General features: G+C 43.1%; 1 protein-coding gene across 2 annotated transcripts; it reads left to right on the forward strand.

Moving 5' to 3' along the window:
* The first annotated feature begins 5,988 nt into the window (after positions 1-5,988).
* C7 (complement C7) lies at positions 5,989-43,789 on the forward strand. 2 transcript variants are annotated; one of them, XM_007065722.4, is made up of 18 exons: positions 5,989-6,363; positions 6,681-6,736; positions 7,430-7,505; positions 8,515-8,656; positions 11,298-11,439; positions 13,475-13,613; positions 14,940-15,074; positions 19,948-20,191; positions 20,947-21,060; positions 24,207-24,373; positions 25,224-25,452; positions 26,979-27,150; positions 27,581-27,668; positions 28,745-28,877; positions 30,427-30,618; positions 35,233-35,329; positions 40,369-40,553; positions 42,262-43,789. In XM_007065722.4, exons 1-18 carry the CDS (start codon positions 6,358-6,360, stop codon positions 42,447-42,449), a joined length of 2,505 nt encoding a protein of 834 aa, XP_007065784.1. In that variant the 5' UTR covers positions 5,989-6,357; the 3' UTR covers positions 42,450-43,789. The 2 variants fall into 2 exon arrangements, with proteins under 2 accessions (XP_007065784.1, XP_043403285.1); XM_043547350.1 differs by having other exon boundaries at positions 6,088-6,363; positions 40,369-40,570; positions 42,971-43,789.
* Positions 43,790-71,225: the final 27,436 nt, after the last annotated feature.

Below are 71,225 nucleotides of genomic sequence, written 5' to 3' on the forward strand. Positions count from 1 at the left end.
GAACCTACCTAGACCCTTTGTTCCGTCTTGCACCACCATCCCCCCATGGCCAAATTCACCATGTTTGGTGCTCTGGCCATGCTGCATGCTTGCAAAGGAAAGTGAGAAAGAGGTGTGTGTAACTTTTCTGATCCAAGACTGTGAGTGATCCAAGACACACAATACTGACTCTGTTTATTGTTTCTTGAGGGCCAGCTCCTAGACACTGGCATAGCACCTCTGTCAGATAAGGAAACAAATGAGGAGGAGTTTTGCAAAGTGCTGCAATCATCAGATCAGGCCGAGAGTGAGCACAGAGCATGGAGAGAGACAATAAATGAAAAATTAGAAATGGATAGCTAGGAGAGGAGACAGAGCCAGAAGTGGATAATACAGGGTCAGGAATAGATAATAAAGCTCATGGAGGACCAAACAGAGATGCTAAGGTCCCTGATTGCACTGAAGGTGGAACACATGCATGCTCAACTCCCCCTGCATCCCATACAGAACTGCCTTCTTTGCCCTCCCCAAACTCCCACACACATTCCTCTTATGTTCCTGGCCCATTGCAGTACCTCTTGCACTCCACGCTTAGGGATATTTCCCATAATGGCAGCTGGACTTACACTCAACTGTGAGATCCTCACATCAGAGGTGCTGCTCACTGTCATGTCCCTTGTAAGAAATGTTAATCTGTGTATTGCTGTTTAATAAAAATTTAGTCTTACAAAGACAGTGATTCTTTATTTGTGACCTACACAGGGTGGTTGCAACAGAAATTCATACACAGTGTCAACTGGCACATTTGCAGACTCCAATTAACACTCAGGCAGGAATCATTACAGGGGTCATTCAATGTGGCAAGTAAACAATGCTTGGCTCAATTCATTACAGAAAGATACATTACCAGAGCTCATTGTCAAAATGCTCCTTCAAAACCTCCTTGATTTGTATACCCCCACCACCCCCATTGAGCAGCTCTAATAGCCCTAGTGTCTGGCTGCTCAAAATCAGCTGCCAGGCAATCCACTTCAGTGCTCCACCTCTGGGGAAACTTTTCCCCCTTAGCTTCACAAATATTATGCAGCGCACAGCAGGCTGCTATGACCATGGGAATATTTTCCTCATTGAGGTCTAAATACCAAATAGGCAGCACCAGTGACCCTTTAATCTGCCAAACGCACATTCTACGGTCATTCTGCACCAGCTGAGCCTCTGTGCTGCTGTCAAGGTTTCTGGTGTAAGGCTTCATGAGCCATGGGAGTAAGGGGTAGGCTGGGTCTCCCAGGATCACTATGGGCATTTCCACATCCCCTATTGGAATCTTCCGGTCTGGAAAGAAAGTCCCTGCATGCAGCATTCTATACTGTCCAGTGTTCCTGAAGATGGCGTGTGTCATCCACCTTCCCCGACCACCCTGCATTGATGTCAGTGAAACGACCCTGATGAGCCATGGGGGCCTGCAATACCATACAGAAGTGGCCCTTTCTGTTGATGTACTCTGTCACAAGATGGTCTGGGGCCAAAATTAGGATATACATGCCAGCTATCATCCCACCGCAGTTAGGGAATCTCATTGCCGCAAAGCCATCCAATATTTCCTGCACATTACCCAGAGCCACAGTCCTTTGTAGCAGCAGGGGATTAATGGCCCTGCACAATTGCATCACCGCAACCTCCACAGTGGACTTCCCAACTCCAAACTGATTCACGACTGACTGGTAGCAGTCTGGAATTGTCAGCTTCCACACACACTTTTCTGCGATTAGGGCAGCTCTCATTTTGGTGTCCTTGCATGGCAGGGCAGGAGCGAGCTCCACAGAGTTCTGCAGCTACTGCTCATTGTCCCATACCTGCATCACAATCCGATCCCACCACTTGGTGCTTATTTCCTGAGCCCAGTAGCGACAGTCCACCATGTGCAGCTGCTCCGTGAATGCTAACATCAATCCTGAATTGTTTCTTTCCATGGCATGCAGCAGGGCAGGCAGCACAGATTCCTGTTCAGATTCGTAGCTCATGAAATACTGCAGGATCAGTCACGTGGTGTTCATAACGCTCATCACAAGACTGGTGAGCAGTGCAGGATCTGTGCTTCCAGGCAGAGATGGTGGGCACAAAGTTTACAGGGGCAGATGAAAAACAGCACGCAATGCAGTCAGAAGCCCTTAGAATCATGGAATGGAGAAAACTCCTTCATGCGGCAGTGATCCCACTCCTATAAGAACATAAGAATGGCCATACAGGGTCAGACCAAAGGTCCATATAGCCCAGTATCCTGTCTTCTGACAGTGGCCAATGCCAGGTGCTTCTGAGGGAATGAACAGAACAAGTGACCCATCCCCTGTCACCCATTCCCAGCTTCTGGCAAACAGAGGCTAAGGACACCATCTCTGCCCATCCTGGCTAATAGTCATCGATGGACCTATCCTCCATGAATTTATCTATTTCTTTTTCTGATGCACTGCATGATGCACTGCAATCCATTTCCAGAACTCCTAGCAGGGGAAGATGGTGATTTTAACAGTGAGATAGCTTCCCACAGTGCACTGCTCTCTCTGTTTGTGCTAGAGCACCAACTGCGGATGTGCTCGGCCAACATAAGGAGTATTGCATGAACATGCACAAGCAATGTAATTACAGTGGATTATGATCGTTGACGTAACTCAAGTCAACTTAACTCTGTATTGTAGACATGGCCCTAGTGACAGAAAAAAAGGATATGTCTGTGACGGATTTGACCACAGAAACCCCCTTGGGACTGTCACCTGATGTGCTGAGACTACCTCTGAGCCCGTTTTCTCGGACAGTTTAGGCCTTCAGAACCCTGCCTTGTTGCACCAGAAACGCTAATCTGCTGCAACACAGACCCAGGGTCTGACCCACACCCCCAAAGCTGCAGACTTAACTGAAAATGGCTTAGCAAGTGCTCCTGTCTCTAGCACCTGGACACCCAGCTCCCAAAGGGATCCAAACCCCAAATAAATCCGTTTCACTCTGTGTAAAGCTTATACAGGGTAAACTCATAAATTGTCCACCCTCTATAACACTGAGAGAGAGAGAGAGAGATGCACAGCTGTTTGCTCTGCCAGGTATTAATTACTTACTCTGGGTTAATTAATAAGCAAAAGTGATTTTATTAAGGATAAAAAGTAGGATTTAATTGGCTCCAAGTAATAACAGATAGAACAAAGTAAGTTACCAAGCAAAATAAAACAAAACACGCAAGTTTAAGCCTAATACATTAAGAAACTGATTACAGATAAAATCTCACCCTCAGAGATGTTCCAATAAGCTTCTTTCACAGACTGGACTCCTTCCTAGTCTGGATCCAATCCTTTCCCCTGGTACAGTTCTTGTTAGCTCCAGCTCAGGTGGTAACTAGGGGATTTCTCATGACTGGAACCTCCTTTGTTCTGTTCCACCCCCTTATATAGCTTTTGCAGAAGGCGAGAATCTTTTGTCTCTCTGGATCCCCACCCCTCCTTTAAATGGAAGAGCCCCAGGTTTAAGATGGATTCCAGTACCAGGTGACATGGTCACATGTCCTGCAAAACCTCATTCTTCATTACCCACAGGCTGGCCACCACATCCACAAAAAGGCTTGCAGGTAAATAAACCATCTACAGCCAATTGTCCTAGTCAATGGGTGCCATCAAAATTCTAAACCACCATTAATGGCCCACACTTTGCATAGTTACAATAGAACTTCAGAGTTAACTTCATATTTCTAATTTTAAATACAAGCATAATACATACCTACAAATAGAATGAACAGACTCAGTAAATTATAAGCTATGTAATGATACCTTACAAGAAATCTTTTGCATAAAGCATATTCCAGTTACATTATATTCACATTCCAAGCATATTTTCATAAGCATATGGAATGCAACATCACAATGTTGGTGGGACAAACTATGACTTTGCAATATTCTTCCATCCTATCAATTAGTTTCAAGGAAAGAAAGTGTCTAGACTACAGAGAACACTGACTTCACTGTGAGACGGTGTGGGGAGGTAAGGAGCTGGGGGGGGGGGGGTTGCTTATGTAAGCAATGAGTACAGACTGAATAAGGACCCCAGGTCCTGGATATGGGCTAAGACAAATAAAATAATAAAGAAACAAGTACAAGATATCTTGAAACAGTATAGAGCATGTTATCAAAAGGGTTCACCATTACAGAGCCTGAAGAGTCTCTAGCAGGCTCATGATACAGCTAAATTGACTCTGGACTGGCTTTCTTTTAGCCAACTGGTCATCATCATCCCTGAGTTAAACAGAGAAACATGACCCCAGATCTAGGAGCAAGGAATAATTAATCTAGGAATCCACATCTAGGCAAAAGGAATGCAGGCCATACCGACAGAATGGGGGACTGTATCCTGGAAAGCAGTGACAGTGAAAAGGATTTAGGGGTCATAGTTGACATTCAGCTCAGTGCAATGATGTGGCAAAAAGGGCTAATGAACTCCTGAGATGCATAAAGCTTATACTCCAATAAATTTTTTAGTCTCTAAGGTGCCACAAGTACTCCTTTTCTTTTTGCGGATACAGACTAACATTGCTGCTACTCTGAAACCTGTCATAAACAGGTGAGTAGAAGTAGGGAGGTGATTTTACCTTCATATGTGGCATTGGTTAGGCTGATACTGAAATACTGTGTATAGTTCTGGTGTCCTCATTTCAAAAATGGTGCTGAAAAATTAGAGACCGCAGACAAGAGCTGGAGAAAATGCCTCATAATAAGAGAGCTCAATCTGTTTAGTTTGTTAATCCAAGTTCAGTCTGTTTAGTTTATTGTAAAGAAGGCTGAGAGGTGATTTGATTATAGTATATAAGAACCTTCACAGGGAGAAGATACTGGGTAGTAAAGGGCTCGTCAATCCGAGGACAAAGGCATAACAAGAACCAATGGCTGGTCACTGAAACCAGACAAATTCAAATTAGAAATAAGGCACACATTTTTAACACTGAGAGTGATTAACCATTGGAACATGGGAAGTAGTGGATTCTACCATGGGAAGTAGTGGATTCTCCAGCTCTTCTTGATATCTTTACATCAAGACTAGATGCCTTCTTAGAAGATATGCTTCAGATAAACACAAGTTATGTTTTAGTCAAACACAAGTTGTTGAGCTCCATGCAGGGGTAAGTGGGTGAAAATTAATGGTCTGTGTTATACAGAATGTCAGGGTAGATATCTAAGGTTCCTTCTGACAAACTCTCTGAACCTATGAATCCGCACACAGCCTCCACCTAGTGCAATGCAGAAGTTACTACATCACAGCAAGGATTCTCACTCCGGCGTAGAGTGTTTATTACCTTCCTGCTTCAGAATAATACTTCTGAAGAGTTTTTTTTTTTTTTTACCTTTGGATTACACCAGATTGTACAGAATGGTGTGTATCATCCAAAGAATTTCCTGGGAGGAAGAATATCTTCACCCTATCATAAGGACTTTCCCTATTTTTGGCGCAAATTAATGGAAATTTCCCCAGCTGCAGCATCTTAATGGTGTTTCTGGATTGGGGGGCAATTCTTGAAGAAGGGATAGAGCATCGTGGAAGAGAAGAATTTAGGGAGAAAGCGAGAAGGAATGTAGGGGAAGGAGTAAAATTCTGAGAAAGTGAGAGTATCCCACAGACAAAGGCCCCAATCCTGCAACTGCCTCCACATAGACAAACCCCTGCATGGAGCTCCATTGAAATCAATGAGGCTCTGTGTGGCTACAGGGGCAATTGAAAGATTAAGACCAAAACTTGCATCCAGGCCTTGAATACTTGGCCCCTGTCCTGATTTTTCATGATAGAAACTGATGTGTGGAGATTAGACTTGCTACTGTACATCACAACTGCAGACGTGTGTACTAAGGATTTGTGGCCAGAATCTAATCTCAGTTGTACAAGTGTAAACCAGAGTAACTCCATCCACTGAAGAGGATGAAGTGACTCTGAGTTTGTGTAACTGAGGTCAGAGCTGGCTCGTGGTCTCTGAAAAGTGAAAGACATTGCATCACAGAAAAAAGGGAGAGAAATTAAGTTTTCTTTCAGTGAGTCCTTCCCATAGTTTTGTGCCAGCCCTAGTTGGTTAGTATAGCCAAGCCTTGATTTATATGTATATTATTCTGTCTTTAAGACATTGAGCAGCTACAACAACAGGCTGTTTGTGTCCCAGGAGGTGATTAAATGGGTTAAGATTAACATTCCTCTGTATTACTCAGTCTTTCTGTAAAAGAAAAGCAAAACAGCAAGGCAGAGTCAGACTCCAGATGAGACAGACAGACAGACTCCTCCTGTTGCTGACTTGCCCTCTAGTCCCTGAGGAGGTACATTTCTTCCCTGGTAGTTGCTGGATATCTCAGCGTTTCTCCTAACATGAAGGTAAGACAATCACTTAGCTAATTTCTACCAGTGAAATGAATAAGATGAAATATTAATTTCAAAAGGAAGATGCATGGCCGAGAAATGTAATGGGATAAAACTGCAATAAAGTAGACAAACAAGAAAATGTGGTTTGGGTGGCTAATCTGCTGAGTGTTCAGATTTCACATCATTATTAGTAGTGCCATTATTATTTATTTGCATTGGTGTTTGGCTGGAGTAAGGGCTGCTGACCAGGTCCCAAAGTTGGCAAAACACATGCAAAAGAAAAAGCAGAATAAACAGAAAATTAATGAATGTTTTCCCTCCTTGTTCAGGTATTTGAGTTTTTCCTTCTGGTAGAAGTTACAGGTTTCTTTCCAGTTTTTTCCAGGTGAGTGTTTATTTGGAATTGGGTATGCTAAAGAATGACTATGAATTGTTTAATATATGTATATATAAATGTGCTTACATAGACATGGCTGGTCCACAACATGGGGAGAGGGTTAAAGGAATCTCTCAGCTTGTGCCCCTGTGAGAGTAGAGCCACTTTCCCATCAGCACTGTCAGTGCCACCAACCTCTCCAGTGGCAGGGGGGAAAGTGCGGTGAGAAGCGGGCCACTGCCTCCCTCCCTTCTGAACACACTGGAAGAGCTGGGAAGCTCCACTGGGAGCACTTCCTGGGAATTCTGGCTGAGCCTGAGAATTCCACAGGGAGCTCCCACTACAATCTGGCCTCTGCACTTCCCACAGGACACACAGGGCTGTGCTGTTATGACACAATCTGGATCCCAGTGTATAGTTTTGATATGGTCTATGCGAGCATTCAGGACTGAGCGTGTGGGATAGTTTCTCCTGTCTGTCTAGTGGTTAGACAGAAGGATTGGGAGTCAGTTTTATTCTTCTGTGGCAGGATGAGTGAATCCCATTGGTTTCAGTAGGAGCACAATCAGGCCCCATTTTTTAATCAACATTCATTTAGCTGTGTCTGAAAACTTGGCTCTAATGCTTATGAATGGAGACATTGCAATTCCTTATAACTTTTTTTCTGTTTTTTTAATAATGCAAAAAATAATATTGAGACAGTCCTTCCTCTCCAGTCAATTGCCACTGGAATCCTTATGGCCCTTGGTCTGAATGCGATGGCTGCACTAAAACTCAGGTATAATGCTATTAATGCCTTTTTCCTTTTGCTTTTCTTAACATGCATTTTTATAATAATTATGGTAGCATTATATCTGTAAGATGATCAGAAGCCTAAAGCATATGATTTCTGTCTGCAAGGATGCAATATTCTAAGAGCTGACCGTGCAGAAGGAAAGGACATTGATGTTAGGAAGGAGGATAATCATCATAAGCATAACTGTCCCAGTCGTTTTTATTTTGGTGATAGTTACAAAAGATGTCCTCATGGAAATTCCAGTAAACTCTTATAATTCTTTAGCTTTGATATCTATTGATTCCTATTTTCTGTCAGATTTTATTGGATGATCCAATTGCTCCATTCCATTCCTAACAGGAATCAGTAGAAACAAACTGAAAGTTTTCTATGTTGGCACTTTCACTCAGGTGAGAGATATTTTTGATTTTTAGATTCCTTATTGCTTCCTTTGATAAGTCATTAATTAGGGATAGGTGGATGGATGGGTTCAGATTAAAAAAGGGCCAGTGTGCACTTTCTCTTAAGACTTGACATGAACCTGAATTTCTTTTGAGATGCAAAAAATCCCCAGTTTCTCTAACTTTAGTTTTTGTCACGTTCCTTTGCACTACTTGCTTCCTCTTGGGATCAATGGCTGTTTTATTTTAGTTCTGGCGGGTCAGGTCCAAGAGTGAGTGACACCATTCAAAATGTTCATAAAATGAAAAAAGAGTACAGTATTTTCAACTGGCTTGTACTAGTTGCAGTTGGCACCTAGATTTTAGAACAGGGCAATTGGGTTTTTTAGTCTACTAGGGCTAAAAAGAGTAGAGTCCTTTCTGTTAAACCATTTTGTATTGATATGTTGTTATTTTGTAGTAACATGAGGAGCAGTGTGCTTGTTTTCAGGAAACGTAAATAAACATTTCAATTAATTACAGCAAAGGATTTGTTGTGCTGTCATGAAATCAGTCTAATATTTCTGCTTTAGGTTTACACTTTCTAAAGGTTTCTATTGATTTGCATTCAGATTCGCAGACGGACAATAGCAGTTTACGGCCAGTATGGGGGAAACCCATGTGTTGGGAGTGCCTTTGAAACACGACAATGTGTTCCTACGAGAGGATGCCCAACAGAGGAGGGCTGTGGTGACAGGTTCAGGTGCTTTTCAGGTACTTTATTTTACTTTATTTTTCATAACTTTCTAATACTTAAAGTTATGAAGATGATTATGTAAAGGTACTCCTGTTTATCAGACAATCACAGTATCATGAGTTAAATAAAATCAAAGGATGAAAGGTCCAGTGTTTACTGGAAAGAAATTCACAGGCCAAAGATCAGACACAGCCTTATTAACCCACTATATAGCCTTGCTGTGGTCCCTCTGTGCATATATGCCTTACCCCACTGACACGTTGGAGGGACACAAAGGGGAGCACCAGCTAAAGGCACATGCCCTCCCCCCCCATGTGACCTGCACTTTAAGGACAGCTGCATTATTCAGTTGCGTCTGTCCCACTGATGGGCTGGAGATAATTTTTAAGTCTTCTGAAGCTGGAGAATGAGTTCAGGATGATACAGGCACAGTGGGAAGGATTCTTATACATTTGCAGTACTCCAGAAACATAGTGCTTCCAGAGTACTGAAAATGAGTCCAGGATCTCTTTCTTGATGGGTAACAGCTAATTTAGGCACCATCATTTTGTATGTATAGTTGGAATTATATTTTGCCATGTGCATTACTTTGTATTTAACACTGAATTTCATCTGCCATTTTCTTGCCAAGTAGGGTGACCAAGTGTCCAGTTTTTGACCGGAACACTCGGTCGAAAAGGGACCCTGGTGGCTCTGGTCAGCACCACCGACCGGGCCATTAAAAGTCCGGTCGGTGGTGCTGCGGAGCTAAGGCAGGCTAGTCCCTACCTGTCCTGGCTCCACTCTGCACCCCGGAGGCGGCCAGCAGGTCCAGTTCCTAGGCGGGGGGGCCACAGGGCTCCGCATACTATCCTTGCCCTGAGCACCGGCTCCGCACTCCCACTGGCCAGGAACTGTGGCCAATGGGAGTGGCAGAGGCAGTGCCTGTGAGCAAGAGCAGCATGCAGAGACACCTGCCCTACGCCTCTGCCTAGGACCTGGACCTGCTGGCTGCTTCCGCGGTGTAGCATGGAGTCAGGACATGCAGGAAGCCTGCCTTAGCCCCCCTACTATGCCACTGACTGGGAGCCGTCGGAGGTAAGCCCACGCCCCAACCCTGAGCCCTAACCCCCTGCCCCAGCCCTGAGCCCCCCCAAATCTGGAGCCCCCTCATGCACGCCAAACCCCTCATCCCCAGCCCCATGCCAGAGCCTCACCCCCACACACTCCAACCCCCTGCCCCAGCCCAGAGCCCCTTCCCTCACCCCAAACCCCTCATTTCTGGGCCCACCTCAGAGCCCATATGCCCAGTTAGAGCCCTCACGCACCCCAGTCCCCTGCCCCAGCCCAGTCAAAGTGAGTGAGGATGGGGGAGAGAGAATCGCCGAGGGAGGGGCAGGGCCTCGGGGAAGGGGCGGAGCTAGAGTGTTCAGGTTTTGTGTGATTAGAAAGTTGGCAACCCTATTGCCAAGTCAACCAATTTTGTGAGATCCCTTTGTAACTCTTTGCAGTCTGTTTTTGACTTAACTATCTTGAGTAATTTTGTATCATCTGCAAACTTTGGCTACCTCACTTTTTACCCTCTTTTGCTGATCATTTATGAATATGTTGAACAACACTGATCCCAGACCAGTACAGACCCCTGGGGACAGCTCTATTTACTTCTCTCCATTCTGAAAATGGGCCATTTATTCGTACCCTTTGTTTCCTGTCTTTTAACTGGAGTGCCTGGGAATGGTTTCAGGATCATCTAATGATTCTTAATTTAATTTAATGACAAGCCTTTTGTTATCTTAATCACCCTGCCTCTGTTTATAAACAAGGCACCAAGGGCGGAAGTCATTAGTAGCACAGTACTCATCACATTCTACACTCAAGCTCTGACTCCTGGGTTCTTGCCCCACCCCAGGCGATTGGGGAGGGGCATGTGACCCTTCGGGCCCCCCACCACGCATCTCCCCTGCCCCACTATATTATTTTACATGATCACATACTATTCTGACACCAGCACTCCTATATGCCCGCTGTACACTGTTCAGCCTACACACGAGGGCCCACTTTTGCTCTTAGTTACACCAGAATAAATTGAATGATGTGTTATATTTGCATAGTTCACAACCACTGCCCACTGGCCAATCAGCACACTGAATGAGTTAGGGGTTGTGTGGAAATGAGGTGCCCAATTCTCCCCTCCCTTAGACCAGTGTAAATCAGGAGTAACTCAACTGCCATCAGGGGAGTTACAATGGAGTAAAACTGGTCTAAACCAGAGAAGAATCAGGCCCAATATATGATCATGTAATTAAAGGCTGAATTCTAGTGTATATGCTCCAGCAACCCTCGCTATATGTTTAAAACATGCACTGCAGTGCCCTCAGTTCAATTCAAGTGTCACTTTTTAGAGACATAGTGTTCGCTATTGTAGGGTGGCCAAAACCAGAATTTGAACCCTGATCTTCCAGTGATATATAGGTCACAGAGGCAGGCCCCTGAGTCCAAGTTTTTTCTTGAGTTTACGTAATTTTTATTAAAGCTTGTTTTTAATTAGAACTACACAAAATGAGAATGTGTGATGAGAATCGGCTAATTAACATGCTTGAATTTTATATGCTGTGTATCCAGGTGGACAAACGTGTTTCCTCCTTTCCCTGAGATTTTGTTTGTTTGTTTTGGTTTTAGGTCAATGCATTAGCAAATCTCTGGTGTGCAATGGAGACCACGATTGTGAGGAAGACGGTGCTGATGAGGATCAGTGTGAAGAGAGCAGACCAGCTTGTGACATTGATAAAATGCCTCCTAATGCAGAACTTACAGGAGCTGGGTAAGCTTCTCTGCAGATTTCATCTTACGTGTTACATCAATATCTGTGCTAGTTTACGTTGTATTTTTGTAGCATTTCACAACAAATCTGTGACTAAATAGAGACAAACATCTTGGCCTCCAGTTAACCTGCTCACATGCAGCAGAGGGACCTTCAGCTCCAGATCTCAAGACTATTATTTTTACTATTTTATTATTTGTGTTAAACGTAGTGCCTAGAAGACACAGTCATGGACCAGGACCCCATTGTGCTAGGTGTTGTACAAACAGCTGCAATAAAGAAAAGTCTCCTTTAGCGAGAGTAGAATTAGGGCTTATAGTCTCTCTAGAGAGCATTCATTAAAGTGCAACACAATCTTTAACAATTGTTTATGATCAGGCATTCCACCTAACAGAAGGCAGCAATGCGCATGTACAGTGTATAGCACATTACAACCTCTTTCTCACTCTAGTCTGCCAATGTAGATAGATTAAACAGATGATTGAAGGACTTCCTAGCTCTGCCATATGTTTTCATTATGGGTGTGGAATTTTCTCCTCAAATACACACATATAACTTCCATTGACTTCAAAGAGAGTTGCAAACAGAGATATGATTTCAGAATTTGTCCCTATGAGCTGAAACTTTATACTAAAAGAGCCTAGTTCTTCCCTGACTTACACTTTGAGTAGTCATTGACACCTGTGTATTGTGTATATAAAATGCACCCAAATCAAAACGGTAGCATTTTACAATGACTTTGTACAAGTGTGATGATTAAACAAGGTGCATGGTGGTAGAGAATCAGGCCTAAGATTGCAATATAGGTATAATTTTTGGACAAGATTCACTGCTATGATCTGGCTGCTGGGCTCTGGCTGTTATGATCTAGCTCAGGGGTCGGCAAACTTTCAGAAGTGGTGTGCCGAGTCTCCATTTATTCACTGTAATTGAAGATTGCGTGCCAGTTATACATTTTAATGTTTTTAGAAGGTCTCTTTCTATAAGTCTATAATACATAACTAAACTATTGTTGTATGTAAAGTAAACAAGGTTTTTAAAATGTTTAAGAAGCTTCATTTAAAATTAAATTAAAATGCAGAGCTGTCCGGACCAGTGGCCAGGACCCGGGCAGTGTGAGTGCCACTGACAATCAGCTCGCGTGCTGCCTTTGGCACACGTGCCATAGGTTGCCTACCCCGATCTATCTCCACTAATACAAAATAGCTAGGAACCTGTTTTAACTGGGTTTATAGCTGTCCTGCATCACAGAGGCATCTTAAAGCAGCCAGAGTATAACTATGAATCTGGCCTTTAATGACCTCAGATACACATACAGAAGTATTAGCATAACAAAATGATTATCTTAAACTTGTTTAATATAGCCCTATTACCTTGAGAATGATCTTAGGTCAGATGTAATAAAAAGGAGTTTTGGTAATGGATTGGGCATTTTGCGGATATAGCTAAACATAAGCAGTTGCCATAGATACAAATGTATTGGAGTTAGCAGGTGTGAAATATGTACTCATTGCTGACACAATTAAGCATGGCATTTTACTTTCCATACTCTAGTATGTATGTGCAGCACTCTTATGCCCACCTAGGAGTCTATAATATAGTGTCCTATTTTCTTATGTAATGGCTTGTCTACATGGTGAGTTAGCACATGGCAAATCAGGGTGTAAATCAACAGGGCATTATCTTGCTGCACACTAACTCACCATATGGACCCTGTTGCAGCACACTAAAAATTCCATTGTATACTTTGGCATACTCCCATTTCAAACATTAGTACATCAGTGCTCACTATGGAACTTTTAGTGCACGGGAGCAGTGTTCACACAGGCGGCTAGTGCACTGTAGATTCCTTTCCTGGCTTGCTGTGCACTAACTTGCTGACTACACAGGCCCTAAGTCCATTTCTGATTGTTATATGCAGATTTAATGCTATTCAATTACAACAGCTTTTTGTAGTTTTAAGATCCTGTCAACCATGCATTCTTCTCAGCAACTCTGCTGCCTTAAGCTATCTTTTGTATTTTCTCTCTTGCAGCTTTGATGCCATTTCTGGTGAGACTAGGGGAAGAGTGATTCATACTAAGAGTTTTGGTGGACAGTGCAGAAAGGTGTTTAGTGGCGATCAGAGAGAATACTACAGACTGAGTGAAAGCCTTCTTGCCTACACATTCCAAGTATGTTTGCTTTACCATAGCCTTGTTTTTAGAGTCATATTTAGACCAGGGAGAATAATGCGAAACATGAAAGATTTCATGAGGGTGGCAAGCTTCCAGGAAAGAGTTCCTTGCGGCAAACATGCACTCAGCCTGCCCCAGCTGTCTGGTTCGCTGGTTCAGTTAGATGGTGGCTCCTCCACCTGGCCAGCCTCCACGGGGAAATCCAGGGCTGGATTTTCACTTTATGTGCCCCTAGGCACAACATCTTCCGTGCTCCCCTGCCTACAGCTGACCTTCATGTTGCACACAGTTTTAGAGAAGTAGGGTGCCCCTAGAACGCTGGCACCCCTAGGCACATGCCTACTGTGCCTAATTGGAAATCTGGCCCTGGGGAAGTCAATAATCAGCACCTCTCACAAGATTAAATCCAGAGAGAGGAGCAGTTAACACCATTGAACTGAACTGAGCTGGGTAACTGTCTCCTGAACAGCCCATGAGTTTAAGGAACAGGATTGCCAACAGCAAAAAAGCAGTGTTGGAGACCACGTGCCAGATCCTCAGCTAGTGAAAGTCAGCATGGCTCTGTCAGTCAATGGAGTTATGCCAAGTTACACCCGGTGAGAATCTAGCTCATGCATCTACTTAGAGTTAAGTTTATCTCTTCCCAGAAAATTGTATATATGTTTAGAAGTTTTAATAGATGTTAAGTGGAGGATTTATCACTAGAAGAAAGGAACAGAACCCTGAATGTTATTGCTCAGATCAAGGTTTTGATCCTGTGCACCCTTTATTTCAATAGAAGCATTGCGTGCCCATGGAATGTGTTCAAGTCATTGAGGGCTTCAGAGAGAAGATTATAACCAAATAATGGCTTAAAGTCAAGCATGTGCATAAATGTTTGCAAGATGCGGGCCAAAGTGTGGTAGACGTAATCTTCATCTCTCAGGGTCAGATCTTTACTGAGTGCAGGGGTCTCTCCTCACTTGGTTTTCTCTGAGCATGAGCAGCTAGTGCACCTGCTCATTCTTTAGAAGTATAGCATACATACGCTTCTTAGGACATTTGCAGAGACATATTACATCCCTTTCAGAGGGATACTTTGTTCACTGTCATATCCTTAATGGGCTTGATCCTGCTCCCATTGACATCAGTGGGAACAGGGTCAGTCCTGAAATCCACTGCCATACTACCGCTATGTTTGTATAAAGATGTTTGCTTTATCCTGTATTCATACACCATCTAGAATGTATTCAACCCAAAGAAATCTTCCTTGTCTCTCTGTGCCAGGAAGTGCATGTGCTTCTAACAGCCATTCATAAAGGACTGCATTTTCCTTTTTTCTAGGTGAAAATTCAGAATGATTTTAGCTATGAGTTTTACAACAGTAGCTGGTCTTATATGAAACACACAGTTCACAATGTACAATCAAACAGAGGCCATTACTATTCACAAAATACACAGGAGAAAGGCAGCAAAAAGGTATGTACAAACTGACTTTTTGACTTAGAATTTCCCATGAATGATTAAAGTCTTACTTCCTTCAATGCTCTTTTATAATTTGAACATCTCCATGACAATTTTTTTGTTTTATCCTGGTACTTTTGGTGCAACTTAGACAAAACAAACATAATCCCTCAAAGATCTGTACAAAGAGGTCACTGGTCTGGGTTATGTTAGTTTATTTTTTGCCATTGTAATTGCTTATTATCTGTTCATTTGATTTATTGGCTGCTTTTGCTATAAGGAAAGAAAGACACTGGCTAATAACTGAAAAATATTCTCCATGCTGATAATTTTCTTCTGAACAGTTCATTTAAATGTTGTTTTCTCTTTGCCTTTTTTATTACATTCCTCAGTGTTTAGAGGCAACTTTAAAAAAAGTTCTACAATGAGGGGTTAAAATTTGTTTTGCCTACCCATAAGAAAAATTGTATTTCAGAATTGAACTCTACTGAGAACTTTACCTACTCATTTATAAAGTACCTTTGTCTCCACTATGCCTATAATTTTGAGTTAACTAAAAACAAGTAGTAATCCAATAACTTGAGTGCTTTCCGTTTATGAGGTAATATTAGTATCTTGGGTTAAATAAACTCAGAAGCTGAAGGCTAATATGTTTTTAGCTCATAATACGATTACCACCAAGTTGACAGAAACTACCCTTTTGTTGTTAGTACACTGAAATGTACACACTGATTACATAGCATTGTATATCAATGATGAGGTAGAATGTAAAGAAATAAGAAGCAATGAAATGGATATGACTGAGTCCGTCTGGGCAAAAATTACATTGGGGAAGAAAACTACTAGAGCCTTCCCTGGGATAGTGCTTGGGGTGTGCTATAGACAGCCGGGATCTAATTTGGATATGGATAGAGCCCTTTTTAATGTTTTTAATAAAGTAAATACTAATGGAAACTGTGTGATCATGGGAGACTTTAACTTCCCAGATATAGACTGGAGGACTAGTGCTAGTAATAATAATAGGGCTCAGATTTTCCTAGATGCGATAGCTGATGGATTCCTTCAGCAAGTAGTTGCTGAACCGACTAGAGGGGATGCCATTTTAGATTTGGTTTTGGTAAGTAGTGAGGACCTCATAGAAGAAATGGTTGTAGGGGATAGTCTTGGATCAAGTGATCATGAGCTAATTCAGTTCAAACTGAACGGAAGGATTAACAAAAATAAATCTGCAACTAGGGTTTTTGATTTCAAAAGGGCTGACTTTCAAAAATTAAGGAAATTAGTTAGGGAAGTGGATTGGACTGAAGAATTTATAGATCTAAAGGTAGAGGAGGCCTGGGATTATTTTAAATCAAAGCTGCAGAAGCTATCGGAAGCCTGCATCCCAAGAAAGGGGAAAAAATTCATAGGCAGGAGTTGTAGACCAAGCTGGATGAGCAAGCATCTCAGAAAGGTGATTAAGAAAAAGCAGAAAGCATACAGGGAGTGGAAGAAGGGAGGGATCAGCAAGGAAAGCTACCTTATTGAGGTCAGAACATGTAGGGATAAAGTGAGACAGGCTAAAAGTCAAGTAGAGTTGGACCTTGCAAACGGAATTAAAACCAATAGTTAGAATTAAATAGAAATTAAACCAAATAGAATTAAAACTATAGGTTCTATAGTCATATAAGTAAGAAGAAAACAAAGAAAGAAGAAGTGGGACCACTAAACACTGAGGATGGAGTGGAGGTCAAGGATAATCTAGGCATGGACCAATATCTAAACAAATACTTTGCCTCAGTCTTTAATAAGACTAAAGAGGATCTTAGGGATAATGGTAGCATGACAAATGGGAATGAGGATATGGAGGTAGACATTACCATATTTGAGTAGAAGCGAAACTCAAACAGCTTAATGGGACTAAATCAGGGGGCCCAGATAATCTTCATCCAAGAATATTAAAGGAATTGGCACATGAAATTGCAAGCCCATTAGCAAGAATTTTTAATGGAATCTGTAAATTCAGGGGTTGTACCGTATGGTTGGAGAATTGCTAACATAGTTCCTATTTTTAAGAAAGGGGAAAAAAGTGATCTGGGTAATTATAGGCCTGTTAGTTTGACATCTGTATATGCAAGGTCTTGGAAAAAATTTTGAAGGAGAAGGTAGTTAAGGACATTGAAGTCAATGGTAAATGGGACAAAATACAACATGGTTTTACAAAAGGTAGATTGTGCCAAACCAACCTGATCTCCTTCTTTGAGAAAAGAAAAGGAGTACTTGTGGCACTTAGAGACTAACCAATTTATTTGAGCATAAGCTTTCGTGAGCTACAGCTCACTTCATCGGATGCATACTGTGGAAAGTACAAAAGATCTTTTTATACACACAAACCATGAAAAAATGGGTGTTTACCACTACAAAAGGTTTTCTTTCCCACTGGTGGGGAGTGGGGGAGAGTAGGGTGTGGGGGGAAAGAAAACCTTTTGTGGTGGTAAACACCCATTTTTTCATGGTTTGTGTGTATAAAAAGATCTTCTGTACTTTCCACAGTATGCATCCGATGAAGTGAGCTGTAGCTCACGAAAGCTTATGCTCATATAAATTGGTTAGTCTCTAAGGTGCCACAAGTACTCCTTTTCTTTTTGCGAATACAGACTAACACGGCTGTTACTCTGAAACCTTCTTTGAGAAAGTAACAGATTTTTTAGGCAAAGGAAAAGCAGTGGATCTAATTTACCTAGATTTTAGTAAGGCGTTTGATACCGTGCCACATGGGGAATTATTAGTTAAATTGGATAAGATGGGGGTCAATAGGAAAATTGAAAGGTGGATAAGGAATTGGTTAAAGGGGAGACTACAACGGGTCATACTGAAAGGTGAACTGTCAGGCTGGAGGGAGGTTACCAGTGGAGTTCCTCAAGGATCGGTTTTGGCACCAATCTCATTTAATCTTTTTATTACTGACCTTGGCACAAAAAGTGGGAGTGTGCTAATAAAGTTTGCAGATGATACAAAGCTGGGAGGTATTGCCAATTTAGAGAAGGACAGGGATATCCTGCAGGAGGATCTGGATGACCTTGTAAACTGGAGTAATAGTAATAGGATGAAATTTAATAGTGAGAAGTGTAAGGTCATGCATTTAGGGATTAATAACAAGAATTTTAGTTATAAGCTAGGGACACATCAATTAGAAGTAACGGAGGAGGAAAAGGACCTTGGAGTATTGGTTGATCATAGGATGGCTATGAGCAGCCAATGTGATGTGGCTGTGAAAAAAGCTAATGCGGTCTTGGGATGCATCAGGAGAGGTATTTCCAGTAGGGATAAGGAGGTTTTAGTACTGTTATACAAGGCACTGGTGAGACCTCGCCTGGAATACTGTGTGCAGTTCTGGTCTCCCATGTTTAAGAAGGATGAATTCAAACTGGAACAGGTACAGAGAAGGGCTACTAGGATGATCCGAGGAATGGAAAACCTGTCTTACAAAAGGAGACTCAAGGAGCTTGGCGTGTTTAGCCTAACTAAAAGAAGGTTGAGGGGAGATATGATTGCTCTCTATAAATATATCAGAGGGATAAATACTGGAGAGGGAGAGGAATTATTTAAGCTCAGTACCAATGTGGACACAAGAACAAATGGATATAAACTGGCCACCAGGAAATTTAGACTAGAAATTAGACGAAGGTTTCTAACCATCAGAGGAGTGAAGTTTTGGAATAGCCTTCCAAGGGAAGCAGTGGGGGCAAAAGATCTATCTGGCTTTAAGATTAACTCGATAAGTTTATGGAGGAGATGGTATGATGGGATAACATGGTTTTGGTAATTAAATATTCATGGTAAATAGGCCCAATGGCCTGTGATGGGATATTAGATGGGGTGGGATCCAAGTTACCCAGGAAAGAATTTTCTGTAGTATCTGGCTGATGAATCTTGCCCATATGCTCACGGTTTAGCTGATCGCCATATTTGGGGTCGGGAAGGAATTTTCCTCCAGGGCAGATTGGAAGAGGCCCTGGAGGTTTTCCACCTTCCTCTGTAGCATGGGGCACGGGTCAAATATAGGTGTGAAGTTTTTTGCAGGAGTGGTGGGTGAAATTCTGTGGCCTGCGTTGTGCAGGAAGTCAGACTAGATGATCATAATGGTCCCTTCTGACCTAAATATCTATGAATCTATATGTTGAGACTAACAGTAAATAAGTTCAAAATAATGCTTATTTTTTAACTGGAAGAAAAGCTGAGAAGACCATATTTATTGTGGGCATGTGTCTGAGAAGCTGTCACAAAGACAAGAGTGAGTGGGGTACTTATAAAGAAAAGGGTGCTCCAGACCAGTCAGGATTCTAAGAAAAGAGAATTTTCTGGTGTCTCAGTTTCCCTTTTACTAAACTGCAGTACCTTTGTCTCCAGCAGGGCTCGTTAATCAGGCTCTTCCAGGCACCTAATGCCTGGCAACCACCATTAACTTTTACACAGGACTATGTATTTGCCTATTTGTCCTTTTGAAGCTTTTTTGGGAGGTAGAGAGTGAAGAAAGAATGCTGCAGTCATTAAAAAGAAAAAAAAATAGTGATTTTGTCTACCTCCCACACTATTCATATCACATTCACTCAGACGGTCCTATCACACAAAACAGGCAACCCCACTACAGGAGGAAGAAGACAACTTTAAAGGGAAAAACAAAACAAAACAAAAATCCAGTCTCTTAAAGAAACAGACCACCTTATCACAAGAGCCATACATAAATGATAAGTACTGAGGACAGGAGTGAATCAGAATGCAGGGGTAACATACTGAACAGTTGTAGAAACTATTGTCCATTAGCAAGTACAGGATCCTGATGAGCTGATTGGCAGAATCCATTCCATTTTTAAATAGCTGTATGACTAATTTATTTTCATCCTCTTAGAGTAATCACTTCATGGTTGTTGAGAATGATGTGGAAGTTGCTCAATTCATTAATAACAACCCAGAATTTCTCACTCTTACGGAGCCATTCTGGAAAGAGCTTGCCAACCTTCCTGCTGTCTATGAATATAGTGCATACCGAAGATTAATTGAACATTTTGGTACTCACTTCCTGCACTCTGGATCTCTGGGAGGACATTACAAAGTTCTCTTTTATATGGATACTGAAAAAATCAAAGCAGAAGGTAGAGTACTGGAGCATTTGTTATAATGAACCAAAAGAATGAACAAGTGAAGAAACTCCTCCGTAGATCCTCCCAGCTAACAAATAAAACAAAAATAAAGACACTGCTTTCTCACCAGTCAGTCGCCATAGACTCTCCTTATCGATAATAAACTAGAGGTGGGCTGAAGCCACTATCTTTAGATCCTGATCTGGGTGTTGAATACTCAAAATTCAGAGAGATTTGGATTTGGGGTTCAGCCTATTATACATTTGGTTCCACACATTATAAATCGAAAGGGCTGTTTGAAAAATTTGGATCCCAGTCCTGGTTTGGCTTTTGAACAGCCTCAAAGTTCAGAGGTGTTTGGATACAAGGTGTAATTAAAGTCCATCTCTAGCGAAGGCAGAACAAAATAAAAATAAAGCAAAGGGCAAAACTGCACATATGGTGATTCTCAAAGACACAACCACTACTGGAAGGGCAGAGGTGGGGGTGAGAAAAAGGATAAATCAGAAAAAAGGAAATAAAATATCAGGCAAATACACCATTCAGCTTTCTGCCAGTATCCTTAGGCGTTGCCCTTGGATAGCTACTGGTTACTGGTAACCCTTAGCATGGGATCTGCTTTGTAGTTGTCCCCTCCTTCAAGAAAATGTTGCAGTTGTTCTATGCCTAACGTGGGCCCTCAGTCAATGGGAGCCTCACACATGAATCCAAAAGCAGAAATTAATTTTCAGCCTACTGTAAAGGTGACTGGATCTATTTCTTTCCAGGTTTGAGTATTACAGACATGTACAAATGTACATCATCAGGTTGGAACTTACTTATCATAAAAAAGAAAAAGACTACTTGCTCGAAACTGGATGAGCTGTTAAAATCCTCTTCAGGTAAATGATTCCATGGCACAGAGATTTCTTGCATTGTGGGATATGTCAGAACTGGTTACGTGTGGGAGATCAATAAAACAGAAGGGCTTTTTGGATATAGTAGAACCCTGACTATCTGAATGGAATTACAGGGAACATATTTGCACAAACAGGTTTCAGATAAGGAGTACTGAGTTTTCATTGTAAATGATGCATGTCTGGTGACATAATCGAGATTTCAGATATTAGAGGGTTAACATTTGAGGAACTTGGAAAAGGTATCAAAATTGTCAAAATATTGTGTAAGTTGGTGGAATGAGCAGAAGAAACAAATGCAGACCAGTCCCTCTCATCCCTTTGGTCACTAGGCCAAAGCTGGCAGTTGCTGAGTTCCAGTAGGAATGACAAGTGCTCAGCATCTCTCAGGGCAGGATAATAGGGTAATAGCCAACATGGATTTGTCAAGAACAAATCATACCCCCCAACCTAATTTCCTTCTTCGACAGGTTTACTGGCCTATTGGATAGGGGAGAAGCAGTAGATGTGATATACCTTGATTTTAATAAGGCTTTTGACACAGTCCCACAGGATGTTCACATATGGTCTAGATTACATTACTACAAGGTGGGTGGAAAACTGGTTGAAAGCCCATACTCAAAGTGGAAATATCAATGGTTCATATCAAAGGTGGGAGACCCATCTACTGGGCTCCTGCAGGGGTAGTCCTGGGTCCTGTCTAGTTAATATTTTCCTTAATGTCTTGTGAGAGTATGCTTATAAAATGTGTGGATGACACCAAGCTAAGAGGGTTCACAAGCACTTTGAAGGACAGGATGAGAATTCAACATGATCTTGACAAATTGGAGAATTGGTCTAAAATCAACAAGATGAAATTCAATAAAGCCAAGTGCCAACTACTGCATTTGGAAGGAAAAATCAAATGCAAAAATGCAAAATGGGGAATAATTGGTTCGGTGAAAAGGATCTGGGGGTTCTAGTGGATCACAAATTGAAAATGAGCCAACAGTGTGATGCAGTTGTGAAAAAGGCTAATATCATTCTGGGGTGTATTAACAGGAGTTTTTTATGTAAGACATGGGGGGGGGTAATTTACCCTCTCTACTTGGCAATGATGAGTCCTCATCTGGAGAACTGTGTCCAGTTTTGGGTGCCACACTTCAGGAAAGATGTGGACAAATTGGAGAAAGTCCAGAGTAGAGCAACAAAAATGATAAAGGTTTAGAAAACCAGACCTGTGAGGACAGGTTAAAAACCCCTGGACTTATTTAGTCTTGAGAAAAGAGGACCAGGAGAGGGGGGCACCTGATAACAGTCTTCAAATATGTTAAGGGCTGTTATAAAGAGGACTGAAGCTAGGACAAGAAGTAATTGGCTTTATCTCCAGCAAGGAGGATTTAGGTTAGATATTAGGACAAAAATTCTAACTATAAGAGCAGTTGAGCTCTGGAATGGTTTCCAAGGGAGGGTGTGGAAGTCTTGTCATGGGAAGTGTTTAAGAGCAGGTTGGACAAACACCTCTTAGGGATGGCCTAGGTTTACATGGTCTTGCTTCAGGGCAGGGGGCTGTACTAGATGTTTTCTCAAGGTCCCTTCCAGCCCTACGTATCTATGATTTTATGACAGCTGTTCCCAGCCTGACTTGATTAGAGCCCACCTTGTGGTAGATTGGTGGATATCCTCTCTTCCACATCCCTTGAGCCATACTCATTCACAGTTGCATGACCTAGATCCACAAAGGTACTTAGAAGACTACGTCCCAGTTGTATGCACCAATGTGATCAACAAACCTGCTGTTTGGCTGCCACCTAGTCCTGCAGGTGCTTATCTCACTTGGCACTAAATTTCTACTGTACCAGTTCCATAGGTGCCTCTGGGTGCACTACTGCCTTACTCTAGGCATCTGGAAATCTACCTGTTGCCCCAGAGTGATTTACAAAGTGGGGGAAGGTAGGCGGAGAAGTGCCTATCTCACCATAGGATCCAATCTGGTAGGCATGATCCGAGGCTGCCCACCAGAGTGGGTTCCACTCAAAATCTGGTGGGGAATAAGAGGAATGGTGAGGGGGTGCCAGCCTTATAACTTCTAGCCCATTGGGCACCATCAGCACCACTTCCACCTCCTCCCATTTTGTGTGGAGTGTTTCTTACAAGCAATGATTTAGGTATCTAAGTCACCTGACTCCAGGAGAGGGACTCCTATTCATGAACTGCTAGCTAGGAGCCTCCCTGCAGCCTGGACTTAGATGCCTACCTCCGTGACAGGGGCAGGGCTTAGCACACATCCCTCTTGTCAGCATCTCCCACTGGTTGGCTTAGGAGGCTCCCTGCTTAGCATGCTGGCATTGTGGATTGCATTCTTAGGTGCCTGTCTCTCCTCATGCATTGTTCAGGGCACCTAACTCAGGCTTTGTGAATTGCAATGTTGTTCCTGTGATTTTCTAGGTGCCTAAAAGTTAGGTGTTGCGGTCTTCAGCACTGCAATGGCTAAGTCCCTTGGTGGATCCAGGCCTAAAATAATAATTTTTTTCTGTCCCTTCTCCCCTCTCCAGTTCCCCATCATACTCCTCCTGTTCACTCTTGTCTGCTTTCTATTTGTATTCATTTTTGTTTTTCACTTGTTATGTGAAAACTCCTCTCCTCACCAGGAGGCCACCTGAAGCTCAGGGTGAGGAACATCCATTGGTGGTTCTATGGGGCAATAGACACACGCTTGCAGAGCTGAACTGTGTGTTACAAGAGCAGACACACAAAGCTTGGGCTGGTAAGCTGCTTCCTGAGCTTCTCCAGTGGTCATCTGCATTAAGAGCCACTGCAGGAGCAGGGAATAAAGGTGGGTTTCTAAAAGATGCGCACCTTCTTTACTCATAACAGCATTTCTGTTGTAAGGAGTTGGAATGATTCCAGAGCCATGCTGCTTTCCCTATCTGTACTTCTGCCCTAGTCAGGTCCTCCCACGGTTGGGAAACACCATTTCAGGATTTGGCCCGCTATTTCCATTCTAGGATACATGTGCTATATTACTTAAATTCTCTACTGATGTCCCTTTAATTGCTCGCACAGGTATTTGCGTTATATTGTGGAATTTCTATTGCTACATGAAAACATACCAATCTGCTGTTCTGTATTTCTCATTCCTGAATGCGTAGGAACCAGTCAGAATCAGATTAGAGGTGATCCCTATGTAGAGGGAGGAAATCCAGCGGCTGTTGCTGGCCTCGCTTATCTAGATTTGAATAATCCTGCTGGAAATAGTGAAAGATATTCCTTCTGGGCTCGATCAGTGAAATACTATCCCAGAGTAATTAAACAAAAGGTAAGACTTGGTACTATTTTCCTAAAACAGCCCTGAGAGGTGGGTTTATCTGAAGTGGGGACATGACTAAGCTATAGGGGTTAATCAGCACCAGTTGTAAATGGCAATAGTTTTGTATCCAGATTGTTTTTAAAAAATTAAAATCAGAAAAATGTGCACAGACAAAGCAGACTGTTTGAGAAATGTATGGTAATGACTGGCAGTTTTACAAAATCAAGGTTCTGATCCTGCATTGAATTTTGTACAAGTAGACACTGCCCCTGTGCAGAGCCCCAGTAATTTCACTACAGCTTTGCATAAGCACAGGGGTCCATCTGCTTAGATCTCAGGGCCCAAATATTGGAGCACAGTGTCAAATGAAAAGGATGAATTCTGTCAATGAGTTTGGGATTTAATGTGAGCTCTGGAAGTGTAGATTTTGTAGAATTGAAGCACAAAGAATTATTTTTTATCTTCTTAATCATTATAGAATGAAACTGACCTTACAGTTGTTTAAAATATACAACTTCTTAGACTGGGAAGCTCACACAGAGACTTTGCTAGTGCCTAGTTTTTGAGCATGGCACGGCACGGCATTATTTAGCCCCAATCCACACACCCATGGCTGAACTGTGTTGAATACAGCTGAGCTGCAAGTGACTTTAACAAATGTCTCACAAAGTTGGTTTTGAGCGTAGATAAGTCCTTACTTGATCTTTCCTACTAACGACAGATGAAGAGTTTTCCCTCTTTGCAAAATTGTCCACACCATATACATCTCCAAGTATCGTACAGGACCAATGTGTTATTAAACTGTGAGACCCTTAAAATATGTAGTTTTTAAATTTAAGTATCTGTTTATTGCATTTAGCTAACACCATTGTACGAGCTGGTAAAGGAAGTGACCTGTGCCTCAGTTAAAAGGCATTACCTGAAACTAGCCATTGAAGAGTATCTGAGTGAGAACGATCCCTGCAAATGTCGGCCATGTCAAAATGGTGGCGAACCTGCCATAGTAGGAACTCAGTGCCTGTGTTTCTGCAAACCTTATACGTTTGGAGCAGCTTGTGAACTCGGAACTCTTGTACAAGATCAACCAGGTAAGTTTGCATTTGTTTTGAGATTTCAGAAGTTTAAAGCATACTTTTCTGCTTGCAATGATACTATCAGTGCTATTGTGCAGGTTGAATGTGCAGCTGATATTGGGCACCAGCAACTTGTAGAAGTCAAGTGGATTTTTGAGGGCATCAGGCTGCCAGGGGACAGAAGTTAAATGAGTATGGGGACTATTCCTCTCTGTTAGACTCTGGATCTCTGCTTAACATTTGTATACAGCATTTTACATTTTCCAAGTATTTTCTTTAAGTATTGTGTACAATACTAGTAACAGTGAGAGCAGTCCTGCATTGGCAAGCAAATGGACTAGATGAATTAATAGATCTTTTCCATCTCTTGCTTCTCTGATTCTATTATCCCCATTTTACAAATAGAAAAACTGAGATGCAAAAAGATCAAGGCCAGAATTTTCAAACTTGGGTGCCTAAACACATTGTTTACCATGTTGTCGTAGCAGTGTCGGTCCGAGAATATGAGAGAGACAAGGTAGGTGAGGTGATATCTTTTAATAGACTAACTTCTGTTGGTGAGAGACAAGCTTTTGAGTTTCACAGAGCTCTTCTTCAGGTCTAGGGAAGGTAACCAAACTTAGACACTTAAGTGCACATTTAAGCATCTAAACTTCTGCCCAGTTTTCAGAGATATCGAGCATCCATAAGTACTATTGAAAAAATTAGAGTTTGTGTCATGTGCCTCTCTGATTATTTAAGTACCTTACTTTAGGCATCTAGCTTGAAAGTCGACTTGCCCAAGGTTATGTACAAAGCCAGGATTAGCATTTATGAATTCATGGCTCAAAGTATAGTACTCAGTCCACTAGATCAAACTGCTTTTTTTCAAATTTGCCAATAACCTAGGCTTCTACATTACTTGCGTCCGTGATGCATGAAATGCCACTGATGAGTAGAGAAAAGGGAACAACTGTTCTAGTGGTGATGCAAGGAGGGATCAGATCTGTGAGAGGAGTATGTGTGCAGGGAGGGAATAAGAGCATAGAGATCAGTATTGGATTGCATGGGCTTATTTTAACTAATCTAAACATGAATAAAAATTGGATTCAAAGAGCACCAGTGACTAATATTATGCTGGTCTTCTCCTGACAAACTGAGTTTCATAATTATTCTTTTTGCTATGCAGGTAAATGAAAGAGTTCAATAACCATTTCAATAACATTTTTGGCGTAAATTAACAAAAATGAATAATGGGTCCATTTCACATCCTGTGAAACAAGAACACATTCAGTTTTTTTGTCCAGTTGTAGTATGGCACTATATTTCTATTTACTCATTCTGGTATAAATCAGCAATGACTCCACAGAATTACACCAGTGTAAAAGCAATATAAGCAAGAAAAGTCTCAGGTTCATAATAGTGAGATCTTGGATTCAGCTCATTATCATCATTAGCTCTGACTGTTGTTTCCTGCTTTTAAGATACTAGCAGCTACTAAGAGGACAATAGAATTTCCTACATATTCTTATAATGTAAAGTCTCACTCTAACATTACACAGGAGTCATTGATGGAAGGTGGAGTTGCTGGTCCTCCTGGAGCCCTTGCTCAGGAGAAAGGAAGTCAAGGAGTCGAACCTGCAATAATCCACCACCTAGTGGCGGTGGGATATCCTGCATTGGAGAACAGTTTGAAAGCAGACAGTGTGAGGATGAGGAGTTGCAACATTTTCGGTAAGTGGATTGGAAACACCTTGAGCACGAATGCAAGTGGGAGATCTGGGGCGATTTATGATTTTGACTCAAAGCAACTTGTAATTTGTTGGACTGTCACAGAAATTCAGTGGCTTTGGCTAAACCAAAGGATCAAGTTTTTGTGTTTGTTCAAGCATGAAACAAAATGAAATTCAGGAGCTGTGATCTAGATGTGAAGTGGATCTGGAAAAAAGGGTGAAGCCTATGAGCTTAACTTTACTCTAGTCTTCACATGCTTTCTCAAAAACACATGATATATGAGTTTAGTTTGATCATGGCTTAAAGGAACACAGACTGGCCCTGAAAAGGAGCTTCTGTGAGAAGGGCAGTATTTTAGAAGAAAGAATGACTAAAAAACCCTCTTTAACTTAGTAAAAATAATCACAATCTTAAAATTTTTGCTTTACAGTTTGATTGAACCACACTGCTTTGATGTGTCCATAATCCCCACAGAATTCTGCTCACCTCCCCCACTCTTGGAAAATGGATTTGTTCAAGTAGGTTATAAAAAAGTTCTCTTTATTACTTAATCTATGCTCTGTTTCGAGCTGCAGTACTGGAGCTGCAGTTAATATACTCATAGTAATTCCCTACAACCGTGTATTAGTCTTGATCGATTTAATATGATGATGTATGAAAATCTCTTTAGCATGTTCCTCCTGGATTAAGTTTACAAGAAGTTAGCCAAGACTTATTTTACTTATTTGTAACTCTCCCCCCACACCACCTTTACTCCCCTTTTTATTACCCGCAATGCCCAGAGTCTCCAACAGAGATCAGGGCCCCTGTTGTGCTAGGCACAACACATAGTAAGAGAGTCCATGCCTCAAAGAGCTGAACATTTAAAATAGACAAGATAGACAAAGGGCAGGGTGGGAAAGAGGCACAGAGGTGAAGTGAGCTACCCAATGTTACACAGCAAATTGGTGGTAGAACTAGGAATAGAATCCAGGTCTCCTGACTCCAAGTCAAGTGCCCTAACTACTGGAACACACTCTTTTTGTCCCCACCAGGACTCCACACATGCATAGGGATCCAACTGCCTGCAGCGGCAGGATTGGGCCTAATATCAGACATGATTTAATAAGGGAGTAACAAGAGATCTTGTAAATTCCTTGGACCAGAGATTATGTCTTATCCACACTGTGAGGTGCCTAGCACCCTTTTGGTTGCTTTGAGAAATAACTAACACTATAGCAATACTGTATGTTTTGGAGAAATGTGCAAGAAACATCCTTCCCTCAAATTAACTAGGAATCAGTTAAAAAAATCTAAAATCTAATGGCCTGACCCTGAAAACCCTTACTCCACTGGGTCTACCTAAATGAATAAGGCTTGAGGGATTGTACCCTAACATGTATTTTGCCATTTATTTTTCCAGTCACTGGTTATCACCCTGCATGTATTAGTTTATCTCAGAAGATAAAGGTAAAATCCTGCAAACCATGGAATTGTATTTGCTCGGTTAATTCAGTTAGATTTCTTAGAAACCAAAAAAGAGTTTGATATTTTTAGTGGTAATTACACATTCATTGTTTCAAATTCAAAGCTTCCCCTATTTATTTCCTTTCAGAATGCCGATTCCTCATATCCTGTCGGGAAAAGTGTTGTTTACGCCTGCAGAGACGGTTATTCTCTTGTTGGTGATCCTGTTGCTAAATGTGGGGAAGGTTTAAAGTGGCTCATTGCATATCCCCAATGCAAGAGTATGTTTAAATTGATTTTCACTGCAAAGTACAATTGAAAGTTGACTTTTGAATCCCAGTGAAACTTTTCCCCACATCTATTTTTCAAAAATAGAGGAAAGGGCAGAGGGGGCATGTAGACAGCTGTAGTCTTCCAATTCTCAAACTAGAATCAGACTTAAATTGCTTTTTCTTTCTTTGAATATAGAAATTGCTATAATAGAATGGACAACTGGTCCATTTGGTCTAGTTGTAAGGAAGGCAAAAATTGAACCAGAAACTCACAATGCACCAGGCCAAAGGTATACTGCAGGGGTAAATTTCTTCCTGACCCCCCTGAAGTCAGAGGATTGCTAGCCCTGATGATTTTAATCTTAGGTAAAATAATTGCAATGCTATTCAATGTATATAGGATTGAGGCGCTCCATACTCTTGTCCTGCTGCAGCAGAAAGTTGACTGAAATATACCCTCGTAATATATTGAATAATCCCTGCTTAATTCTCTTTAGGAAATGAAAACTCTTCAGGGTCCTAGCTAATACAACTTGGAGTGGATGGCGAATTCATTTCTGAGAGACTCACATTTGGTGATCAACTTAGCCCTGAGCCTATGACCAAGCATTACCATTATTAGCTGATAAAAAAATATCTCTGTGTATAATAATAATGCCACAACTTACTTGGGGTCCTATGCGCAGCTCCTGGCTACAGCAAAGTTCTCCAGTAGCTGTTTTGACAACATAGTGAATCCAAAACTCAGCCAGTGAACTCTGTGGGACCTATAAAGAAATGTTTGTTAGTTTATGTCTTCAACATTCTCTTCTCACTTCCTGCCCCGCTGCCCAGAGTGATTAGATCTTTTTTATTTTTCATTTGTGAGTCACCTATTAAAATGGTGTATCAGATAGATTGGTATCTTTCTAGATGGAAAGCAGCTTGGTCTAGATCCAGATCCCATCTTCCTTCTACCACCCATGCCAGCCTTAATGTCCACTTCATGGCCTCCCATTCCTGTCTTTTTGCCTTCTTCTATGACATGCATGGAGTTATCCTCCCAGTTGCAGGGTTAGGCTTCTACCCTTTCCTCATTTCAATCACTCTAAAGACTCACTTCTTTTGTATTGTCCACAAACATTAGCCCAGGCAGTCAGTTGCCTTCTCTACAAAAAAAAGCTTTAACATCTTCTTCTGGGTCTCTCAGTGTGTCTTAATTGGGCCTTGTCTATACTGGGGTGTAGGACACTGGTGTAATTGCATCAGTGCAAGCCCTTAGTAGAGGTTTATACCAGGGCAGTTTCTCCTGGGAGATCCCAGTGCAGACTAGATTGTAAGCCCTGGGGGCTGGGATTGTCTTGGTCCCTGGAACAGCCCCAAGCACATAGCAAATGTTTAACAAATAGGTTAATATTCTGTACTAACACAATTGGTGTCTTCCTAGAGGAATAAGAGCTGAGTTTTGCTCTAAACATGGACAATAGACTCAAAGAATTTAAGACAGGACAAGAAATGTGTGACAACTTTCTGAACAAATTACAGAGTCACCATTTCTTTTGCTATCTTCATTCCTTAGAAACAGCTTGTGTCTTACCTGTCCTGGCGGAGGATATGAGAGGAGAGCCATGGAAACCTTCATATGAGATTGGAGAGAAGGTGACTCTGTCCTGTCTAGATGGCATGCACTTGGAAGGGTCATCTCTCATTCTGTGTGAGCCCAGCCTCAAGTGGTCTCCTGATATGAAGGATATCCAGTGCAAGAGAAGAGGTAAGCCACTGCAGTAATTGGGTCTGAATGAAATCCTAGCAGTGATTAGAGGGGCAGTGCTTCCTAATGGATGGAACTAGCTGCAAGAGATCTGGGCTCAATTCATGGCTCTGCCCCTGGCCTCCTGGGTGACTCTGGTCAAGTCCCTTCCCTTTCTGTGCCTCAGTTTCCCCATCAGTAAAATGGGTTAGCTCCTTTGTGAGGCACTTTGAGATCTACTGATGGGAAGTGATATCGAAGAGCTAGGTATTATATATGTATTGTTCCCTAAGTGTGCCACAGTTACTCATGCCATAAAATGTGCTGCACCCTTGCCCATGCTGATGGAGTTGCTGCTGCTGTGATGTTCACCTCAGGTGTCCGAAGACTATTTCTCCTGGCGGCTCCTTTTGCAATGTATCCCATATGCACTGACTTCCTAATGTGCCGGGGGCTGCTCTCCCCAGCCCCGCCCTGGCCCTGCCCCACCTCCACTCCTTCTCCCAAGGCCCCATCCCCGCTCTGCCTCTTCCTGCCCCCTCCCCCGAGTGCACCCCCCCTCAATCCTCCCCCTCCCCCCACCCGCACCTCCTGCACACCACAGAACAGCTGATCTGTGCGAGGTGCTGGGATGGAGGGGGAGGTGCTGATAGGGGGTCTGCCAGTGGGTGCTCAGCACCCACTTTTTTTTCCTGTGAATGCTCCAGCCCTGGAGCACTCACGGAGTCGGTGACTATGATGTAGCCCCTTCACACATCGTTCCCCTGCAGGCTGTGGCAGCTGCGAACATTTTAAAAAGGAGTTCCCTCCGTTATTTCCCATCTCAGCTGGTTATGCAGGTGACACCCCCCCTCCCAGGGTATCCATCTTTCCACCTGAGTCCTCTCAGCCCACAAAGTGGTTCTTCTGTGTGTCCCCACAACCCGGTAGCTGTTCCTCACAGCAGGGCACACTATGGTCTGAGGTTGTGGGGTGGATAGTCAGGTGGGCAGCGGGTGTCCTCCAATGGTGGGGCTGGGTGGTCCATTAGGAAAAGGGTCCCTTTTGAGGCAGGCAGGCCTCCCCTGATTGCTGGCAGTCTCCCCCTAGCTGGTGGGGGATTGGGGTCCTCTGGTTGTTGGGGGCAGGAGCTGAGTTAGGGGAGTGCGGCTCCAGGCTTCCTCTCAGTAGTGGCTCCTCAAGCTTTAGGCTGAGGCTGGGCATACAGGCACTGGCAGGACAGAGGCAGGATACAGCAGCTGTAGGACTCCCACTCAGCACAGCAGCACCTTAGCCTCTGTTCATCTACCCCTCACGCTGGAGCAGCCAGTTGAGGGCAGGTGCTGCACTGGACTTTCCCCATGTACTTTTAGGAGTGCTGGTAGGTGAAGTAGAAGGGCAGTGGCCTTGGGCCTTGGAGCAGCTGCCATGGCCACTGCAGTAGCTGCCTGAGAGTAGCAGGCCACTCAAGCCAAGCATTTAGGGAAGTGATACTGGCTTTAGCATTTTGGGGCAAGGTTGATAAACAATTGTTTGCACTCACTGTTGTGAGGGGGTTGCTACCCTTTCTGGGTAGGATTGCACCACTTCTGGGCAGATGGATGGGAGGATGTTCTAGAACAAAGCCTTTTACCCTAGGGTCTGGTTAATAGTCTCATGAACACATGAAATATATCCTAAGATCCATATAGGAAACCTCTCTCATCCATGCCACCTCAGGACTGATTCCGTCTATCTGTTCCTAGTTCTATACACTGTCTCTTAGCTCTCCGCTGTCTCCTCTCACAATAGCCTAGGTGACTTTTTCCCCTGGGAACTGGTGCTCACAAATTCTTCCCCTAGGTTACAGTTAATCCCTTCCCAGACATTAGCTTGGAGAGGATTAACAGCCACTGCTGACCCCCTGCAGCTTGTCTAGTGGTAAGACTCCCAGGTCCCTCTTTACTGTGAATACCAGGACCTAATATATCTTGCTTCCCCTCCTTATCAGGCTTTGCTGTTGCCTACAGTTATGTGATCTGGGAGGAAACCAGGCACAGGTGAGAGCTGGACTTGGCTCTTCTTAAAGGTTCAACCACCCTGTCACACCCACTACCCCAAACCAGTTCCTGTCCTCCATCATCACACCACCATGAACATGGACAACCTAAGGATTTGGGAAGGAATAGCAAAATCACTTCCTGGAGTACATCCCAAATATAACAACCTCCTATTGCTGAAATGTAGCCCAGCTGGTTTTCCTTTCAACCCTAGCAACTGGTTTTCACCAGCTTACATTGCTTTATGTTTTCAAATGCTGTGCAAGGACAATGGCTAGGAACTCTTACAAAAATGAAAGCTGTGATGCTCCTTTATGGTCTTCAAAGGCCAACTATGTTAACAAGTGTCTCACAGGAACCCCTCCAGCTCATTAGTAAGCTACAGCTTTAAATCATAATCTAGCCCAGAGGTGGGCAAACTACGGCCTGTGGGGCCGTCCTGCCCGGCCCTTGAGCTCCCAGCCAGGAAGGCTAGCCCCTGGCCCCTCCCAATGCTGCCCCCTCTCCCCACAGCCTCAGCTCGCCATGCCGCCAGCACTCTGAGGACAGGGAACAGGGGCGGCTGGATCAGCGTGGGAGTCCCACGGAGCTTGTCAGGGGGCAGGGGTGTGGATAGGGGTCAAGGCAGTCAGGGGATGGGGAGCAGGGGAGGTTGGATAGGGGGTGAGGTCCCGGGGGCGTGGTTAGGAGACAAGGAACAGGGAGTTTAGATGGGTTGGGGGTACTGAGGGGGGCAGTCAGGGGGCGGGAAGTGGGAGAGGGCGGATAGGGGGAAGGGGACAGGCTGTTGGGGAGGCACAACCTTCCCTACCCGGCCCCCCATATAGTTTCGCAACCCCGATGTGGCCCTCCGGCCAAAAAGTTTGCCCACCTTGATCTAGCTTTATGCATCCAGCAGGGTGTGACAAGCCTGGAATTACAGTTGCACTGGTGGAAGAGCATGGAGGATCAATCCAATAATATAACATTTTTAACAAAAGAAGGTACATAAAAACAAGCATTAGAAAAAGTGGATGTACTAAATCAAACACTCAAATCAAAAAAGGAAGAATGGGAATCACTATAATTTTGCATGACATAAAACATAACTGGGTTTTCTGAGACAGAGTGGGATAAGAATTGTCAGTAGATAACTAAGTTTTCTAGCTATAAACTATGGAGTAAAGACAGGACTGGTTGACCTGCTGATCCCAGGAATTGTTTTTTGGGAGGGTGGGGTATAATTTTCTCATCTACACCCAGTCAGGACTAGGCTTAGTGTTTATATTAAAATTCTACTACAGTTCTCTCTCTTTTTCCTTCTTGTTATTCCCCCCCACCACCATCTTTGACAGTTTATCTGTTCTTACCTATTTTGCTAAAGTAAGCCTAAAATTATAAGAAAGATTTCTTTTTAAAAATGCAGTTCTGCTCAGTGATATTACAAGATCCAAGATCCAAAACACAAACCAGGTTAAACTTCTTTCTTACAGAAAACAGTTTTGTAAGGATTTAGCAAAGTCCGACTGTTACTAGCTAGAGAAATCTCAGGAGGGCTGCTAGTTCAGTAAGGACCTTTTTCACTTTTAAGCTTGGAATATAATGCAGCAGGCCAAAGTGGAATACAGAAGTATATTATACAGCAGGCCAAAGCACAGAGCACAGTCCAAACACAATTCACAGACAGAGATGCTGGAACAATTTGTATAGTGGGGGTGCTGAGAGCCATTGAATCAAACTGTAAAGCCTGTATATGATGGAAACCACTTCAAGCCAAGGGGTGTGGCAGCACCCTCAGCAGCTCGGTTCCAGCATCTATGTCCATAGAGTTCTACAAGATCCACTCTTGCCTTTATTTTTAGTCTTTATGCATATAGGATCACAAACTGGTATTTGTAGTTTTCATTGGCCACAGCCTCCAGATCAGAATATTTCTAACTGGAGATTTGAAGTCTCAACTTCCACCATTCACATCAGATGAGCTTTTACTCTGAAACCTAGTGTAGATGAAACCCAGTAAAGTAAATGTCAACATTGCTAACTATTATTCAGTGCTGATCAGTACAGTAGAAATAGTTACTGTAAAATGGGAAGTGGAATTTTAGATTGTAGACAGCACTTGCATATTAATTATTATTATTTGTTATTTGTATTATCACCAGGATAATCATTGTGCTAGGCACTGCACAAACAAAGGACAAAAAGACAGTCCCTGCCCAGAAGAGCATGCATTAAGTAGAAGACAAGAGACAAAAGATCAATACAGACAGACTGATGGGGGAGGAAAAGGAAACAACGAGACAATATTGATCAGCATGATAGGCTGTGGTCTCAGTATCCTACAATCACATACAGTACTCACATCTGTCCTCCCCCCCCTACCCTGGCTGACTCTGGGCCCAGAGCTAAAGCATCATTCAGCTAGTTGCACTAGCTACAGAGTGTATTACATTTTTAAATTCTGTTAATTCCATCTACACAGTACATAATTTTAATTACAAGCAGGCTGTAATTTTATGGCATTCTATAATAATCCAGTACCTTTTTAATGCAACCAGGGGGATAATTCCACGGTCGCCATTTAATAGCCTTCATTTTTCTGATCTGTAATGGTTTTATCTGTGTTCTTTCACTTTAGTACCCAGCGTGAAACCAGAACTGACAGAACCTAAATGTCAGCCATGGGAGAAAGTGCAACAGTCAAAATGTGTATGTAAAATGCCCTATGAGTGTGGGTAAGTTCAGCCTGACATTGACAATAACTTTCTCACTTCATTCAAGACAAATTAAATTTCTCAGGATTTCAGTCCATGACAAATTAGACAGCTTTACTTATACCAGGGAAAGTCATTGTGCTTTGTTTACATTACCGTTCAATCAATCCCTGTTCTTCACTTACCTGTCAGTGGGCATTAGCAGTGATGGAACTTAGGTAAACGGCTGAAGGTAAAGGGATAATTTCAGCTCCACTTGATCTGTGAAATGGGGGAGGGAAGAAAAGATAAAATGCTATTCTGGATATTTATAAGATCAAGGAAGAGTAAGAGCCAAGTCCTCCTGGGACATAAATTCTCCAAGTAATAAACATGTGCAATAAAGCAGGTGGTTCTTCTGAGAGACCAGAGAGCTAGGAGAGATGCAATAATCTGAGCTCCCATTTACACAGCAATTTGAAGAGGCCAGTCTGTGACACCAGCAGAGTGCTTAAACTCACCTTTTTGCACCTCATAATGTGAAGTCTGGCTTGAGTTTATTGTTCATTTATTTGGTGCTTTGAGTCTCTGGGTCACTTTACCAATGGGACAAATGGTGCTGTGGTTTGAATTGGCCTTTATTGTGCTTGAAATCAAATGGCTCAACCACGGATTTATTTATTTTTTTAATTTGAGAAAACAGAAGAGTGTCCGGGACCCCACCAGGCAGTAAAAGTTGGATTTTCAAAATTGCTCTGCACCCACGGTCGGGGTGAGGTTTTCATAATAGCTGAGCACTTTGGTTGTGAGCTCTTGAAATCTGGCCATGTTCATCTCAGTGGGAGCCACTGGGGGCTGAGCACTTGTGAGAATTGGGCCCTTGTTTAGATGCCTAAATGGGAGCTGAACTCTTGAGAATCTGGCCCCAGGGCTAGACTGTATGCTCCTTATTGGTGAGCAATTACTAATGACATGAATAGTCCTCATGACTGTGGTGGAGTGGCTCAGGGAAAAAGATTTTATTCAGTGGGATCAAGGAGAGGATTTTCAGTCTTCTAAGTGACTTAACGTCACTGGGACTTGTCAATGGAAGTTGTGCTCCGAAGTCACTCAGGCATTTTTGAAAATGCCACCTAGCCAACACAAGCTCTAACTAGCACATTTTGAATGTCTGAAAATTAATTAAAGTTAATGGGCCTCATTCAGTTTTAGTAGGTCTGATTCATCACTGTGCTATGAGGCAGGATGGCCATGTGGTTAGGGCAGCAGCCTGGGACATTGCTTTAAATCCAAACTTTCAGTGTGACCCTCGGTAAGTCACTTAGGGATCGATTTTTAAAGGTGTTTAGGCACCTAAAGATATAGATAGGCTTTTGAGAATCCCATTAGGCACCTAACTGTATCTTGAGATGCTTAAATACCTTTAAAAATCTGACCCTTAGCCTCTGTGCCCAATTCCCCATCTGTAAAAGGGAGATAATAGTGCTGCTCTACCTCACAGGGGAATATTGAGGATAAATACATTACAGATTAGGAGGTGCTCAGACACTATGGTGATGGGGGCCTTCTCAGTGCCTAACATAAACAACGTGTAACGCTCTGTTAAACTGTGCCCCATGTAACCAATGTAGTCTTGGAAGTCAGTAGTGTTGCAGCCACTTATACAAAGGTCTGGATTTGGCTCATGGTTTATAGTTCTTTTTAGCCTTTGACACATTTTGTTCTAAGTGGCAGAAAAGTAAGTAAACCGTTCACTATTTCTAAAAAGAAAAGAAAAGAAAAGAAAAGAAAAGAAAGAAAGAAAGAAAGAAAGAAAGAAAGAAAGAAAGAAAGAAAGAAAGAAAGAAAGAAAGAAAAAACCCAGCCCACCACAACATTTTAGCAGAGAGGATAAATCAATTATTAAAGAAGATTAGATGGAATAGGCATCTAGTCAGTTGGGATTTAGTGTACTGCCATGTAGGGATTAAAGGATGTAACTTGAGTTTGTTCTCTTACTCTGAGCCTGGTAGTACCTTAGTTTGCTGTGGAGACAACTCAGCCTCCACTCAACCCAGCTGAGGAAATGTGGGAGCAATGACAGATTACATAGGAATTGCTCCAGTGGGTCAGACCCCATGTTCCATCTAGTCCACTGCCCTGTCTCTGACAGTGGTCAGCACCAGAGGTAGGAAAGTGAAAAACCCCACAGGAGGCAGATGTGAGATAATCTGCTCCACATGAGAGTTTTATCCTAATCCCCAATAGCTAGACATTGGTTTCAACCCTGAAGCAGAAGGTTTAATATCCTTCCAAAACTATAGTCTTGTTATCCATACAAATGTCTAATCCCTCTTTGACATCACGTGACACTGAATTCCATAGTCTAATTAAAAATATAAGAAAAGATCTCTGAGCCATTAATGGAGAAATTGTGGAGGGTGGGAGAGATCCCAGAAGACTGGAAAAGAGAAATACAGCAGAATACTGGGCAACGGCTGCTCAGCCACCACTCTAGTCACTGTGAATCTAATTAATTACTCTAGAGTAGACCACAGTGGTGTAGCTAGGAGTGGAAATTTGGGTGAGCCCTGACCTTCCAGTGGGCGGACAATGACAGACTGTGCTAGCTCAGCTTCTCCCCCGATGCCATGTCCTCTTCCTACCGCTGGTGCCCCCAAACACAGGGCTTCACCTGCCGAGCTGGGCATGTGCATGGGCCCACAACCCCACCCCCATGCTCCAGTGTGGGTAGCTGCTGGGGTAAAAGAGGTTCCCCCCTTCAGGCTGAAATTCTTCACATTCCTTAGGGCAGAGGGAGGATAATAGGAACTGACCCCCCCACTTCAGTTGAGCAGAGTCCGAAGGCTACCCCCAGCCCAGCCCCGCAGGGTACCCAGGCAGGGAAACAGATTCCCTGAGCCTGACCATCTTGGGAAGAGAGAAAGTTTATCCAGAGCGGGGAGGGAAAACTGGGGCAAGGGAGGGGCTGGACAGGGGAGGGCAGAGGCCAAGGGCCGTAGTTGGGGGAAAGGGCCAGGGCAGGACCCGGGGGGCACAGGACATGGGTGAGGTGGCAGAACTTGGGGCATAGCAGAGCCTGGAGCTGGGGGCACAGGGATGATGAGACTGGGGTGCAGGAGGGATCGGAGTTGCGGGGGGGGGCAGGAGGAATCTGGGGGCCCACCTTCCCCTACCCCCTCCAGCCAGCCCTTACCGCTCAGCAGGCGTCAGAAGACAAGGCTGCCCGGGGCACACAGGGTGCGGGGCACGCCCATGGGGTGGAGGGGGGGGTCTCACCAGGGCTCAAGCTCCACCCGCCCCTGCTGACCCCAGCTTGGTGTCTGCCTGGCCGCCCAGCCAGCCATGTCCCTCTGTCCTGCCGGTGCCTCCATGTGCCCGTGCTTCCTGCACTGCATGCTGCTGCTCCGGTCTCCAGCGCCCAGCCCAGTCATGCATCTTGGCGTCTGGCCTGGCTTCGCTCCGCTCCGGCCCCAGTGCTAGCCCCACACAGATCTGCGTCCAGGAGGCACACTCCCTGTCTGGGACAACTCACCCACTCCCAGCTTGTGGATTCAGGGGCTCTGGCCCCGCCTGCGCTCCATCCAGGATTTCAAGTGCCCGAGTGATGCTCCGGGCTGCTGTGGCAGCACTACACCCCTGCTCAGATTTGGGTGGGTCTGGATGCTAAGTGGGTGGGATATTCAGATTAGACATTAGGAAAAATTTCCGAACTGTCAGGGTAGTTAAGCCCTGGATCAAATTACCTAGGTAGGTTGTGGAATCTCCATCATTGGAGGTTTTTAAGAACAGGTTAAACAAACACCTGTCAGGGATAGTTGAGATGATACTTATTCCTGCCTCAGTGCAGGGGACTGGACTAGATGACCTATCGAGGTCCTTTCCAGTTCTATATTTCTGTGATTCTATTTCCTTTTATAAGTTTGATTTTCTCACCTTTCAGTTTCATTTAATGTCCCCTTGTTCTTCCGTTAGAGGACAGGAAGTACAGAAGTTCCCAATCTGCCTTCCCTAGACCATTCTTTATTTTATAGACATTTATCATGTCACCTCTTATTCATCTCCTTTCTACAGTGAACAATCCCAGTCTTTTCAATCACTCTTCCTATGAAAGTTTTTTCCTTATCCCTAATCATACTTGTCATCCTTCTGTGAACCCCCTCCAAACTCTGCAAACTCCTTTTTGAAAAGGGGTGACCAGCACTGGGCATTGTGTTCTAGTTGAAGGTGTACCATTGATTTATATAATGGCAATATATTATTCTCCATATTATCATTCATCCCATTCCATATACATCCTAATATTCTGTCTCCAGGCATCAAGGAGGCCCTAAATTATGCCTGGCTGCAGCCGTTCCCAAAGGGCTATTTTGCAACAAGGGGATTGCTGGAGTGCAGCATGTTCCAGCCACATCCCTTCCCCTGGTATATCCTTGCCCTGGGGGAATCCCTCACCAGCTGGTTCAATCAGCTTTTCACTTGCTTTGGATTGCTGAAGCATTACAAAGCAGGCAGATCAGTGAGTTAGGATCTTCCCCTTAGTCTTTTCTTTTCAGCTAAATTAAACAGCCTCGTATACACATTTTTGTAAGTATTGTAAAAATCAGGTGTTGAAATTTGTTATTTTCAGACAAATAAGGCAATACAGTAAATCTACTATGTGTTTTTAAAATAGCAAATGGTAGAAGCAACTGAGTTTAGCTGTCAAGAGGGTGTGGATAGCAGTGATGCCTACAACTGATATTTAGGCATTTAAATCTGGGGTTTAGATGCCTAAATACTTTGGTGGATCTGGGCCTAAAGGCTAAAGCATGCTCCAATTGAAATCAGTGGAAAAATTCACAGAGACTTCAAAGGGCAGATAAAGGTCTTAAGTTAGACACAGCATACCTGTGATGAAGAGAGAGAGAGAGCCTAATTCTGATCTCACTTACCTGGGTGTAAGCCATGAGTAACTTCACTGAAGTCATTGAGGATGCACCAATGTATGTGAGATCAGAATATGACACTTTCTCCCCCCTTTTTAAGAGGTACCAAGATAAAGCAGAAGTAAATGATGTGATTTCTGCTTTTCTTTTCAGACCGTCTCTGGATGTCTGTGCCACAGATGAGAGAAGCAAGAGAAACACGGCCTTAACTGTGTGTAAGATGTACGTTCTTGAGTGTATGGGCAGAAAATACTCTTTGACCAGTGAGGAAAACTGCAAAATGCCTGCTGCAGCTGCAAAACCTTGTGGCTTATGTCATTTGTGGGAAACATGTGATGGTAAGAGAGTCCTCATAGTTAATCTGGGTAAATTAGGAGAAGCTGCCTGTGAATAAAAGGAACACTAGCCATGACTCTGCTCCTGGCTCGAAGTGCCTCCATTTACCCATTTGTAAAATAGATATAATAATTCCTACCTACCTTCCAAAGGTGTTTGGAACATAGGAATTGCCCTCCTGAATCAGAGCTGAGACCCATCTAGTCCTGTGCCCTGCTCTGACAGTGACCATATGCTTCTATGCTGGAAAAAAGCCTGTAGGAAGTAATTGTGGAATAACAGGGAAAGTTTCTTGCTAACTGCCATTAATTAGAGGTTGGAGCATGAAATTTGATATCCCTTCTGGAACCTTTGGGGTGAAATCTTGACTGCACTGAAGTAAAGGGCAAAACTCCCATTGACTTCAATGGGGCCACGATTTCACCCTGGTGTTTGTTATTAAATCTTTGCTCATCTTAACTCTGGATGTTGTCACTATCCATGGAAATGTCCAATCCTTTTCTGCATCCCGCTGAGCGCTTGCCCTCAATGTTATCTTGTGGCAATGAATTCAGTGGCTAATTACATATTATGTGGAAAAAGTACTTCCTTTCCTTGGTTCAAAAATTGTTGCCTTTCAGTTTCATTGAACATCCCCTTATTCCTTCATTCTGAGAAAAGGTGAAGAGAAGTGCCTGGTCTATGCTCTTATACATACTCATACATTATACTCTCTTTTCTAAAGTAAACAGTCCCAATCTTTTCAATCTGTCACCAATTAGAAGTTCTTCCAGGCCCCTAATTATTCTTATCACCGGTCTCTGAATGTCCCCTGTTTCTGTTACATCTCTTTTGACCTAGGGTGACCAGAATTAGTGTTTGTTAAGTGCTTTGAGATCCCCACATACATACTAGTTATTATATTTCTTATAATAAAACTATCAAAAACATATTTTTATCTCTTGTCTAGTGGGTTCAAGCAGTGATCCTTAGCAAACACTGTTTTGAAGAACAGAAAATAGGTAAAAAGCATTAAAATAGAAAGGGAAGAAATCAGGCAAAGATTAAACAAATAGACAGTCAAAATAACTAAGCCTTAAATAAGGACAACTGTGGACTAAGGTTAAACCTAAAAAAACAACACACAAATGGAAAAGAAATCTCATATCCCTTATTGTTTGTATGTTGCTATTTAGGCCCTGATTCTGTGAACGCTTATGCATACATTTGCATATAAATGTGCATACATTTACTTATGTGAGCCGATCCATTGACATCAGTGAGATTACTTATTAGTAAAATTATACACATATGTAGAGTTTGCAGGATCAGTGCCTTAGCTTGTTACTCTCTGGCGCAGGGACCTGTCATCTTATATGTTTTTTAAGCCTCTTGTCCATCAGATAAATAATAAATCATGCTAATATTTTTTTCAAGCAGTAATTTCAAATGAGTAGGAGAGTGCTGTACTCTCAGTCATCCTCAGCAAGTACTGCTCAGACTAGCAGCAGCCCCAATACACACTTATGACTTCTATTGCAATAGAACTGCTGTTTGAATGTGTTTGTAGTTTCTCTACCGACCCTGAATATTGATTAACATCTGACCAGGAGCAGGAGCTCCTACAAATTGCTCAGTTAATGGGACAATTTCTGACAGCGAGGCAGTTATGAGTCTGTTTTTCTTTCAGTGGATGAGATACTAATATTAGGGTATGTGTGTTTTTTTAAGCTCAAACCAACAGATGTGTGTGCCGAGAAGCTGGGCAATGCGACGAGGGAGGAATAAGCATTTGCATTGAAGTGAATGGGAAAGTCACCAGTAGGACAATGACTGAATGTGAGGCTGGTCTCCTGAAGTGCCGGGGGGAGATTGTCACCCCTGTCAGCATAAGACCCTGTGATGTACAGAGTAAATAAGATATTTTATGGTTCATTTTGCTTATTGCCATGGGATATGTCAAAATGTCAATAGTTGGGCAGGTCATGCTTAAAAGAGCCTTTGAGTTTGTTTTTTCTTTTCTATGTACATAAAACCTTATTCTACCCAATGTAGGGCCTGACATGAAGCCCACTGAAATCCATGAGGGTCTTTTCATTAGCCTCATTGGGCTTTGAATCAGGGCCCACAGTCCTTACTCAGCTTGAACAGTCCCATTGAAGCTAAAATAAGGGCTATAGGTCTACATGGAATTGGCAAGTCTGCTTTACATTTCCCTCTGGGTTAAAAATGTTCCAAAATTGGCCTTGATCCTACATCCTGCAGACGCATGGAACAATTTGTAGACTCAGTCTAAATCTGCAAATACCAAGGTGCTATTTATAAAGAGTGATTGATTTAAGTATCTAAAGCATGTAAATTAATTTGAAAAAAAACCCAACAACCCACAAATGCACACATACACTGATTGGACTGGATAGCTTCCCTGTGTAGAAACGAGGGGAAAGAATGGCCTATTAATGCCATAAGAGATATGATTATTCCCTTTTAATGAAGTAACTTTATTACCATTTTGCCTTATTCAATTAAGCACACTGCATGCACAGTACTGTACCTATCACTGAGCCTGAAGCATTTATAAGTCAAAGCAATGTGCACTAATAATGAAGACAGCTTAAAATAATGAAAAGAATTAATATACTGTAGCTTCTTGTACTCAGTTCTGCTTAATAGAAATATAACCATATATTGCACAGTATCCTAACTTTCATTGAGAGCTAAACTTTCAAACATAGGCAGCTAAATGGAACTTGCCAAAATGCATTTGTATATTTGCAAAATATGAATTTACGTACGGAAAAGTATCTAGCAAAATCTGTTTTCAAAGGAAAATTTTCTCAAGGTAGGTTGCTTTGGGGAGGTGTCTTCTAACAGAAATGGAGAAAAACTGCACTCAGTCTCCTTGGAGGTACTTTGGGGCAACTTCTTAAGGAAGGAGGCTGTCCAATAAAGGAGGTGTCTTGCACACCGCAGCTTGTGAACCTAAACTCTGCAAACAGGCAACATGCACCTACCTGTTTTATGCATGCAATGGCATGTTTGCAGGTATACACACATACGCTGCAAGTGCAATTTAGGTACCTGTGTTTGAAAATCCCCCTCTTTTTTTCCCTCGTGGTTACTCTTAGATCAAAACAAGGACATGGGCAGGGGGCCGAGTAGCAGAATGGATGATAAAATGAGTGGGATAAAACTGTGAAACTTGTACATTTTTAAAGCAATGGATTTATATGTATCATTAAATGCCTATCAAAGATAACAGGTCCCGTCGTTTCTCCATATAATGACTATTGACTTATTTGTATGTGTGATTGACCTGCATAAACCCTACCTCAGCCTGAAAAGGTCCATTCTGTGGTAGTACTGGAAATGAGAATTCTGAAATCTTCCTCTGGCACTTATTTGGGCCTCTCAATACTTTGCCAGCTCACATATTTTCACAGAAGTACCCTAGCTTCAGAAGCAAACTTAAAGCTCTGGACATGCTTATTTGTGCAGTGAGGTTTCTTTCCCCTGGAACGATTCTCCTACATTTATCATTTGACCCTTGGACATCCTGGTTCACCACTAAAGCTACTCTTACACAATAACTTATTTTGTTGGCTAGCAAAGTGTTGTCAAGTTTCCGCATCCCAACCATAAAGAGCCAGATTCGGCAGTCCTCACTCAGGCTGAGTATTGCTTACTCACATGAGCCGTCTCTTTAAATTAATAATTTGATCTGTTTGAGTTTGAACCACATTTAACAACCATGTTCTAGCCTTTAACTGGATCAAATTCTATGCCCTGTGTATTGCAGGAGATCAGTCTCATAGTCCCTTCTGGCCGTAAAATCTATGAATCTGATGCTCCAACCTGTGCTGGCCAGTGTGTAACAATAAGGACCTGACCAACTTGCAAATGTCCTGTGTCAGAGCACAGTGTTATGACAAGTTTTTTTCCTTCCACACAGGCTCTAAAGCACAACTGTGTCGTAATAAGGTATCATAGCATGGTACCTTTTGTAGTGTAAACAGGCCCAAAGAGAATCCCTGGAACAATTAAAAGGCATGTCTACACAGAACATTTTACTAAGCCAAGGGCAGGGCTTAAATTCAGCTAGAGCTCTCTGGAGCAGAGCTCTGGAAAATATTTTCAAACATTGTCTCCAGCCCAATGCTGTTATGGTTCTGAACCGGGGAGTCTGCAGCCCACTAGGGGGCTGTGAGTCGGTTTCAGAGGGTCAATGCCCCCCCCCCCAGGTGCTGAAGCCCTGAGAGCACCCCCTCTCCGCAGAGCTGAAGCCCTGAGCCCCAGCATTCCCCCGGGGGTAGGGGAGCCTGGTGGGCTCTGGGAAATAGTCTATGAGAATTCAAGTCCTTGTCAAGGTCTATTAAGGTGTATTAAGGTCCCCTGACCAGTTTTAGACAGGAACTATCCATGCTATAGCCATGTTACTGAACTATGATGCCTGTTTGTTTGTTGTTTGAATAGATTATCGCATGGATTGGCTGTATATCACCAAAACCATGTGGTCAGACCATAGGAAAGAAGCTAGAACATGTTTTTAAAGCATGGTTATTACACAGATTTTCCCCACCAGCATTGCTTAGCCAAACTGTATTAGGAACTGATTTAGATGGAACCATGCTTAAACTCAATTTCCAAACACAGTTTAAAGACCAGGCTAGAGGAGACCTAAAGATCTATGGATTGTGGCTCTCCTGAATTCTAGAGACAAAGCAGGATTCTGTGCATGCTCATTTGCATAGCTACACTCACCATGTCTTTCCAGCTCACAGATATTCAGAATAAACCAGAACATTTGGTTTCTCTTGTGTGGGTGCTGAGTAGAACAGGGAAACTAATATAAACCAATTCAGCAAATCATTGGCTCAACTTTTAAACAAATTTGCCAGACCGTGTTTGAGTGACTTTTGTGTTTACTCTCTTCAAACAGTAAAATAAGAGAGTTTTACCAAAACAAATGCTCTCTGAATGAGACTTCTGAACTCAGACGCTCAGATGGGGTCAGGAAACAAACTCTGTATTCATTTGCTGCAATCAGTTGCACCAGAAATCTGATTGGAAGAGTTATGCTGAGTCAGCCAGGATCCAAGCACAAGGAAGCAGCACAACTTCAGTTTCAGATTTGGAAATTCAACGTAGCAAGTCAGATGCTAAACAAACTTATTCCATTAAATTCACTGAACAATGACAAACCATGAGAAAATCATGATTTGCTCACAGTCTTATCACCAAGAGAAAAAGAGGCAAAACTAAATGATTTGTTAAATTATTTGCTCATTTCTAGTCCTGAGTTAGTCTTTCTGTTTGAATTTCTGGGCCGACACCAGAACCATTTTGCTGATCCGCACTCCTGAACTGAGGTGAGGTCAGATACGCTGGTAGGAGGTACCCAGAACAACGTCTTCAGCTCTGAAACCCCATTAGCAACTACTGACTAGCTGCACCTGCTTAGGTAAAATGGGGCCCACATTTGAACCAGTCCTTGTTTAGGTTTTGCAAACCAAACCTGGGTTAGGTCCAAATCAATCCGCAGCTGCGGACTTTGGAAAATTTGCATCCAGATCTAGGGCTTCCTCCTGATGCCATTGAAATCAATGAATAATCTCTTATGGACTGGAGTGGTGCAGGAGCAGCTCTCTGGACTTTGCAACTAAGGCTTCTCTCTAACTAAAACCAAATCAGCTCGAGTACTGCTCCTCCCGAATATATTAGGTCCAAGCTTCAAAGCAGATTTTATTATTTTGTCTGGAAGTTTAATTTGGTTGCAGAATGTCTCAGCTGTTCTGTTTAGTAAAAGGCTTTGGGATGCTCTGTCAGGATAAGGTAGGATATGAATCTCAGTTGTTGGGTTTTGGCTTTCCTGTTATCCATAATAAAAGACTTTAATCAGTCTCATTGATTGCTTTGCCAATTTTCCTAGTTAGAAATCCTGTTTACCAAGTTTTGCTATCGGGGGAGCTTTCCACGGGAGGACTGGTAAAAATGATAAATCCCTAAATTTTGCCTTTCCCTTGATGAGGGAAGAAAGCGCCATCAGTGCAGAACTAATGCGATGGAAAGTGTCACTGGATTTCTCCAGACAGAACATTCTTTGGGGTATAACAGCTCCAAGCTTTACTGCATAACTAGATTTCAGTCTGTCATACAAGGGCAAGCAAACAGCTCAAGGCTGGTACAGGAGTTCTGGTATTAAGGGAAATATGGATACTAGAAAGATTCCACTGCCCTGTAATGATCATTTATGTACAAAAATAATTTTCCATTTCCATTTCCAAATAATTTTATTTTTGATTGCCAATGAGGCCAGCAGATAATAATAATAGCAATATGTTGCACCTCTGTATTGCCTTTTTATCCAAGATCTTAAAACAATGTACAAACACTGGTCAATTAAACCTCACTGCCTGAATGGAAACCCTGGATCTGAACACTCCCAAACTGGATGTGTGTATTTGGAAATAAAATTTAGAACTGGATCCAAGTTTTGCAGCTGGCCCCTATTTCTACCAGGAGCCAACCTAAACCTCCAGATTAGAAAAACCACAAACTCAGTAGTGTTCAAAATTTGCATCTTGAGCCACTCTCCATTCACAATGTCCCTATGTGAAAGGATCACTTTACCTGCTGGCACCACTGAAATGGAGCAGAAACTGTGATGCAACAAGAAAGCTGTTTAACAGCTCACAGCTACATTGCACAGCATTGTAGGGCAGGGAGTGAATTTCATATTCAACAGAAATTGCAGGGGGGATTTTGGGTTTGCAGAATGTTGTTACCTGCTTTAGAATCAGGCCCCCTCCACCGGCATTGTGCCCCTAACATCATACCGTGGCAATGATTCAGTACCAAATCAGAAAGAAGAGTTCATTTACTGAATTACCACACCACAGCTTGTCATACTGTTAACCCATCCTTCCTTGTCTGTTACCATGTGTTTGCACTTAGCTCAAGGCGAGTGCAATCTGGGTGGGACATCTAGATGCAATCCACTTATTAAAGAGTAATAATTTCCTTGTGGTCTCCAATCCAAGTACTGATGTACATAAGAACATCCATAGTGAGTCAGACCAACGGTCCAGCAAGCCCCATGTCCTGTCTTCCTACAGTGGTCAATGCCAGATGCTTTAGAGGGAATGAACAGAACAGACAATCATTGAGCGATCCATCCCCTGTAGTCTTCTCCCAGATTCTAGCAAACAGAGGCTAGCAACATTCAGAGTATGCGTTTACAGCCCTGACCATCTAGGCTAAAGCCACTAATGGACCAATCCTCCATGATGTGGTTTATTGCAGTTTAGATTATTATATCTAGGGAGTCACAACACAAACTGTTGTGTATGCAGATTGTAAACGTGTAGGTGTGTGTGGCCCTCCCTCGCTGTCTATCTCCGAGGGAGGCTACGCCTCTTGGTTGTCACTCCCCTGGAATACCAGTTTTAGACAAGGGGGAAGTTAGCAGTCTTGGGGCTCAATCATTTCAGTGGGGTCAAGCAGCAAGTGGTTCAGGGGCACAAGCCATCAGACAGGACAGGGCACCAACAGTCTTAAGCCCAACCCTCAGGCAGGGTGGGGTACCAAGCACAGTCTAGGGCCCCAAGCCTCTGGCAGGGCAGACCAGTGAATAATCCGGAGACCCCCAGCCCGCACGCAGGGCGCGGTACCAGCTGTCTAGGGCCGCAGCCCTCTGGCAAGGCAGATCAGTGAATAATCCAGGGACCCCAGCCAGCACGCAGGGTGGGATACCAGCTGTCTAGGGCTCCAGTTCTCAGGCAGGACAGAACATTGAATAATCTGGACCCTGAACCTCAAGCAGGGTGGGGTACCAGCAGTCTAGGGCTCCAGCCCTCAGGCAGAGGCAAGCACCCAACACAGTCTGGGGGGCAGACAAGGGGCATGCACCCAACGCAATCTGGGGGCCCAAGAAGACAGTAGACTCCCACAGGCCTCCTGGCTGAAGGTGGAATGGCTGCCACACATAGGGGCAGCCAAGAGGCTCTGCACATTGCTCCTACCTCAAGCGCTGGTTCTGCAGCTCCCATTGGCTGGGAACCGTGGCCAATGGGACCTGCAGGGGTGGCATCTGTGGACAGGGCAGCGCGCAGAGATGTCTGGCCGTGCCTCCACATAGGAACTGAAGGGGGAACATGCCACTGCTGCTGGGAGCTGCTTAAGCTAAGTGCCTCCTGGAGCCTGCCCCCCTGCTCTCCTCCTGTGCCCCAACCCCCTACCCCTTCCCTGATCCCCCTCCTGCCTTCTGAATCCCTTGGTCCCAGCTCAGAGCACCCTCCTGCACCCGAAACCCCTCATCCCCAGCCCCACCCCAGAGCCCACATCCCCAGCTGGAGCCCTCACCTGCACTCATGCCCCAACCCCCTGCCCCAGCCCTGATCCCCCTCCTACCCTCCAAACCCCAAATCCCTCATCCCAAATCCCCAAATCCCTCATCCTTGGCCCCACCCCAGTGCCCACACCCCCAGCCGGAGCCCTCACCCCCTCCCACATCCCAACCCCCTGAGTCAGCCCAGTGAAAATGTGCGAGTGAGGATGGGGAGAGTGAACGACAGAGGGAGAGGGGGCTGGAGTGAGCAGGGGTGGGGCCTCAGAGAAGGGACAGGGCCCCAGAGGAGGGGTGGGGCAGGAGGCAGGGCAACGGTGTTCAGTTTTGTGCTAGTAGAAAGTTGGCAACCCTAGGCAGAAGAAGTCCTCAGCAGGCTCGGACTCCAGCAGCAGGGTCCAAGCATCTGCCTCCCTCAGTGGCTTCCCCCCAGCTGGGCTACAGGACCTGCCTTTTATACATCCAGATCACTGCGCGATTAATGCCCAATGTCCCACAGCAGTCTGGAGCAAAATTGGGAATTAAACCCAGGCCTCCATCTCATGTTTCTGTACCAGATTTGGACTGGCTATAGAGCTTGCTTATGCACACCAAATGTGTTCAAGATCTTTTAATGCTCTGCCAGGTAATGCGCTGAGATTAGCTTTAATAAAGTATTTTACACACAGCTTAGCATTCCATTACATTCCTGACTCCCCATCAATGCCTTAAAACACAACAGACCCACCCCCACCTCCCGTCACCTTCCCCTAATTGACAGGATTGTTCATGGACATAGTGAATTTTAAGCAATAAAATATTAAGAGAGATTAATTTTGAACTTATAAACATGAGTATTTGCACTGGGAACTTGATTCAAATACTTCGAGTAAGGAACATGCAACACATATGTTCTTTGAAAACCAATTAGCATAACCTGAATAATCTTCTCCCTGAGAGGAGAAACAGCCCCATACCCAGGTACAGTGAATCCAATAGATTATTCGCCCTGAAATATTTGCTCTGCTCTAATGTTTTTGGAGGGCTGCAGAATATTAGCCCCTCAGTGCACAGAGTGTTATTCCTAGGTTACAGAGCTGCAGTCGCTACCCTTTTCCTGTGAGCATGAAATGTGAATTGACAAAGATTTTATTGCTCTTGGTAGAAGCAGCCTCCTTACACTGCTGGAGGCAAAAAGAAAACCATATTTAGTGGAAAATTCCTGATAAATAGCACACAGATAATAGAAACGCAGTGATCTATGCCTTAAAAATAGGAAAATGTCCATAGAAAATAGCATGGTATCTTAAGAAAGCTTGGAAATACTTGCTTAAGAAACAGTTCAAAGAAACCAAATTATGGTGCTTTATAATTATATTCCAGCACACAGAGATCTCCACATTTACAAAATAAACTACTGCCTGACTGAGATAAGACAGACAAAATATTGTGGCTGGGTGAACTTCAAACAGTTCACTCTGGCTAATCCCTTTAAGTCTGGATACTTATCTGCCTCATCTGAACCTTCTGAGGGTGCTCTTGTCCTTCCTTTCTCTTCTCGTCTTTCCACCCCGTATTCCATCCTCTCTGTCTCCCATCCTTTCCTCTCACCCCAACCAGATGCTTCCTCTGGTTTCATATTTCTGTTCCCTCTACCTGACCCCAGGAGTTCCCTGTCTTTGATGATATTCCGTTTAGTGCAATGTCAGTTCAGAAATTTTTCCTTGGGACTCTGGTCACATGTTCTTTTCAAATCTCACATACTCTGTGCATCTCCAGCTCAGAAGTGCTCAGAATGTACTGAATACTGTTCCGCCTGATCGAAACTCTGGGGAACCCATGGAACCCATGAGATTTGAAGGCAGCAACTTCCATTTAAAAATTGTTAGACCAGCTGAGACCACAATAAAGAATCAGCAAAGTTAAGAAATGAGCAAGGAGGTGAGAAGTTTATCCAAAATCAGTTCAACCTGTTAACAGCAACAACAAAAATGTTGGGTTCATTTGAGATTTTTTTACTGGGGATTGGACTGATCTGGTCAGTTCATTCATCCCTTCACAATGTGTCTCTGCTGGCCACACATCAGGGCAGAAGCTATCAGGAACCTTCTGGGAAGTCAAGCCTGTTCTCAGTCCTGGTGCTGTTATTTGCTCCAGGGGAATATTGTACAGCAGTTTGGGGCAGATGTTGGTGTACTCATCTCGTTGATTCACAACTGAATAGAGCCACCCATCTCATTAGTGGTTGCCTTAGTCACACAGTCAGACCTAATTTATATGTGCTGGCTCATATAGCTCCTCCAGAGCATCAACAAGAGGCCATCACCCTTAAAACTGCATGGAGGACTATGAAAAATGAAAACAAGCTGCTGCACACAAGGCTGACAATGGTTCCAATAAGCAACACATGTCTCAAAAGAAGATCTGCCCACCTCCAGAAGAAAACATCTACCACTGCAGTTCCTGCTGACTTGTCATGACTGACTTTGCAACATCCTTTTTCATCAGCTTGTCATGCATTCATGTCCAGAACTGCCCATCCAGTGCTGCCAGTCCAGTGCTAATCTGGGGTGAACAATGGCATACCAGGGCCAATAGCTATGTCCTCACAGAGTAGCAGCAACTGTGGGATAGAAGCTCTAATTTACACCCACCTGTTTTCAATCTGGGATGCTGATCCTGAATTGGCTCAACAGACTGCTGATTTGAATGGTCAGAATAGCTTCCATAATGCAGAATTTTGCCTTAGTTCAATCTTCACAGTGTGACTGAAGGGCAGCAATACAGATGGTCAAACATAATTGGAGGGTCGTCTGCAACTGTTTGCTACCCCTGAAGATGCAGCAGCTAGATGGCTGAATAATCTAGATAACGACTTGTGACATCCACAGAAGAAAAAGGTTTTTTTTTGCTGGCGAGGATCTTCAGGGTTTGGTTTGGGGACGTACACTTTCATATATTCAACAGTGATTGTGAAGGGGAGGTTCACAGAATGGTGGGGAAGTTTGCACAGGACATTAAGCTGTTCAAACTGTAGAAAAAACAAGACGACTATGAGATATTGCATCAAAACTTAATCTCATTGGGGAATTCGGCCATACTGTGGTAGATCAAATTTAATGCTGACAAAGACAAAATAAACTTCTTGAATATGTTGATGGGCTCTGAGTTCATAGGATAATCTGAGGACAGAGACCAAGGAGTCATCATCACAGACAGCTCAACAAAAAACGTGTGCAGCTACTCAGGGTCTGCTGTTACATACCAGCCTTTTGGACTGTTTTGTTTTGTTCAGACTGTTGCTGATGTACCTGGTTCATGGTTATTACATGTTTGGACTGACGACCTACCTGTGTGTCTTGCTTCATTTTTTTGGTAGTTTGGGATTACAGTTTTGGGGTGCATCTGAGTATAACAACCCTTCAGTGATCCACCAACCACTGACAGAGTTCAAAGTTATTCTTTGGGCAGTTTAATGGGGATACCTCCCCGTTCCCAGGTTGTGATGTTTCTCTCCCGACTCTCCAGCAACAGCCAAAAATAAAAGTAAAACCAAACCCTTTGTCCCTGAACTCTGGATTATGATTGGTTCTGGTAGTAGCTTCCAGCTTGTTGCTGGCACAGAGTGCCCGAGGCAAGCAACAGCTGGGTTCCTTGCCCGGTATGCATCGCGCCAATGACCACAACGGGACGGAGAAGCAGAGAGATTTATTTGGAGCTCCAAATAGGGCGCAGGGAGACTGAGCTGTCTCAAATCCTGCAGCAGTGCAGCAGATTCCAGTATACATTTTATACCTTTTCCTACTTCACTACACAAGCTTATGCAACCAATTACCTGTTGCCCCGTACAATACCGTAGCCAATCAGCTAAAGCAGCCAGTTGTGTTTTGACTCTGTAGCCTTGCCTGAGCCTTGCCTTATTTGGTCCTATTTGTTACTGGTTTTTGCTAAACATTTCTGCCTTATCTATCTGTTTCCCAGGCTGAAGCTGGCCTTGGCTGGCCAGCCGCGTGCAAACCTGTCTGTTTGTGTGCTAGCTTCCTCAGAGTTATGCAGGATCACAGAGGGTTCAAGGAACAAAGGGGCCTTGGTTTATCTGGGCCTCGAGCAGGAGGGCTTCCTCGACACTAGTGGTCTTCCACCCTCCCGAGTTACCTAGTGTAGTGCCCAGTGTCCCCAACAAGCTTGTTCTATCTGCATCCAGGACTTCAGGCAATCCGGGAACTGGAGTTCTGAGCCTCCATTGTCCAGGGGCAAGTCCCCTTGAATCTTAGCATAACATGTCAGGACAAATAATTCCTGAGGGGTTACATTTAGAACAAACATATTTCGGAGACAACATATCAAAACCAATATAAGGGACCGTACACATACCTAGCTTATCCCTAAGGTGTATCACTCTCTGGATCTGGAAAGGCCCTTCTGCTTAGATGCCCTCTGCAGAGTCTCTCTCTCTCTCTCACTCTGTTAGCTTGTCTCTCTAGACAGCTTCTGACAAGTGACTGCCCATCTCTTCTCAGAGGGCTTTTAACTATTTAGCATTCTTTTGAGTTCCAAGTTCCCAGCCTGGCAAAAGAACCTTGCATTTTCCTTCAAGACAGGTGCAAGGTCCTTGAAGAGGATACTTTTACACATTGTCTTTCAAGTGTGAGACTGGCTATTCTTAACTGGGTAGCCATTGTGTTGCCTCCCTGTTCGTTCTCCTCACAGCCCCCAACCTAAATTAAATTAATGCAGTTAGGAAGGAAGTCCTTATAATCGAATACACTACTCCCCCTCACTGACCCGGTCACATACCGTGCTCCTAAAATTGTTACATCTCGCTATTCATAACATTACATATCAGCTCCACTTCTCTCAGACTGTGCATTTACTTCTCCATGCAATTTGATGCTCCACTCTTGCAATTAATTATGGAGTAATTACTGCCCATGGCTATTGGTCAAGTAAAATAAAATGTTATTGATTTTTTTCTCTCTGTACTATTAGAGATGGGATCGATTTGGCTTACCACCAGAAAGGATGGATTCTGGCCCTATGGAGGGATGAGGCATATTGGGTTCTTTTCTGACAGAATTCTTGAGAAGTATTAGCTCATTTAGGGTTCAGATTTCTATTTCAGGAACTCGTTCTCTGTGTATTCCTTAGGGATTTTTTTTTCCCATTTATTGTTTAGGTTCTGTAAAGTCATTGGGCCGAATTCTGCCCTGACAGGAGCAGACAGAACTGTTGACTCACTCATTTTAGCATTGGTAATGTTTGCTTAAAATTATTTTTGTTCTATTCGCTGGTTTGAAAAAAATTAGTTACAATTAAATGTACAGAATTAATTTTAGCAAGAGGCAAGCAGCCTGGGAGCACGGAGATAATTTACCATGACTATGTGGCCAGCTTCTGTGATAAAGTAACATTTCTGCAGTATGCTGTAGGTAGAGGTTATACTAGAGCTCTTTCTAATATTATGATCTTGAATAACTACACACAAGTTATAAGTAGTTCCTATGTCTCAATATGCTTCTACCATTGGCCTTTATTTGTGTAAACACAAACTCCATGCAGGCTAACATGCAATATTCCTACATTTTTAGGGCTTTATATTGCAACCTTACTTATATGCTCAAGTATTAAGTCGATGAGGGCCATATAAGTAGATGGAGAAACAGATAGACAGAGTAGTCTTTACTCATGCAAGAAGTCCCACTGGCACATGGGTAACACCTACTTAGTCATTTCAGTGAAGGTTCCAGGATTAGGCCCTCTACAAGCATTCATTGATATTTCTGAAGACAATATTTCTAAGTAAAGTAACATCCTTATAAGTGAAGGCCAGAATTTCTTCAATGAGGATGACTTATTCTTTATTATCTTGCATGACATGTTAAGTCAAACATTTCCCAGGATGCAGTGTTTCAGATTTCATTTTAGCCCGTTTCCTTGCTCCCACTGCACACAGGTTGGATTTCTTCTTTCTGCATGCAAATCCCATTCTGATAGGCTGGTTCTCATCCGTTGGACGCCAGTAATGCATGAGGCAGAGGCACTTTGGCTCTGTGAATGGAAGAGTTTGGGGGTTATATGCAAACCAGTTTTGCAAAAGGGTTTGTCTCAGCTTTCTTTGCTAGGTTGTACAGCAATTAATCCCTGGGGCTGGCATTAAGGCATGAGCAAAAAGATATGATACAAAAGCTGTCACTAGTGTTAGTAAAAAGAAAAGGAGTACTTGTGGCACCTTAGAGACTAACCAATTTATATGAGCATAAGCTTCCGTGAGCTACAGCTCACTTCATCGGATGCATACTGTGGAAAGTGTAGAAGATCTTTTTATACACACAAAGCATGAAAAAATACCTCCCCCCACCCCACTCTCCTGCTGGTAATAGCTTATCTAAAGTGATCACTCTCCTTACAATGTATCATACACATTGTATTTTTTCATGCTTTGTGTGTATAAAAAGATCTTCTACACTTTTCACAGTATGCATCTGATGAAGTGAGCTGTAGTTCACGAAAGCTTATGCTCAGATAAATTGGTTAGTCTCTAAGGTGCCACAAGTACTCCTGTTCTTTTTGCGAATACAGACTAACACGGCTGCTACTCTGAAACTAGTGTTAGTGGCATTCTATGTGTAAATTGAGAAAATACATGCGTGAGCACTAACATATGGAGAAGTGGTTGTAAAAGGGCATAGGTATTTAAGTTCAACCCTGTAAATGCCCATGATGTGCACAGCAACCCTTTCAATGTTTTTCAGATGTACCTACTCAAAAAGGTATAATGACTTGGGTATGCTTAGAGATGTACTTAGAAGAAAGGAAGCAGGTGTCAGCACTGATGAAACAAAGTACAAAAGAGAGGGAGGGTGATCTGGAACTGAATCTTGCAAGGGGATGCAGGAACTTGCTCTGCACACTTGCATTGTTGGATTACATACAGCAATACAGGATTCTTGATTTTCACATATCCCCTTATCTTCTGGAAATATGGGGCATATGTTATGAGGATGCAATGTCAGTTAAGCAATGTCTCTGAATTTTTGCACACTCTGAGGGGCACCTTTTGATGAAGTGTCTCTCTCATCTGTGAGTGCAAACATTCCCCCCCTGCCCGCCACATGTGAAGGAAGTGTTTGCCAGCTACCCTTTTTCCTGGCAGAACTACTTTTTGCACGGTGTCAGCCAAGAAAATTTTGCAAGTTTACAGGAAAATTCACTGCTGTTATCACCCTGTTACACAGTAAATAGCAGAGTTGCACGATGAATGTTGACATACTAACTCTTTTAGGAATTTTGAAGACAAAACAACCTAATTCTGTGTGCACTCTACCTAGCAAACAAACATGGATTTAACACATAGGCACCGACTCCGTGGGTGCTCTGGGGCTCAGGCACCCATGGAAAAAAATAGTGAGTTCGCAGCACCCACCAGCTACAGCTGTTCGCTGTTCAGCAGCTGGGGGAGACACGTGGGGAGGGCGCAGAGCAGGGAGCGGTGGGTGGGGACCTCGGAGAAGGAGGCAGAGTGGGCATGGGAAGAGGTGGAGTGGGGGCGGGGCCTTGGGGGAGGAGGCAGAGCAGGAAGAGGTGGAGCGAGGGCAAGGCCTTGGCGTGGAGTGGGGGTGGAGCACCCCCGGAGAAAAATAAAAGTCAACCCAACTCAACCTGCCCATTTTCATTTAGCAGAGAGACAACTTGATGGCCATATTCAGGAAGAAAAATTTCCTTCAGTCAATCTGTCATACTGTGACGAAAGCAGATTGATATTAGAAAAGTAACAAAAGTGAGGGCTGTATTATTTTACCTTTGTAGGAGAGGAATCAGTGGCTTCCCTTATGGTGGAGGATGATTAGACTCCTATGCTTGTACCTGTAGACCACAGATATGAGATCCCAGAAGAACAATCACTAGAGAGGGAGGACTTTCCCAGGAATTATTATGATTTTGAATTTGGAATTGTATTGCTATAAAAATGTTTGAAAATCACCCTCTTGATTTTCCACCCAAAGAAACAGAACCACAAAACTAGTCTCTTAAGGCCACAACTCTAAAAGTTGATCTAGGCAAGCAAACCTTTGTTCTCATGCATGAGAGGAAGGGGCATGTGTGTCTGTCCAATGATTAGATCACTAGTCTGGGACTTGGGAAAGCTGGCTTCATGCTGTACTCCGCAAGAGATTTGCTGTGGTTCCCTAGTCAAATCACTTAGCCTCTCTGTGCCTCATTTCCTTCCCTGTAAAATACAGATAATAACTACAAAGGCTGTGAGGCAATCAGTTACCCTGGTAATAAGGGGCATTATAAATACCTTAGATGCCACGCCCCAATAATCTCAATGGGGATGTGTGGGAGTCCGCTCATGTAGATCAGTTTGCAGGATCAGGGCCAAGTTGTTTGTGTTTCCCACCTTCCGCAGTCGTGCCGCTTCTATACAGAGTAACAATGAATACACAGATTAAGGTACACGGATATAAAAATAGCCTCCTCCATCATCCAAAACTTGAACTGAAGCCTTAGCATTTGAGAAAACGGTCTCACCTTGAAGTCTGCACACTTCTGTGCTTCCTGGTTTCAGTCAGGAGGACTGGAAACAAAAGTGAAGATATACCACAAGAAAAGCTATTCTTTTAATCTATATCTATTTTTCAAATTATACAGTCAATACAGTTTCATGTTCACTGGAAAGGAGCAAAACCACAGCCATTAATAAAACTACTCTATATCAGTAATCTTCATGATATCCTTATTTCCTCTTAGAAGAAAGAAAACCATTGCATAGGACCATCATGTACATGTCAGATACAGGATACCAGAAGTAAATCTTCTACTTTACTTGGCACAGGTTAGGCCTCAGCTGGAGTACTGTGTCCAGTTCTGGGTGCCACACTTTAAGAAAGATGTGCATAAATTGGAGAGAGTCAGAGGAGAGCAATAGAAATGATAAAAAGTTTACAAAACCTGACTTATGAAGAAAGGTTTAAAAAATTGGACATGTTTAATCTTGAGAAAAGAAGACTGATAGGGGACCTGATAACAATCTTCAAATATTTTAAAGGTTGTTGTCGTTGTTTTCCCATGTCCACTGAAGGTAGGGGAAGAAGAAATATGCCTAATTTGCAGCAAGGGAGATTTAGGTTAGATATTAGGAAAAACATTTTATCTACAGGAGAACCTCAGAGTTACAAACACCAGAATCACGAACTGACCAGTCAACTATACACCTCATTTGGAACCTGAAGTACACAATCAGGCAGCAGCAGAGACAAAAACAACAACAGAACAAGGAGTAATGGTCTCAAGTTGCAGTGCGGGAGATTTAGGTTGGATATTAGGAAAAACTTTGTCACTAGGAGGGTGGTGAAACACTGGAATGTGTTACCTAGGGAGGTGGTGGAATCTCCTTCCTTAGAAGTTTTTAAGGACAGGCTTGACAAAGCCCTGGCTGGGATGATTTAATTGGGGATCGGTCCTGCTTTGAGCAGGGGGTTGGACTAGATGACCTCCTGAGGTCCCTTCCAACCCTGATATTCTATGATTCTATGAACAACAAAAAAAACAAATATAGTACAGTACTGTGTTAAACACAGACTACTAAAAAAATACAGGGAAAGCAGCATTTTTCTTCTTCATGGTAAAGATTCAAACCTATATTAAGTCAATGTTCAGTTGTAAACTTTTGAAAGAACACCCATAACTTTTATTCAGAGTTACAAACATTTCAGAGTTACAAACAACCTCCATTTCTGAGGTGTTCGTAACTCCGGTTCTACTGTGTAAGGATAGTTAATCACTGCAGTAGGCTTTCAAGAGAGGTTCTGGAATCCCCATCATCAGAGGTTTTTAATACCTGGCATGAATGGTCTAGGTATACTTGGTCCTGCATCAGCATAGGGGGAGCTGGGCTGGATGACCTCTTGAGGTCCCTTCCAGCCCTACATTTCTATGATTTTTTGATATGCAGAGGCTATCATGACTTCTCTGAATATTTTATATACTTCATTTTCAGCAGACTCTCTCTTTGTGAAAGGCAATTCTCACAGCATTGTCAATCCATCTGGAACCCAAACTCTCTAAAGAAAGCCTGTTCTTGTGAAATTTCCAGCAAGGTTTCTAGATCAAAGAGGCTTGATTAAAAATTCCAAAAAGTGTTGATGTTTATTTGCTCAACCTCTGCCAAACTTTCTGAAGTGCACCCATTACTGATACTTTTTATGGGTGACCAAGTCATCATGGAAAAATGTTTCTATTATCAGGGCAACTGAGCAAACTTCAATTCATTTCCTCCATTAAGAAATTATATATATATATTCCTGCATTAGCCATTGGTGCAATTGCTGGACCTACAGTATGTGATATGTACAGTGCACATCCAGTGAATCTATTCAAATAGGACCTTTAGATGTGGTCTACAGTAGGTAAAATCATGCCTGAATGCTTAAAAACCAAAACATATTGCACTAAATTGATGTGCAACATGACCAGAATGCACAAGTATTTAAGAAGAGTTTTCCATATGAGTCATAATCAAAAGTGTATCTAAAAGGTAACGTAAATCACTGTTTAATATAGTCATGTACATTGTGAGCCATAAGATTATTATAAGAGTCCTTCAGGTAAGTGTTGTTGGATATTTTAAAATCCTCATACAATACCTGAAAGCTGACGGTCTCAAGATTTGCAGGAACATGACATGTTTTCCTTGTGTCATTGTTTTTTATTGTTGTGCATTTTCCTCCATTGAACACATTATAAAGGATTTCACCACAGCTTTCTCCCACCAGAAGTTTAAATCTAGAGGGAAAGTAATTTACTGGAATTAGATACAGAAGAGTAAAAAAATTTTACAGCACTGTGAAAGAACTACTGATAAGAATTTCCAACTCACAAAGCTCAAATACCAGGAATGTACTCATTTTTATTGCTGTAACACATACAGGTCCCAGCTGTGACCAAAGCCCCATTTTGCTAGTAGCTGTACATACACATAAGTAGAAGACATTCACAGTTCTGGAGAGGCAGATTGTACCTTGTCGCAAAGCCGAGGCTCACCGGCACGGTGCCTCCTGCTGGTCATCCTGTGAATTAGCTCAACTCCAGCTCTGGAGTGCCCTCTGCTGGCCAATGTCTCGCTTGCCCCAGGCCCCATGTCCCTCCTGGACCCCGGTGCCCCTTTACCCTAGAGGTTCTGCCCTACAGCAGTCTCCATGCTCTAGGTCTCCCCTCCCAGGGGAACCCCCAAGCTTCTAAGCCCACCTTGCCTCAGTGGCTACTTCCAGTCATCATCTAGCCCCCTTTCACTGGGGCAGACTGCAGTCTGTAATTTCCACTCAGCATCAGCAAAGGGGTTGGACCAGCTGCCTCAGCCTAACCCCAGGCTGTACCTCTGCAACCCCAGTACCTGCTTTGGCCTTTAACAAGACCTGCAACCTGGGGGTTTACCAGACTGGAGCTCCCCAGCTCCTCTTGCCTTTCAGCCCTCTTATCAGGACCAGCTGGGCCCTGATTGTGCTGGCCACACCTGTGTTCTCCCAGCTGTTCCCCCAGCTGTTCACACTCCTCTTATTTCAGGAGCAGGGTAACCATCCCTCTACATATCTATACAGTGTTTTTATTTCATGATGTAGACAACTTGGGATTTGGGGGATCTTTAGCCTATTTCAAAAATTAGGGATTGCATTAATAAATAAACGAAACACTGAATTTGGAACAGATGCTCAATTATCTCACCTTATTAAAAATGGACAGATTTAGTCATGGTGCAGAACTACTTATTAAAGCATTACTTTTTCAAACATGAGTAAAGAGAATGACACTGCTAAAAAGGTTCCAAACAATTATCTTCACCCTTTGTTTTTTAAATGAATTATTCTGCAACATTTTTCTGTAAACTGTAAGCTATCAGTTTTGTCCTCATACACATGCAAAGTCATGCACCAGTTCAGCCGTGATTATTCCATTGTGGATCAAAGTAATCTTTTAATACAATGCAGAGCACTGAAACTCAAAGCATTCACTTATAGCATTTACACCAAAATTATTTTCATCAACTTCGTGACTCTGGTAAACAGCTGACATTTGACTTGACCAAATGAACTGAGATATTTCTGACCTGACTTCAATAATCTTTCTGACTGCCGGCTTGCAACAGATGAAGCTGGGTAATCAGCTGATCATGGTTGAAATTGGAAGCGTACACCCGAAGCACATTTCAACGTGTGTTTGAATTATAGGAGTTTCAAGATTTTGAATAATTTTGTAGCCTTTCTGTCCTAATCTTGATTGAATACTGGACATTGTAAAGTCAATTACTTCAAAGTAGATGCACTTGTAAAATTCTTTTGCTGAATTTGGGTAGATGGGTCACCTGTTCCTATTTGCATTTTCTTGGAAACTTATCTCCTCCTTGTAAGCTCAAGCATTCCAACTATCTCCAACTTTAAAATACGTAGCTTTCATCTGATTGGATGGAGTGAAGTGAATTAAGTGTTGTTTTAATAAGAGATTGGCCTTTTGTTGCTGAGATCTCCAATCCTTTCAGAGTTTTGGACAGAATGAAAAGTCCTAAACATGGCAGTCAACCTAGGTCAACACCAAAGAGGAAGTTAAAACTTTTCCATTTGAGCTGCTGTGCCACCAATTCAAGCTCCCATTTCACAATCTCTCATTGTATCCTTTGCATCCTCCCAAGTTGCACATAATGCCAGGTCCTTCTCAGAAATGGAAGCCAATGCTTTTGCATGGAGAATCCATCTCATTGGGCAGAGGACATGGATGCCTGGAGATGCACTTAACACTTCATATTTTATGTTCTGAAATATAGCAGCTCATTTGGGTGATTTCTTTAATTTCATAAACCATTTCAAAATGATCTCTTAGGATAATATTATTTTTAATAATGTTCTGAGCATGCCAAATTCAAAACATGCTCATAGCAATGAAAATAAGTAGCTCATCGGTTCTCCTGTGGCAATCTGCTACACCTGATACTAAGGCTGCCATGTTAGTGACACCAAGATAGCTTTGTCTGCGACAGTTGTTGATCCTCAGATTTGGACAATAATTTATCTTTAATTACTGATACTATTTCCTCCGTTGATATATAGGCTACATTATACAATCCAATTAATTCTTCATGAATATTCATGTCATCATCTACATATCACAGGCATAAAACCATTTGCTCTTTGTTGGAGAAGTCTGTTGTTTCATTTACCACCATTGTATTTCATCTTCCAGAAATTTCCTCAAACATCCCTCACATTTCTAAGAGCTGTGATTTCTAGTATCTCATTTTTGAATAACTGGACTAGTGAATTTGTCTTGACTCTTTTCAGCCATTTTGGAACATCAGGATCATATTCTGCCTTCAAAACAGAGCAGTTGAATAAAGTTACAGTCAAATTTTCCATTCAAGGGCATATTTTCAACTTGTTCAGTACAATGGCCTTACAATGCAAGTCTTTCGTAAGATAGCACATTCTATTTAGTATTTTCACATGCTACTTACTCTTTTCATTAGGATCTTCCTCTTCTATTCTTTCTTCTGAGAATACTGAAATCTTAGCATGTCACCAACTAACTTTGTGGTGTTTTGACAAATATAAGCTTTTTCATGGCAACACAAAGAAGCTTGTTGCCTCTCAAATTTGTCTCGAGTCTTTCCCCATGAGAGAATCCAGATAGTGTGGAAACTTTATCTGTGTATTTAGTCCAGAGGTGAAAGTAAGCCGGTATGGGTCAGTACGGCGTACTGGCAAAAGCCAGTGTGCTGTACCAGACCGACTTTCCCAGGCCAGCGATTTAAAGGGCCTGGGGGTCTTGGCAGCGGCCAGACCCCCAGGCCCTTTAAATTGCAGCCAGAGCCCCCCTGCTGGAGCCCTGGGGTAGTGGCGGCAGCCGGGGGCTCTGGCGGCGATTTAAAGGGTCCGGGGCTCTGCTATGGTAGCGGCGGCCAGAGCCCCAGGGTCTTTAAATTGCCCCTGAGCCCTGGGGCTCCCAGCTGCCTCTGCAGCTGGTAGCTCCAGTGGTGATTTAAAGGGCCCAGGGCTCCCGGCCGCTGCTACCGCAGCCGGGCTCTTTAAATCGAGCCTGGACCCTTTAAATGTTGAAGATAGCGACAATATAAAATGAGTGTGTGAGCATCCATATACTTACGTGATCCCTTACAGAAAAATCTGAAGTGTTAGTCATCCTCCTCCTCCTCGTTCTCATCATCGGTCATCAACCTGGCATTTCCCAAGGCACACAGGCCTGGATACAGCTTTTATAATGTGTTATGCTGACACCCAATATCACTAATGCATATTTAGTAGGGTTTAATCCCCTTTTCCTTATCTGTATTTCCTCGCCCTACTAATGTTGGGGTGTCCTTTTTCTACAGGGTACTACACCTTTTACCTAGAGCTTCTTAGCATATACATCAATTAGTTACCATGGAATTCTTGTGGTCAATGTCTGCTGATGTTCATAACTTAAAATACCTAAAGCTGGTATAAACTGGCATCTTGTGGTTTCATGACAGCTAGTTTCTTACAGTATTCTATCTTATGATCCAAGGTTACTCCTGGTTAGCTGCTTATCCTAAGGCTTTTGAGGCCTTATGCCTCAATTAGTTTAGCTAAGTTATTGTCTTCAAGGTCTTGAGGCTTGTAGGCTTATTACGTTATGGTCTTAAATGCAAAGTAATGCACATTGGAAAACAATCCTAACTATACATATAAAACGATGGGGTCTAAATTAGCTGTTACCACTCAAGAAAGATCTTGGAGTCATTGTGGATCATTCACTTAATGTGCAGCAGCAGTCAAAAACTCAGTGGCAAACAAAAAAGCAAACAGAATGTTGGGAATCATTTAAAAAGGGATAGATAACAAAATAGAAAATATCATATTGCCTCTCTATAAATCCATGGTACACCCACATCTTGAATATTGGGTGCTGATGTGGTCGCCCCATCTCAAAAAAGCTGTATTAGAAATGGAAAAGGTTCAGAAAAGGGAACTTTTCAGACTGGGACTTTTCAGTTTGGAAAAGAGACAACTAAGAGGGGATATGGTAGAGGTCTATAAAATCATGACGGATGTGGAGAAAGCAAAGAAGGAAGTATTATTTACTCCTTCTCATAACACCAGAACTAGGGGTCACCAAATGAAATCAATAGGCAGCAGGTTTAAAACAAACAAAAGGAAGTATTTCTTCACACAACACACAGTCAACCTGTGGAACTCTTTGCCAGAGGATGTTGTGAAGGCCAAGACTACAACAGGGTTAAAAAAAGAACTAGATAAATTCATGGAGGATAGGTCCATCAATGGCCATTAGCCAGGATGGGCAGGGATGGTGTCTCTAGCCTCAGTTTGCCAGAAGCTGGGAATGGGCAACAGGAGATGGATCACTTGATTACCTGTGCTGTTCATTTCCTCTGAAACACCTGGCATTGTTCACTGTTGGAAGACAGGATACTGGACTAAATGGACCTTTGGTTTGATCAAGTATGGCCATTCTTATGCTCTAACTTATACGTATGCCTTACCAAGCAAATAAACTACATGTTGTCCAGTATCAAAATACTTGCTTGACATAAAGGTGACCATTAATAGTCACCATTTCTCTACAACCACCCACCCATTTTATTCTCTACCTAATTGTTTTTTAACACACGGGTCACATTCTGACTAAAGACCAATGTCTCCAAGCTGGTAATTGATAAGACAAGCCTGCTAGTTGCATGCCCGAGAGTCCCACATTGCACACAGTTGGCCACAAGACTTTTGTATATAGTAGGTATCATTTCTTATTTGTCTGAAAAGCAAAAGGGTAGTTAGTTATGGCATTATCATCACGTACAATATATGTGCTTTGCTCACAGTGGGAGCCAAGATTAAAAAGAGCCATGTCTTGTAAACCAGCTTCATTGTTCAGCAGCTTCTAAGGGAGAGAAAGAGAAATATAACAAGTTCTTGGTGATCACATTTAGGTCAATGCACAGATTAATATTTAATCAATCATTAACAAGTCTGCATTTGCCAACACAATTACTAATTATGTCCCACTCTAATTCTTAATTCTTTCTCATGAGAATTTGTAAATGTCTTATATGCTTTGGGATGGGTCTGAAATTTATTTGCCATCTAAGTATTCTGATAAATGAACAGTTCTGTTTTATCAGGAAGGTTATGGAAGCAACAATTGCCAAAGGGAAAATGAGATTTTTAGCACAGACCTCTGGTTCTTTTAGGCTTTCCTATGCCAGAACAATTACTTCCCTGACTGTTAACTTCATTTTTCTAGAGGCCCATTATGTCTGAATACATAAAAGCAATGGAGCAGCGCACACCCATCTCTCTCTGCTCTCAGCTCCATTACTGCAGGGTTTTGAACAGCTTGACCCATGAACTCCATGGGTAATGTCACAGTAGGACCCCTCAGCAGGATGAAGTATACTAACATAACCTTGTCCATAGGTTTGAAGGTATCCAACTACAGAATATGAATATATATGTTATTCACTGTATTCTGATATTCAGAAGCTGTTAAACATGTCAAATGTCCCCCCAAATCGCTTGAGACACAGTCAAGTTAAAAACACAAACAGGCTTTTTAACTTCATTTTTGCTTGTTAACAACAGCTGAAAATGAAATGTTGCCATATTCCTTTCTCTTTATCCAATGCTGGAACTGCTAAAAATTATTATACAGACAAAGAGGGCAAATTGAGAGATTTGCTTCTCTCATTATGCCCTGAACTCCTCTGGAAGGGGATGTGCACTCTTTCCTAAGGGAAGAGTGCCTGGTGCCTGATAGAACTGGAATGCCTTTATCTATTCAGAGACATAAGAACATTTATTTGATATGGGAATTATGACAGTGCGAATAAAATTATTACTACAAGTCCACCATTTCCTGTGGTCTCTTGGCCCAATTTTGTGGTCCTTATCCATGGTGAGTAGTGTGACCGGGTGCCTGGGATGGACCATACTGAGAATGCCACACTCAGGGCAGATTACAAGAAACAGGGTAGACAATCCCCCGCAAACTGGCGGTTTATTCTATAGTTAGATTCACCAAGCCAGTATCAAAAGAGCTTCTGTAGCACCACACTGGTTAACAAGAACCCAAACTGTCCCCTTAAGGCATTCCAGCCCTTGGCTCCCATCCAGACAAACTGGTCTAATAGAGTGAGAGGTTACTGAAAACTCAATTCACCATATGTGAGGTTCTATTAATTCCAAAGGATCAGACGCTTACCCCCAGGTCAATATGTATTTCAGATCTTACCCAAATAGCACGCTGGCAGCCAGTTCTTAGTACATTGTAATTAACTAAAGACTTTACTAATAAAAGAAAAGAAGAGATTTATTGAATGGTTAAAGAATCATATACATACAAGTGATTTTCAGTGTTCATAGGTCAGGATCAGAGCAGTGATGGAATAGACTGCTGGCTTGCAAAAGTCCCTCTGGTAACTTCCAAAAGATTGCAAAGTCCTCAGTCCATAGTTCAAAATACTCCTTTTAGTTGTAAATCCACAGTCCAGAGAATTGGAGCCAGGGCCGGCTCCAGGCACCAGCGTTCCAAGCAGGTGCTTGGGCTGCAGTTCGAAAGGGGCGACAGTTCCTCCGCCCGCCGAGGTGGCAAATCGGCGGCAGCTTCTTTCTTTTGCCGTCCGCAGAGGCAGTTTTTTCCACTGTTTGTGGTGGCAAAAACTGTAGAGCCGGCCCTGACTGGAGCAGGAATGAAGCAACATGGAGCTGTCTCAGGTGTCTTTTACATCTTCCGCCATGTGTATGGAAATTTACTGTCCCAAACAAAGCCCTCAGCCCCTGTGTGATGGAAAGTTACTGACAAAGATGGAATCCTAGGTCACATCTCCATATCACATGCCCTTACACGTGTTGCTGATTCACAAGAGTGGCTCCTTGCTGTCTGAAGCATCTCCAGGAAGAGACATCTGGATAGTTGATTTTTCTTAATGGCCCATCAAGCTTCAATAGTCCATGAACAACTGAATGGTTCATCACAACTGGGCTGGCTAGACTGGATGCAAAACTATCTTGTGGTTGTCACCCAAGAACAAAACACATGTCTGAGATACAAATACACAGCAAATATTCATACCTTCAGATACAAAGATGATACAGGCATATAAACAGGATTGTTTTACTTGGCAGATTATAACTTTGCCATTGATACCTTAACATGACATACTTTGTATAAGATTAGTTGCAATTGTAGAACAGTGATAGCAACAACGATGCAAATGATCATCTTCAATCATACAGCATCAGAAGTAGTGCTTTCTCATTGGAGGTGTCCCATCAAAACCAATGGTGTGAAGATGTATTGCCCAATCTGAGTAAGTGTGGCAGATTCTGGCATATCACTATTGGTTGTTTATTCTGTAAGTGCATGTACATAACTATATATAGAAAGTAAACTGTGCCAAATAAATGAGTTTTTGCCCCAAAGAGTTCACAATATAAAGGCTATGTAGCCCTTATTTAAATGGCCTAGTCCTATTCCATTGTTCTCCCAACTCAAGCAAACCACATGGTCCAACTGTCCTGTCTCAAGCAAAACCCAATGGTCTCAGCAAAATCCAATGGTCTCACCAAATTGCACCACAAGGCTCCAGCCATGCAAGCCACTTGGTTCAGATCAGTTCTCTACCCAGGCTATCTCTGCAGGTAGAGCCTCTGTCGTTCTCCTCCTTGACAGCAGGAGAAGGAGTAGTATTACAGTAACACAGGAGTAGTAATACAGTAGTATTCCTAAAGTAGGCTCTGTGATCTCCCTCCCCACCACCAACAAGAACAGACTTGGAGAAGGCTTGTTCTTTTCACTGTAGACCTGGTCTCCAAGGTGCAATAGGATGGGTCACTTGCCCAACAGGTGGGTGTTCTCTGTGGTTCTTTTATGCTCCTTGGAACGCAGTGACAATAAACCTTTTCCCTTTGTCGGGGCTGGAGAGAGGTCGAGTTGTCAGTCCTGCTACTAACGGAATAGTTTCGGAAAGCAGCATAGCAGGTTCAGTTCCTTGTTTCAAGGATAGTTGCTTTTTCCTTGCCTACTTATCCTCTATTGAGGGGACCACTAGCTAACTAGCTAGCTTTCTTGTTCCTCCCCATGTTTGTCTGAGTGGCCATGCCAGTGGCATTTCTTTTATCTCTTTCTCACCATAAATAGGGAGGTCTAGTGGCAGTGGCTTCCACTCACAGCCCGTCGGCCCACTCACCAAATACCTCCCTCAGGGGCTCACACTGGCTGGGAAAGGAGCCACATTCATGCACATGTGAGTGAACAAACATTCAAAAGTGTTGGGGTTGTGTTGGGTCTGTCAGGTCCTCTTCAGGAGAGAAATAGTGAATTGTCATAAATGGAACCGTGGATATTTCAGCTTGTTGAGAAGGTTACAGTTTAATCAGTGTTTTCATCCTAAACTGTATTACTCTCTTCGTCTAAAAGTACCAACAGAGGAAGATTTCTTATAATAGATGGCTCTTAGCCAGCTGAAAGTCAGAATTTCCATCCTGCAGGAAATTTTGAAATTCTGAAAAAAATTAGTTCCATTTCAGAACAAAAAGTAGAATTTTTTGTGGAAAGGAAAATCCATAATAAATTCATTTTGAACTAATCAAAAGGTTTCATTTCAAAATGAAATTGACCCTGGGAGCTGAAGCTGTGAGGCTTCTGGCTCAGCCAGGGCTCCCAGCTTCCTGTCAGTCCACTAGGGTTGACAGGAGCTTAGAAGCCCTGGTAGTCAGGAGCCTTTTAGCTTGGGAATTGGGGCTCCCAGCTCTGTGCCAAGGACCCTAGAAGCGCTGAGAACCCCCAGGGTTTGCAGGCTGCCAGCTCTGAGGCAGGGAGCACTTAAGCCCTGGAATCCCAAGCGTGGGACTGCCTACATAGCGAGGCTGCTCTGGAGATGCAGACCCTGGGAACCTGGGGCTTACCAGCAGCCCAGCAGGTGAGCTAGCAGGAAACCAAGCAGGTTTCTAAGGGAACTTTGCTTGTAGCTTGTCAAAGCTGATACATGCTGCTGCAAAACACGGTGGGTTTGACGCATTAGCATTTTCTGATTAAATCCTGTTTTGCTAGAAATGTTATGCCCAGCTTCACTTTTCAGTCTAGCAAACACGAGGCTAAACAAGATCCAGTGGCTTGAAGGTAAAGCTAGAAGAATTCAGACGAGAAACAAGGTACAGTTTTTTAAACAGAGAAGGTAAGTAACCATTGGAACAACTGACCTTGGGATATGAGTAGTAGATTCTCCATTGCTTGAGATCTTTAAATCAAGATTGGCAGTGTTTCAAAGGATATGTTCCAGCTCAATCAAAATTGTTGCAGGAATTACTGGGTGAAACGCTAATCTGTGTGATGCACAGATCTATATATCTATGAATCTATTCAGGTTTTATTCACCCAACTTCAAAAATCAGCCTGGGAGGAAATGTGGATCTCCCAGGTCTTGCACTCTTATTCTTTAAAGGGTTCCTCTTCCACTTCTTTAAAGGAGCCCCATCCTGAAGACTTTACTCATGCATAACTCCCATTGAAATCAGTGGGCATTTTGGACGAGTAAGATCTGTAAATGCAGGCCCTATCACTAGTGTCAGTCCAGCCTACATTGGATCAGGCTGTAAAACACCTAGAAGCCGCGAAGTGCCTGTCCCGGGTTCATTCACTGCTTGTGGCACCTTCTCCTGGCAATCCTAGGGATTAGCTCTGGCCAGGCGTTGCACTCTCCCCTTCCGGTGTTTCTTCTATCGTCCTCTCTTTCTGCTGACCCCCTCTTGCTCTAGGAACTGCAGCTTCCTCTTTGCGACTTAGCCCTCTGGCCAGGTCTCTCCAGCATTCCCCCTTCCGGGGTGGGAAAGTCTCTCTTCACAAACAGGCTGAGGCAGTCTTCCTACTCACTGCCCTGCCAGTGCCACTTCGTCAGTGGCTGGTAGGGGGACCCAGGCCCAGGTTCAGGGGCCCTCCCATTGGCAGCCAAGGTTTGACCTACCCCATACCTTGCTGCTTTTCCCCTCAGTCTTGTCTACTCCTCTGGCTCTCCCCCTTCTCTGAGCTTGCCAAGCCACAATCCCTCCCCTCCCAGGGAGTAACTGTAGGCTTCGTGCCTCCTGCCCCCGACACACTTCCCTTCTCCCAGGGAGTGACTGGAGACTCCTTCCCTCCAGCCCCTTCTGTTGCAACTTCCTGGCTTATTTAGGCCCCTCCAGCTTCCAATCAGTTCCCTGCTCCCTGACTTCTCCTCCACGTGCAGCCGGTGGAGTTAATTGGCCTGACTGGCCATTTTAACTCCTTTGAGTCCTGTGTGCGGTGGACACGTTATCATAGTGGCCTATATAAAATGACCTGGTTGACTTGACTTTCCAATACCGAGGTTTGTGCACTGCAAGAAGCACCATCTCAACCAGCATCCCAGTTATTTAGCAGTCCAAGCAGAGGCCAAGGGCTGAAGGAGCCCAGAGACAACCTATTTTCTCTTCCTCTGATGTGGCTCCTGCAGGTCAGGTGGGTAAGGTGTGGGTAAACTTCTATATGAAAGGATGTGAAAACACATGATTAACTATATAGGCTAGGATTTTCAAAAGAGACTAAGGCAGGGGTTCTCAAACTTCATTGTACCGCGATCTCCTTCTGACATGACCCCAGGCAGGTGGTCTATGACCTGAGCCACGCCGCCCAGGGTAAAGCCCTCAGGCTTTGGCTTTGGCGCTGAGCTCAGGCTCTGGCCCCAGGCTCCAGCAAGTCTAAGCCAGCTTTGGTGATCCAATTAAAATGGGGTCATGGCCCACTTTGGGGTCCTGACCCACAGTTTGAGAACTGCTGGACTAAGGGATGGAATTTGGGCACCTAACTCCCTTGGGCTCCATTGTCCACCACATGCACAATGCGTATGAATGATCCCATTTAAAAGATGCAGATTTCCCCTGGTGTTTCACACAGAGACTGTGGGAAGTCATGGAACAGCAAGTCTGCTTGACAATTTACAAAAGGCGATGGCTGCCTGCCAAGTAACTGGAATGCAGTTTCACAGGCATACATAACCCTACACAGTTCTGGGAGCAGTTTGAAAACAGCCCTTCAAATCAAGAAATATAACTGACCCCTCATACCAGAGGGTTTGTTTTAGTTAAGATTTAACTGAACAAAAAATATAATTTTGTAACTTTCTTTGTCAATTTAACTCCATAAGCAATGTCAACGGTCAGCACTAAGTGAGATGAGTTTTAAGCCCATATTATTATTCAGGCCACAAGCAGAAGTTGCTGGACAGAAATCTATGGAAGGACATAAAAACCATTCTTGCTGAACTGGAGCATTTAAGGAACCATTCAAGTCAACTGAATATGTAAATCTTTAGCTTGTC

The sequence above is a fragment of the Chelonia mydas genome, chromosome 5 (genome assembly GCF_015237465.2).
Source record: "Chelonia mydas isolate rCheMyd1 chromosome 5, rCheMyd1.pri.v2, whole genome shotgun sequence".
NCBI lineage: Eukaryota > Metazoa > Chordata > Testudines > Cheloniidae > Chelonia > Chelonia mydas.

Excerpts from the sequence above, each read along its gene's own strand:
- C7 (XM_007065722.4), top strand. Across the intron at positions 11,440-13,474 it reads GCAGAACTTACAGGAGCTGG|CTTTGATGCCATTTCTGGTG; the intron begins GTAAGCTTCTCT and ends TCTCTCTTGCAG. Across the intron at positions 27,669-28,744 it reads TGGAAAATGGATTTGTTCAA|AATGCCGATTCCTCATATCC; the intron begins GTAGGTTATAAA and ends ATTTCCTTTCAG.